This window comes from Uloborus diversus, chromosome 5 (genome assembly GCF_026930045.1).
Source record: "Uloborus diversus isolate 005 chromosome 5, Udiv.v.3.1, whole genome shotgun sequence".
In the NCBI taxonomy this organism is placed as follows: Eukaryota; Metazoa; Arthropoda; class Arachnida; order Araneae; family Uloboridae; genus Uloborus; species Uloborus diversus.
This window is the reverse complement of record NC_072735.1, coordinates 29,464,739-29,536,827: the sequence shown is the minus strand read 5'-3', so window position 1 is coordinate 29,536,827 and position 72,089 is coordinate 29,464,739. Positions and strand designations below refer to the sequence as shown.

At 32.0% G+C, this 72,089-nt stretch overlaps 1 protein-coding gene across 1 annotated transcript; it reads left to right on the top strand.

Annotated features, from left to right (window-relative positions):
• The first annotated feature begins 21,169 nt into the window (after positions 1–21,169).
• Positions 21,170–39,906, top strand: LOC129222756 (homeobox protein MSX-1-like). The gene is made up of 2 exons (XM_054857284.1): positions 21,170–21,698; positions 39,440–39,906. The coding sequence occupies exons 1-2, from the start codon at positions 21,170–21,172 to the stop codon at positions 39,904–39,906; spliced, it is 996 nt and encodes a 331-aa protein (XP_054713259.1).
• Positions 39,907–72,089: the final 32,183 nt, after the last annotated feature.

Below are 72,089 nucleotides of genomic sequence, written 5' to 3'. Positions count from 1 at the left end.
GTTTGAGGAAGCGAAAACAAAAATATAAATTTAACATTTGTGCTACAGTGGAATCCCGATTTTACGTTGTCCGTTTCACACGTTTCCCGCTTCCGACGTCATTTTCTTTTGGTCCAGGAAGATTGCTGTACTAATAATGTTAAAATGTATTCCGGATTTTACGTTACGTTTTTTTAAAAAATCCGTTAATACGATTTTCGAAAAACAGATCAAAATCATTTTCCCTATGCATAAGATTCATATAAACTTTTTTTTCTGCGCGCGCGTGTGTGTGTGTGTGTGTGTGTGTTTTTTTTTTCCAAGATGAATTTATTTTAGGTGTTTAAAGCTGCTATGTTTTTTTTTTTTTTTTGTTCTATTTTATTGCCCTTTTTTTCTGTGAGTTGTCAGGCCGAAAGGATTTCTCCCAACCGTTCGATCACCGGATTAAAATTTTTATTAAATTTAAATCAAGATCAAAGAACAACCTTTCAGCCTATGGCATTTGAGTTGTATATTATTGCTACAATTAAGAATTACAGTAATTAAAACAGTTTAATTATTGTTTGACATCCAAGTAACTGACTGACATTTCTGAAATTTTCTAGAAATACAATTGCAATTGTTCAAAATTAAGCAGCAAAACTTATGAATACATGAATGAATGTATAACACAAGCAGCCTGCGAGAAAAGTAAAATAGATTGATTAAGAGATTCTTCTTGAAAGCAAAAGGAATTATGTATTCATAAATTTAAATTGGGATCAAGAAATAATGAATAACCTTTCGGCATATGGCATTTGGTCTCAGAAATATTACTACAATAAAACAAATCATAGTTATTAGAACAGCTCGGTAACTGACTGGCATTTCTAAATTTCCTATATACCCTAAAAATTTAGATTTATTACAAATAAATGTACATGTACACGAATAATCAGAGCTTTCTTTGCCATTAGAGCCAGACCGGGGGCCTCTCGGCTCCTCAGCCTATATAATGACCCTCAAAATTATAGGCCATATAGAAAATTACTGCAATATGTAGTTTCAATATGCTAGTTACGATGTTTAGAAGAAAGAGCGATACAAAACGTATATAAAGATGTGTGATTTTTAACATCAAAATAACTTATTTTTTGCTATACCTAGTGTTTTGTTCTAGTAAAGTTGCTGTAGTTTATGAAATGACAGAAACTGTTGACGTTTTCAACTCTGCAGCGCTTCCTTCGATAGTATTGTTTAACGTAGCATTTGACCAAACGTCTAATTGTATTAAAATTTCTAAATTAAACTCTTCGCAAAGGATAAGCAATTAAAATAATATATATACTAGTCAACCCGTGCGGAACTCCAAAATGTGCTTCGAATCGTTTCATGAGGCATTTCGCTCTTTAAAAATTTCAGTGAAAAAACATTGTAAGAAGAACCGAAAAGAGTAAACGGATTTGAAGTAAACGGAAAAAAGTAAGCGCACAAGAGAAGGCATGTAATTTGAAGACATCAGTAACAAAACCTCGTTAAATACAACGTTGTGATAATTTGATCATCGCTCAGCTTTTGGTTGTACGTATTTTCAATGCAAACATAAAGATCATTAAAAGTGTGGCTGAGTGACTCGTGAAAAGCAGTAATTGTGCATGTGAAAAAACGGATTGTGGCAAATACAGTCCTGCTCATGCGAGATCTGATGGAAAAAAAAAGAAACTTAAAGAGGTATTTATTGGCAGATTCGAACTGACGCCATTCTGATTAACAGCACGACACTCCAACAAATCTAGCAATTGCGTTTTCATTTTCGAATGCTATTCATTAAAAGAATGTGTAATAAACGAGCTGATGTGTGCATCACATGACTTCCTTTTACTCCAATTTAATGTGATTTTCCCATTATTGGCAATTTTAATGTGATTCATTAGTTTACTCTCTAAATATCAACACCAGTGGCCAAATTAAAACCAGATTTAAAAAAAAATTGCCAAATTTGTCGCCAAGTTGGCGACAACTTGGCGACGAAAAGACTGGCGATGTATCGCCAAGTGCCCGCCAAATTATAACATCACTTGAGTATCCATCGAAATTAACAATGATTTCCCCCCAAAAAGGGGCAAAAGACCCCTTTAGAAACACCCAAATGCAACCAAAAGGGAAGGTGCACAATTAGACCCCACTAGGAGTCTACGTACCAAATTGCAACTTTCTAGGACATACCGTTTTTGAGTTATGCGACATACATACGCACATACGGACGTCACGAGAAAAGTCGTTGTAATTAACTCGGGATTTATATACTCTAAAATGGATATTTCGGGTGTTTAAACGTTCTTAGGCACTTATCTGCGTGTGGTCGGGTTGAAAAAAAAAAAAAAAAAACTGAACATTAGTTCGGGGGTGAGCAAAGTGGAAATTAATGCCTAATTTTGAGTGAAAATTTTTTCGCGAATACAATACTTCCTTTTTTGTAAAAGGAAGTAAAAACAGCATTAAAGCTTTTTGCCAAAAAAAAAAAAAAAAAATAAGATCATGCGTCTATGTTTTGTCATTAGTCAGCATGATACGATTTAAAATTATTCGTAACACATGGAATTTTATTAAAGAATGCGGAAGATCTCGCGTAGCGATTGAAACAAACATTCTAGAGGAATAATAAATTAGATTGAAAATAAGTGTTTTTATTCTTAAAAATTAAACAATTTCCCATAGCCGGCTGCTTTAATCGTTACGGCTTAAACGCCAGCACATGTTTTTCATTTAATTGAACATTTAAAATTCAAAACCAAAACCAGTTGAACTGAGTGCGTTTTTTAAGTGTAATTTTTCGAACGTATACGTTCGCATTTTGTCTATAGACAAAATGCATTTTTTTTTCAGCCGAAAGCAGAGGAGTAGAAAGTGATTTCTTACTAATGAAGTTGATAATAATTTTAATGCTTTATATCGTATTCGAATAAATAATTAAAGTTTTACTGGGTGAAACTCATAATTTCAATTTGGCGTATTATTTTTTCATTTGTACAAAAGGTCGAACAGTGCTATTAGAAAAATCTACATTTCAGCATACAATGGAAAAGTTTTTCTGCATAAAAAAGATTCCCTTGAGTTCTGAATTTTTAAATCTAATACTTATTAATGCTTATATTGTGCTTAGTGGTCTGAACGGAGTCAAAGCTTAAAAAAAAGGAAGAACACCCTTCGATTAACAGTCAACTTATCTGAATAATAACTGTAGCCTGCATAAAGAAATTGAAACATCAAGTAGCATTCCTACCGCATTTATTTTATTGTCTTACGTGTGTTATCTGTTGTATGTTTTGAGTACATGTAATGCGTAATATTAATCTAAATTTTTCTATTAGGCGGGCCCGAGGTTCAGATAATTTATAGCCGAACGCGTACCGAAAAAAGCTTATCAATTTAACCGAACAACTAAGTCCAGTACTTTTAAGCTTTATTATATATATAAAAAACAGGTTAATTGTAATTTTTTTTTCTTGCCGAAAGCGACGCAAAAAATTGGAAAATTGTATTAGAACTTTGCTTAAAAAAAAAAAAAAATCTGCATAAGAACTACAGGCTGCATCAAGGTTTTGCAACGGCAAGAGGCGTTTCCGAAAACTTGACCTTTAGACTGTAAGTCTATTTTTCGTCATTAGCCTGCCTGATAAGTTTTAAAAGGAGGGGGGGGGGAATTTCTTCAAGAGATAAGAAAGATCTCGCATGATGACAGAAAAAAAATCCGCAGAAATAATATATGCGATAAGATATTGAAGAGAAGTATTTTTCTTTTTGGAAATTTTTACAATTTTTTATCGCAGGCCGTTATGGCTTAGATGGCAGCACGTGTTCATCATTTAACCGCACGGTTAAAATACAAAATACAGTTCTTTTTTAAGCGAAGCTTTTCGAATGTAGTAAAAATGTGATAGGCTTTTTGTTTTTTGCCGAAAGAATAGGAAAAAAAATAATAAATTTTACCCTTCAAGTTGTTAATAATTTTAATGTTTTACATCGTATTATATAAAAAAAAATTTTAGTTTTTAATGAAAAGCGTAATTTCAATTAAAGGTAGTAATTTTTTTATCTGTACAAAGGGTCAAAAACTCATTAGAAGAATCTATATTTAAATATACGATTTTTTTTTCTGAACAAAAAAACTATTGCATTGTAGTCTTTAATCTTAAACCTGATACTTATATTTTCGCTTGTATTATGCTTTAGTTTTCTGACCGGAACCAAAGCTTAAAAAAAAAAAAACCTTACAATTAAGAATCAATTAAGCTCTATCATATTGCATCAAGTTTTCATAACAGCAAGGAGCGTTTCAATCTCATTTGTTTTATTACCTCATATCTTTTATTTATTGCAATTAAGTGTTCATGTAATGTGTGATACTTCTCTAATTTTTTGATGCAGATTGTCCGGACTTGGGCCCGAACACTCATTTTTCTGGTTACCAGTCGAACGCTCTGCCGATCGAGCTATTCAGCTCTGTCGGTCACAGTGCAAGATAAAGTTATAAATTTAACCGAAAACCTCATTCTGGTGCTTTAAAACAGGTTTTTTTTTTGACAGAAAACAACAATTTTTATTCCGTAGGTCTATTTTTCGTCATTAGCCTGCACGATAAGCTTTAAAATAAGGTGTAAATCAAAGAAACCAATCAAGAATTGAGAAAGATCTCGCGTACGAACAAAAAACAGGCTACAGAAATAATATATAAGGATATATATATTTTTTTTCTACTGATAACCTTTAGTACCCTATAACATCAGTTATGGTCAATGGTTGTACTAATTTGTTATTATAGAAAACTACTAGCAGTTATGATTAATGTTAACCAAATTATTCACTTCAATCTTAACACATACACACATAATTTATAGTGTTCTGTAGTACACTCATTCAAAAAGTGACTATTTCAAATAGTGACGTTTTTCAAAAAAGTGAAAAACTTCCACTGTTATAGAAAAAATTCTGCCCCTTAGAAATTCCATGACAAGACAAGGGCACAGGCCCTGGGTGCCCTTGCAAAAATCTAGGCCTTGGTAGAGCGTTAGGCTTCCAATTTAACAATCCAGGTTTCGAGTCCTTTTGTGCACGAGTACTGTCTTTATGGCATTTGAAAAGCGGGCATCATTTCATCTGTAATACTTGCAATATCGGTAAATCGGGATACCGAATACCGGTATTTCTAGCTGTTTTGCAAATTTGAAATACTGGTATTTGCTGAGGTAAAATACCAGTATTTTCGGTAATAGCTGAATAATAAATAATTTTTAACTAAAGATTTTTCAATTTAATTTGTTAGATATCTACTGTTATTTTAACTATACATTTCTTTTTCGATGAGACAGTATCAAAATAAATCTATTGATGTACAAAATTGGCTTCACAAAAGCACAAATTGATAGAAGGTGAATTCTTGGAAAAAGGGAACATGACTCTTGAATTTTAAAAATTAATGTTCTGTCACTTGCCATTCTCTTTTTAGAAATAAATGAAGTTATTGAATCTTAACCTGTTTTTTCCCAATAGTTTGATGACTTTCATAAAATCAAGTGCAAAATCAAGTTTTCTCTTCCTGTTTTTACAGAGCAAAAAATCCCTTTTTTGTTACACATTGTAATTTTAATATACTTGTTATCAGCATATAATATTTAGGTTAACTTTTATCTTTTGAATGTCTATAGTTAAACTTGTGTCTGTAAGTAATTTAAAATTTCTTTTTTTTTTTTTTCCAACCGTGAAATAGGTCTATTGCTAAGGTGACAATTTGATGTCCTTCCGTTACCAAAATACTGCATCTCAGTTAGTTCACCAAGAACCTATTGGGTATAGAAACGAATGTTTTTTTTATGCAAAGCAGAATTACGTTCCTTTTCATGGAGGCTCAGTTAGAATTTGAATATAGATTTAATTTACATGTTTTTTAATGGTAACGGAAGGACAAAAAAAAAATACGGTAACGGAAGGACATTTAACAATAAGCTGGTAAAGGGTAAAATTTTAGAATGCTAATGGAAAACAAACTATCGTTTAAAGTTAGTAGTCACATTTGAAACATATATAAGTAATATTTGTATAAAAATTGTGTGTGCTTTCATTTAAAAAAAAAACTTTTAGTTGATTTTTTAAAAACATGTTTTGTGATTTTATTCATTCTATTGTATGTGATAAAAATCATGAAAACTGCACTTAAAAGTTCCTAAGCATGTGAAAATCATTTTGGTATGACATGTTTGTGATATGACAAGCCAATTTAAGCAGAAACAATTGCTTACAAACTTGATATTTATATTGGAACAATACAATATTGCTTTCAGATTTGTTAACACAAGTCACATGAGAGCATTAGTTTAACCGTTAAACATACTGCGAAGAGATCAGTAAATTCAAAGATCAATTTTCAAAAAGATGGAGTAATATCCATTCTTATTCTGACCCACAAAATATGCATTACTTGAACCCTGTAACAAGTTATGTTATTGAAAAAAAGTCAGTATTTCAACAAATCGAAGGAGATTTCACTTCAGACTGACAATCAACAGCCTGACTGTTATAAATAATATTTAAAAGAAGATACAGCTGCATCAAAAGCACCAAATAATGAGAATATGTGAAAGGATTCGTAACATTTGGACAAATTTTGTTAATTGAATGGAAGGGAAAGAAATTAAAAGAGGGCAATGTTGGACAAGTACTTCATATAGAAAATAAGGCAGTAAAAATATCTTGTTTGAGAATGCGTAATAATGTGGAAATGACCTTTGTATTCCCTGACAAAGAAGATACATGTTCTACGGATTCTGATAATATTTTTGAGTATTTCAAGAATTCAGAATTGTGACAGATGGCTCAGGTATTAGATGTTATTGTTTCAGACTGCTGAAATTAGCTGAATAAATGTTTGTAATTTGAAATTTACCAAGTTAAATTGTTTTCGACTTCTTGCCCTTCTGTTACTGTCCTTCCGTTACCCTTAACAAATAAAAAATTTATATGCTTAAAATAGTTATTTTTTAAAACTAGAGGTGAAATTGTTGATTGAACACTCCCGTAAGTGCTCTAATTTTTATAGATTTTTCCCTTTTATAGTTTGGCTGAACTTTTGGGGAGAACATGATTGCGTGAAAATCATGTCGCAAAAATGTCCTTCCGTTACCGCTTTTTAAATTTAATTTGTAAAAAAAGTTACTGGCAACAAATTCCTGGCTTTGGCGTTTTTAGCAACTTACTATGATGTGCTTAAAAGTCTATGCATCAGTTTTGGAAAAAATATATTTTTTGATACACAGACAGAAATACATCGATTTTTTTTTTTTTTTTTTTTTTTTTTTGTTCAATCTGTCCTTCCGTTACCGCTGGAATTTACCAGGAATATCAATAAATAAAAGTGGCAGAAAGATAACAGAATGTTATTTTTATTACTAGATGCTAAGATGAATTGCATTTTCGTGCGTTTATGTGTCCTGTCCACCATGTTTTTATTTTTCTGATTTCCTTGATCACACACTTACTCTTTTGGGAAAATTAGTTTTAAATAAATTTACGAATGTGTTTGTGCCATATACATTTTCTTCCAGTTATCAATTGCTTTATGATTATGTTTTGAAAATTTTTTGTCTCAACTGTACTGAATTTTGAGAAAAATTTTTCAAGTTATTATAACGAGTGGTATATATATTTGTTGGTCACCGGTATTAGTGTAGTGTCCTGTCTCGTTATTTAGCTTCATGCTTGGCGACATAATATTTAGCAATTATATAGAGCTTTAAAATTTGCATGGAGGAAAGGCATAATCAACTGTAATATATTTTCAAATATTTATATAAGTTCAAAGAATTCTGAAAAGAAAACGAAAACAAATAAGAGAAACTAAGAAAATATCAGGTTTAGTTAAGTTCATCGTAAATTTCAAACTAAACGGTTATAAAAAGCAAACACAAACCCATCCTGATCAAGAAGAAATCGTTGATAATGATGTCAATATTCGCAAAGAATTGTCTCTCGAACATAAATTACAACTAGCTATAAATAATAATAATAATTTTAAAACAAACTACACAAATACAAACGAAACACACAAACACACACACAAAAGATGTATCAAAAATAAAAACGTGAGAGACAAACATATTTTAAGATGAAAGAATTCGAGTCAATTAGAGGACGTGTAATTGTTAATTACCAACAGTACCACCGACCTACGTGAACTTTGTCAGTATTTAAACTGCAGGAAATTTATTCACTAAAATTAGTTTCAGGCTTGATTTTTCAATGACGACATTTGTTTTTTCATTTTACATTAGTTCAGAAAAAGAGAAATATTTCAAAATTTTGTGAAAAAAGTGCAATATGTAAAAAAGAAAAAAAAAAAAAAAATTGAATTTTGTCATCTTGAATTCAAATTATGTTTTTCGCAATCACGCGTGTGTAGGGGGGTATGTGTGTTTGTGTGAAGGGAGTATGCGTATGTGTGTGTTGGCATCTGTGTTTGCGTCTGTGTGCAGGCATGAGTGTGTGGGTAGTTGTGTGTATGAGGGTTTGTGTGCGTGGGGGCGGGGTATGTGTATGTGCGTGTGGGCATATGTGTTTGTGTCTGTGTGTGTGCAGGCATGAATGTGTGAGTAGTTGTGTGTATATGTGCCTGCGTATGTGTTTGTGTGTGTATGTGTAGGTGTCTGTATGTATGCGTGTGTGTATGTGTTTGTGTATGTGTGTGTAGGTGTATGTGTTTGTGTGTGTATGTGTTTGTGTGTGTATGTGTGTGTGTGCGTGTGTGTAGTTGTGTGTGTAGGCGCGTGTGTGTAGGATATGGATGCAACCTGGAGACTGTTTTCGCTATAGGAGCAGCATCGTGAGGAGCCGGTCGACGGTGATGCTGCAGAGGGTGCTGGATGGAAAATAAAATCATAGCACATCAAAACAGTCAAATGAAAGCAATAAGCAATCGTGATTGCTCAAAAAAATATGCTGTTTAATGAGAGCTGTTATGAGAAATTTCTAATACCGGCATTAATACCGGTATTTCGTTTTTTAAATACCGAATACCGGTATTGCAAACCCTAATAATACCTAAGGCGTTAAAATTAATGGGATAGGAATACTCTCTGCTTTTTAAAATCAAAGTGGCAATTATGTTGTAAATTTTTGCATATGGTGTTTTTACGAGGCATTTTTACACCAGGACTACAAATTTCGAGTACAAATGTTTCGCACAGTTGCGCTAATGCAACTCGGGTACTACTTTCCAAAATCAATTAAGTTCAGACTTTAGTTAGAATTTTTGTCTTAATAATAAATATGCAAGAGGTACAACTCTCTCAAAAAGCTTGCATGTTTAAGTGCTAAAATCATTTAAAAGGTGTATTGTACAGCCTGCTGTGCTCAATTATAAAAATTTCGGTGCTATACTGCATTGTTATCAACAAATGTATAAAAAGAATTCTTCTAAAAAACCGGATAAACAAATGCATAAATTCCATAAACTGTATCAAAATATGTACTTACTCATTAATTTTTTTAAAATTCAACTTTATTTAATTACAGTAATTTTTATTTCCTTTTACAAAAAAGGAAGTATTGTATTCGCGAAAAAAATTTCACTCAAAGATCGGCCTTAATTTCCATTTTGCTCACTCCCGAATGAATACTGAGTTTATTTTTCAACCCGACCACACGTGGATATATGCCTAGGAACGTACAGACACCCGAAATATCCATTTTGACGATCCCCGAGTTAATTACAACGAGTTTTCTCGTGACCTCTGAATCACATTAAAACTGCCAATATTGAGAAAATGACATTAAATTGGAGTAAATGGAAGTCATGTGATGCACACATCAGCTCATTTTTATTAAAATTTATTCGAAGCGGCAGATTTTTTTTTTTATAGTTAGCATTGTGCTACTTTACTTAAACATAGAAGTGAAAACATTAACTAAAACATTTTTTTTTCAAACAATATTATTTAGTTGCAAAATTAAAACAAGTATTTTTATTGACGTTTTTTATCCTCTGAGAGACAGTTGTAATGCTCTAAGACGCAAAGGAGATGGAAAACGCCTGAGAGAAACATAATATGAAGACAAAAATTGTCTTTGTTAGCAGCCGGCCATTTTTTAAGAGTAGACGTACTGAACAACGGGTGGAGGGTTCATTAAGGCTTCAAAGTCACTCTAATCAAAATTTGAAAAATCCTGCTCAAAAATAACTTTTTAAACCTATTACATTGAGTAAAACGCCGGTTTTGATGAGTTGTATAGAGGAAACTTAACTCTAATCCACACACTGAATTATGCAAAGATGTCATAAAAAAAGTCCAATCCGAGCACTTTGCCCAAAATAAAATTATAGTGCAAAACCTTTTCGCTTCAGAAGTTTTCCTAGTACTACCCGCACTTCTATTACTAAAAACATATGTCTTGGAGTTCCGTTCCATAAATATGATGTCATCATCCTTTCTAACAGTTATTATATTAACCAAGACATACAAAATGGACTCAAGATATCTCAGGAATGTTCCACTTGTAGTAAAGACGTTAAAAGGGAAGCATGTCTTTGAAACGGTATCCAAAAGAAAATTTTCAATAGACATAACAGTGATTTAGAATCGAAAGCCTATAGATTATTATAGAATAAAAGCATTCCTTGCATTTTACAAGCGTAAAAACAGTTTATTGCTAAAAATTGATCTTTTCAGAACCGAGCCTTCCAGAACCACCTGGGTCTTCAACGTTGTTCGTCCCCCTTCCTGTTTAAATTAACTTCTCTCCACACTAAACATTTCCCTGGTCATTACGTTGCCTGTTTGGGAAAGAAAACCATCCCACCTCGTCTAATTTCTTTTTTTCTCGTAGAAAACAGGAGGCCCAAGCTGGCCAAGATTTATGCCCTCATTTAAAAGTTTACCATCCGTTGCAAATGGTGCATTCTTCGAACTGATTCCTCTTGCATTGTCGCGAACGTGATAAACGATGCTTCCAGTCATCTCCTTGGTAATCTATACTTGCAGGCCAAGAAGCGTTGTTGTGCCCAACAAAAGGCCGTAATGTCTTTTTGGGGATAGATCGGGGGTGCGAGTCGTCCTCCGGGGTGTTCAAAATCAGCAGGTCGTCTGCCAAACCCTTGCTGGTGACCAGGTTTCATGGGACCCCTTGTGTCTATTTTTATTACCCAACTTGATGAAGAGGGCTACTTCTGATAACATTTTAAGACTTAACTAAGGGGTAAAGTGAGTCTTGTCTTCATCATTTTTTACTCGCTATCATTGTAATGGAGTCATCTGTCTAGTTAGTGCGTGGGCGTGGTTCATTTGCTTTCTCCGCGTCAAAGCCACTCTCACGTATCTGTATTTATCAATTCGTGGGGATAAAGTTACCCGGTTGAAATTTTGTTAAAACAAACTCTGATAAATGATTCATCGACTAGCTGCTATAGTCATCTTAATGATGCTGCTAGGTTTTGGAAGAGGGTCTTCAAAACCTGCCTTAGATTGCCATCCAATATTCGTGACAAAAGTATTTTGTTCCAGTCTTGTGTGACTTGTGGCATAAATTTTAGGAAATTCAACGATAAAAACTTACATAGAAAATCTAAAATTAATAGTTAAAAATTTAAAACATATACAAAATACGTACAACGTTGTTTAGCATAAATAAACGGATTCTAGACGTAAAGACTGTGTCTTTATACCTAGAAACTCACATCTTGAATTGAAAAGGGGATTCCTTTAAAAACCGAAACACGTGAATCCTGTGTGTTGCAACATATAGAAAATAACACAAAATATCCAACGTTGTTTAGCACAAGTAAACAGATTTCAGGATTCGCGTGTTTCGGTTTTTCAAGGAACCCCCTTTTCAATTCAAGGTGTGAGTTTCTAGATATAAAGACACAGTTTTTACGTCTAGAATCCGTTTATTTGTGCTAAAAAACGTTAGATATTTCCTGTTATTCCTCGGCGCAAAGGTATTAATTTATTGCTTAATATACAAAATAGCTATTTAATGACTCAAGGATTCGTTTTCCCACTTTTGTTACATTCTTATCGAAAGGAACAACTTATCAGAAACCACGTGTTGCCAATCAAGTATAGCTTTGATATTATGGTGTGCATGAGTTTACACTTATGACATTGAAAACTTCATTGATATTTTTGTAATGGTTCTATTTTTATCTTAACTAAGAAAGCTTTAATTGGAAGAAAATTGAAACTTAATTCATGTTGAACAATACTATAAGAAAATTGTTTCCGTGCAAGCTACTGACCAAAAGCAGCATTTTATTAGCATGCACTCGAATGAAGTGGATTTTGTAATTAAGAAAATTTAAAAAGAAAGTAGGGGAATGGGAGGCAAAGTGAAATGGTGAAATATTTACTCTGCTTCTAGCGGAACCTATCTGTTAATGGAGGGTGTTCGCACATTTTTTAAGACGATTTTGATTAGTGGTAATAAAAAAATAGGTTGCAGCTAAAAAGAAATAATTGCAATTGTAGTGGAATGTGGGACAAGCTGAAATAGTTAAGCATACTTACTTTTTTTTTTCACTGAACAAATTGGAAATTGAAATGGAATTAGAAATTGCTCTGAAAAATATGGTACATGAAGAAATAACAATATATTTCATAATAAAACTTGCATTGAGACATTATTTTTTATTTTTAACAGTAAATTTGTACCTTCTAAGAAAAATGGAAATTCTTCACTTCTTTTTTTCATGGGGCAAAGTGAAAAAAAAAAAAAAAAAAAAAAAAAAAATCCTGATGAAATATTTTCTACTCGATTGTTAAAGATATTTTTGATCAAATAAATGAGTAAATAAAAGAAAGAATGAATAAATGATAGGAAATAAAACAATAAACAAATTAATATATAAATAAATAACTTAATATGTGAAAAAAGTAAATGAATGAATAAAATAGTAAATTATTTTTAAAAAAAAGTGACTGAATAAATAAATAAGGGAATTATTAAATGAAGAAATGTAAATGAACAAATTAATGAATGAATATGTAAGTAATTTGATAAAGGATTGAATAAGTAAATGGAATAAACTATTTCCCTTTGCCCCATCCGCTTTGCCTGCATGCACTTGGCTAACTGTACAAAGTATTTAAAATACAACTAAGCTTAATATTAAACAAATAAATACTGCACCGAATATTAGTAGGCCTCAATTGATATTAAAATGTTAACAACAAGGACTTAATCACTTATTTAATGTAATGACAAAAATGATTTTTGACTTACAAAAAAATAATAAAATATGAGTATCAATTTTTGAAAATTGCTTGTAGTATCATATTCTTTGATTTTCAGAGGTAAGTTTTTCTTGACTGGAATAGACAACATGTGTCACTACATAGTTAAAATATTACTTGGTAGGTGGCGCTAAAAGCAGAGTAAATATTTCACCATATCACTTTGCCCCGCTTTTTCACTGCGCCCCACACTCCCCTACTATGTTTTTAAAAGTCAAAATTATCGTCTGCGGTTTGAGAGATTTGTTTTTTATTCAAAATGGCGTTTTTTAAGAAGCAGTGGCTCGATGGCTATATTTATACTCTTTCCCGAAGAGAAATATTCATATTTTGTTAACCAAAAGCGATGTGAGAGTCATGGTTTTATGATATCTAAAGCGCCGATAGGTAATATCGTCAACAACAAAGGAAAAAACCCCTCAAATTGGAGCCTCAAACCAGATTAAAGTTTCAAACAAGTATCCAAGGGAAAAACGGACACCTTCGACGGTTGCAAAGGCTGTACGACGGTTGCACTATTGTTTAATGTTAAAAAAAATCCCCTCAGTCAAAAAACAGTTGCAAAATCATTAAAATGCTCGGTATCCACTGTAAACAAAATGATAAACGTTGATTTAAATCTTTAGAAAGCGAAAAAACACAATGTGCATCGTCTTTCTCCAAAGCATATCGCTGAACGCAGGACAAGCAGCAGAATTCTATGGAAGAAACACTTATCCAAAGAAAAATTTAAAAAAAAAAGTCCCAATAGATGAACCATGTGTGTATTTCAGTGGCGCACACATTGGCGTCCAGGGGGTCCGGATCCCTCCCATAAGTCTTGCTTTTCCCCCGATTGATTACGATTCTATGTATTTTGTATGTAAAATAATTTACGAAGGTAAACAAAAGTAGCAAAAATTTCAGTTCTAATAAGTGAAAAAATAAAATCCTCAGGTTAAAATTTTTTTTAAAATATTGTGCACTTTACCTATAACGAGTTGCCTATATAGGAAGCATGTAATTACAGATTAAAATGAGATTCTTTGAACTTCTATAATCATATGCGAATTTGCTGAATCCTTTTTTTTTATTATATGAAAAGTAAATGCGTATATTATTATGCTTTCTGGTAATTTATTAAAGTATATTTCATTAAATAATACTAATTATTAATTCAAAAGTTAATTTTTTATTGTTTTCCGTTCTTGAGAATCGACAAAACTAAGTCAATATGCTTGACGACGTAGTGGGGTATGATATGAGAAAGAGACTTCCGATCTTGGATAACAAGATTCCTGTGTGCGCCACTGATGTATTTAAACGATTTCAGCAAAAAAAGGGAGCCATTTATTCCCATAAAAGGGGAGAAAAAAATTAAGTATGTAGTTCAAAGAGTGGAAAGAAAGGTTTTCTAAGAGATTCATGAATTGTTGCTGGTTTTTCATATAATGGCAAATTAAAAGTAAAGAGAATGGAAAAAAATGTCAAGATTAACTCCAAATACTATCAGAAACATATTTTATCGCCTATTTGTCTGAATGAAATAAAATCACTTTACCCACACTGCCATCAATCTGTGGAGCTCCATCAAGACAAAGCTAGCAACCACACTTCAAAATCCACTGTAAATTTCAAAAAGAAATGGAACAAAAAAATCGGTACCAACGCCATAATCCTTCACTGATACCCCTACTAAATCCCCGATGTATCACCTATGGATTTATTGTGCTTTCGGACTTTTAAAATCTGCATTATCCAAACGTCGTCTCACAATCCTTACAGGACTCTGGAAAGCTGTTCGGGAGAAATGGGATAGAATACCTCTTGTGACACTTCAAAAGGTATTATTATCTTGGATATTACGGTGTCGAAAGATAGTTCAGAACAGGGGCTGTGAAGTAGAGCAATTAAAACACAATAATTTTATGTAATTTAGTTTTGTTAATACAATATAGGGGAAAGGGGGGCACATGTGAACGTGGTATGCTTTACTAGGATAACGTCAAGTAAAAAATCCTGAAAAATTCTCAAGTAAGGGCAGTACTGTCTGACCACGGATTGCATGGAAAGACAAACATCCGTTTTACAGCCAAAAATGGACGAATCTATTATTTTTAGTGATGTCAGCTTTTGCAGAAGCAGAGTCTCATTCAGATGAGCGGTATACGGGCAACAATATTTTAATTTTCCCTCTCATTAAGGCAGATTCGTTAAATCTGGACGTTTGAAGATTCCATAATCCGTGGTTGGACAATACTAGCCGTTTTTAGTAATGGCAGTAACTAGCCTGGTACTTTTAGAGCAATGAACCAGTTTATGTTTCCGCTGTGACAACTTCTTTGTTTTAGCAGGTGTTGTATGTAATTTTCTCGCCGTCTTCTTCAAGTGAAAACATATTTTAAACTAACTAATAAGTAAAGCTTAATTATTGCAAGCCATTATATGAACATTTACGGCAATGTTTAATTGTTTTAATTAAGTTAAGATTTCTTTATTTTTTAGAATTAGTTCTGAGGTAGATGACGGGGAACTTGTGAACTCAACATGTAGGGGCACATGTGAGCAGTTCCCATATCCTCTTCGTAATATAAATATTAGTGTATAGGGTGTTAAAATTATTGTTTATAAAGATTTATAATTATTGTTTTCCAACAGCCAGTTGGTAAATTCTGTGTTATCATTTATTACATTATTGTTATTTATTTATTCATTTTATTATTATTTTTTTAAAATTATTTTGGTTACTAAACAGTGGGCAAACAATTTAGTGTTTCATAATATTTACAAGGAAAAAAAGAAAAAATACTTTCCTTAAACTAAAACTGAAGTTAAAAATAATTTTATAATCTTTAAACCGAACGTTTAACTAAAAACTGAAGTTAAACGCGCTATATAACAAGAATAAACTTTACATAATAAAATATTCTCTACTGACAAGATTATACTGTCAGATTTCTATTTATTTATTTATTTTTCTCACAAAATAAGTCGGCAATGATCCCCGTACAATGAGCTGAACACAGCTCATTGCATAATCCACTATAGCTCTGAAGTTACTGCTTGGAAGTTATTCTTGAATGCTGACTTGAAATAGTTGAAATCTCTCGTCCTATATTGCAATACTAAACTCTATGACAGCGTTTCTTAAATTGTGTTCCACGGAACCCCAGGGTTCCACGGAGATCTCTCAAGGGTTCCATGAGACTTGCATGCTTTCTTTTCACACCTTTCAAATTTGTTCTTTGAAAAATCGATAAAACTAACACTTTTTCGAAATTAAAAACCAATTTACTACTTTCAAAATTAAAAACAAGTTTACTTTCATATACTAATCTGAGCGTTATTACCTATCAGGTGATCAGAGTTTGTCACTATTTGACTTGTTGCCTAAAATAATGCAAATCTTAGACTATAAAAAAAGCCTGAAATTGTGCCATTAAGATTTCAATTTCATAATTTTTCCTAGATCAATCCCAAAACACTTCCCTCTCACCTGATGTCTCCTATGATAGGTTAGCCTAAAATTGCGTTTTAAAAAGTTCTATTTCAAAAAAATTCCAGAAGATGCATTTAGTCCCCTAATATCGCCAAAGATATTTTAAAAGTGATTTAATATTGAAAAATTTTTGGGAGGCAGATCAAACCCCTTTCATTACAACATTACCAAATATTGCCTAAAATTACGATTTTTGACGTCATTTTCAAATATTCCGCTCTTGTATAGGTAAAACACGTTAGTATTTCTCTTCCTAATTAAAACAAAAATGTTAATCATATAACTCATTCAGAAATTCTAATACTATTTGTCCCCTTTAAAAATACAAATTGGAGAGCATTGGAATTTTACAATAAAAAATAATAACTTGCAGTAATCAATAATTAGCATGATCGTTAATGAAATATATTTAAGTAGCGATTTAATGACAAATAGTTAATTGTTTGTTTCAGGTAAGAACCTAAGCTCACTTCAAAACAATAAAAAAGTGAGCATTAAAAAGGATTCCGCTAATAAAAGAAATTAAGAAACACTGCTCTATGAGAAACAAGAAATAATAGAAATCTTGTGCTATGAATTAAAAATGTGAAGTTTTTAAACATTTAGATATTTGATATATTTTTGTTTCACAGTTGTACTACTTTTATTGAAATGCTATGAAATTCTCTGTTTTACAACAAACTTCAAGGGGACACAAATTTTATTCGTTTTTACGGGTCTTTCGTTTTAATGGAAGTCAAGCAATGTAATGGCAATCGAAATGGGACTAAACATTTATTTCGCTGAAAGAGATATTTCGTAGTATCGGTATTTCTTGTAACAGGTTTTCCCTAATTTATTCTACATCACATTTCTCACACAGTTCAAAAATATCCACAGTGGCACTATAACTTTGAACATGGTTAGAAGTTCATTTTCAAGGGCTTTTAAAATCATTATTTCTTAACTTTAGATAATTGTGCAATATTTTAAAAGTTTAACTTCAGTTTCATCAGAATTAGGCGTAATCACATCGAAAACATATATAAATGGGGGAGGCAGTTACAAATGCAGAAGTTGTGGATCAAAGTTGTCCTGGATAACTGTAATTGAAATATAATAGGGTAACTGTTAAGACTAGTGGACATTTTCTGGATTAAGAAAAAAATTTAGTTATTGATATAACTGTTATAAAATGCTCTTATTTAAATCAATGTTAATTAACAGAAGATAAATATTTTGATACCTTAAGAGAAATTTAATGTTTTAAAACAAGTTAGCTTTAATTTTTTTTAAATGTTGCACGCTCCTTGCGTCAAAATCTTAAGCCATTTAAGTTATTTTTTCTTGTTATACTGAATTGATATTCAATAGATTTTTGAAAAAAAAAAAAAAAAAAAAAAAAACTTTTTTTACTAACCGAACCCAAAATGCGAAAAAAAAAAAAAAAAGAATGTCATTGTGCTTCTTACAGAAAAAAGAAGGGAAAATTTTCCACCTTTTTTTTTTTGGAACTACATTTAAAAGCTTCGAAATTATTAATCCATTTACTTCCAAAAATAAAAAGGTATGTTTCACAACTATTTTTATTATAAAATATATTGTTCTTTCTTTATCTACAGTAATTGCTTGATGACCTCACAGAAAAAGATCTAGAGCCACAGAGAAAACTTTTTAAATTATGTTTTCAGAGCGGCAAAAAAATAAACAAAATTTATGTAAATTACGCACTGTTTACAATGACTGCAACCACACAGACAAGTAAAATAAATAAAATCTTATTCTTGGGCACTCAGTCGTGCTTTCTAAAGTTTTTTTTTTCTCTGAATTACATTTTATTACGATACTAGTGGTACCCGCACGGCTTTGCCCGTAATAGAAAAATTAAAAGGTCTTTTGGTTCGCCTGTACATTTACAAATAATGTATGGTGAATTTTCTCGCCAACTGACTTAAACCCATGTTACGTTCCACGTTATGATAATTTCGTATCTCGCCAATTGACTTGCGCCCATGTTACGGTTCCACGTTATGATAATTTCGTAATTTGCTCGTCCATTTTATGATAGTTTTGTTCTTAAAATTGGAATACAAAAAGTACATTCCCATGCTACAAACTAACTTTGTGCCAAATTTCATGAAAATCGGCCGAACGGTCTAGGCGCTAGGCGCGTCACAGAGATCCAGACATCCTCCGGACATCCAGACAGAAAGACTTTCAGCTTTATTATTAGTAAAGATTACACTGCAATATACCTGAAAATTTTTAGTTGTATATTGTAGCAAGAAAATATTTAACCTACAGTTCAGAACTTTGCTAGTTTATCATGTTTTTAGTTTTTCTTCTTGTCTGCTTACCACACGAACATCAGTACTCAACAAAATATTTTTCCGCAACGAAATTATGTAACAAAAATGAGTGAAAGAGGGGGAGAGAGAGAGAGGAGGGACCAAGAAATGTATTAAAAATATTCTTTTACTCTTTTACAACTGTACTTTTTTTCACTTAATTAACAAATCAATACAGGTTCTTTTTTTTTCAGAATGCATTAAAGAAATGAAAAGTCTTTTTGTAACCATTTAAGTGCACTCAAAGTATTTTATTTGCTACTTTCTCATGCATTTAAAAGTAATAAATCAAAAAGAAAGCTACATAAATCTGCAACATCAGATTTTTTTTTTTTTTTTTTGCATTCACTATTTGTTAAACTAATAGCATCACGCGTCCTTTGTTCAACCAATTATGTTCTTGATAAGTCATTGACTTTATTAGAATACATAATCAGATGGTAAAATCATAATTCATCCACTTCTGGAAAATTTGAAAGCTTTTAATGACCGAGACGCTAAACAATTACAGTTCCACCCTTTTGAAGTTGTCCATTTGGGCAAAATTAAGTTTAACTTGATTGCATAATTTGGGCAAAAAATTTTGCATTTGGGCAAAATTAAGTTTAACTTGATTTATTTGGGAATAATAGTTCACATGAATGAATATGAACACAATTGAAATATTTGCCAACATAAAGATTAAGAGCATTCTCTATTAGTTAGCTATTGATCGTTGATTTTGATAGCCTCCATTTAATGTTCTTTCAACTAATTAGAGTACATGTTTTCAAATTCTTAAATATAGTATTAAGAAACTTTAACTGTTTATATAACATAATTATAATTTATTTTACATTTTGTCAGAAAATATTGCCAATTTGAACGAAAGACAGATATTGATGTTCAAACATTTGCTTTTAAATTGAGAAAGTTTTCCTACAGTTGGGAGTTAAATCTAATATCCAAAATCATTTTACGTCCGCTGAAAATACTCTCTAAAGTAAAAAAATAACAAAATATTCAAAATTATGAAAAGAGTTTATGGAACTCAAAAATAAAATCGAACATTTAAGCATAGTTTGAAGTGGTTATAAAAGCAGAAATTGGATTCTTCTTTCGACTGAAATGTTAAATTTGTTAAGTACAAATTAAACCCTTGTTTCTTTCTCCTTGAAAATTTTGTATGTCTCATTTTTTTCCGTAACCTCGTAAAGCACATTAGCTATAATTCTACAAGAAATTTTTACTCATAATGACCCTACCAAAAACAATACAATTTAAAGAAAATCAGAAAAATGAAGAAAATGTTTAGATTTCCTATTTCGACTGGAGTCATTGAAGGCGGAAGAAGAGGAAAGGTTTTCCATTCCGAACAAATAGAACGGAGGATGTAATAGCGAGAGAGAGAGAGAGAGAGAGAGAGAGAGAGAGAGAAAGAGTAGCGATGGAAGGAAAATTCTAGCACCCCGCTCCATTAAACGATGCCGGGAGGCCCAGAAGTGATTACGATTATCCCGCAGTCAAGCTGACAAATCGCCATCGATAAAGGAGATGCGGACAGCTGTTGGATGCTACGGAAAAGACACTCCACTCTTTATTCCCCTACACTCTATCCTCTTCCCGTCGTCATGACGACAGGGGCGTGGCATCGCGTACTCGCCGTTTTCTATTGGTGGGACGGAGTTCCGCCTATTCCCAAACCAACGTGCCTGAGGAAGGCTTTTGCCTTGCATTTAGTCAAAAGAATGAACCGGAGCTGTTTAAGAAGTTGATAACGTGTTATCCATTTCCCAGTTAGCCAGTTGAAGGATTGGCTATCGTTGTTCCCTTTCCGAAGACTCGCCTTGTTACGGAATTAGCTCTGGTGTGCGAGGACCTCTGGTGATCGCTTCATTTGACTCTAATTAACTGTCCGGTAATTATCGGAAGTGCCCTGGAGATTGCCGATTTCCCGATGGTTAAAGCCCTTTCATTTTGCATTATCATTTGGAACTAAGCTGAGGAAACAGCGTATATTGGATAATACTGTTTGACAATGGCGCGGAAAGTCTGAGATTCCAAGCAACTGAAGATTTCATTTGTGACTATTGTACGTACATTTCCTTATTTATTCGGTCACAATTGAACTCAACAAAAGCAAAATGCAACTCAGTTCGCCTAATGGTTCTGATGGCAACATCATTCACGAAACGACAAACAGCACAGAATATCACAGACTTTCACCTGGTATGCTAAGTTCGCGATTGTCCATGACGGCCAGACATCAAAGCAGATCGCCTTCAAAAAGTCCAGATGTAATAGCCACAAAAGCAATAACCAAATCGTCCAAGACTTTTTCCTTTTCTGTGGACTCTTTGTTATCAAAAGACAGGAAATCCTCTAGTCCGGACTCTGTTAGGTCTGAAAATAGCAACAAAACAGCTTTAAATGGTTCCTCTAGTCGTCAAGTCATGTCCGATATCCTAAGTAGAAGATTCAGCGTGGACAGAATTTTAGACCATGGAATGAAAACGACGGGTTTGAGTCCAGGTTGCCTGCCACCAACATCTGTGACAAAAAATGTGGGATTAGGACATCCAGAAACGAACTTAAGTACTTCTCCCTGGAGTCACCCCCTCAGTGTAGCTCTGCCTTGGTTTCAAATGACGAGATCCCTGTCCCCAATTCATAGTAAGTATATTTCATTATGTTTCTGTCGGTGGAGACATTTTCTGTACTAATGGTAAACGATAATTTGATAAGTGTTCGGACAGTAAAATAAAGACGCTTAGGGTAAATGTTTTGTTCAAACTTTGTAGGTTTAGATTAAACTTATAAGACTTGAAAGTTTTCTGTAGTTTCAAGATTTATTTTCGATATCTTATGACTATAAGATAACTTTATATAGTCTTATTAACTATTTAAATGTCTATAGTCTTTATTTGTTAATGAGGAAATGACGAATACTTAATTTGTAAAAAATTGTTTGTATGATTGTATGGAAATAGAACAAAATAACAACTATATCAACATTTGTGCATCATGAATCATTATTAAATTGAAACTCAGACGCGTTTCAAGAATATTTAAAACTTCTTTCAAAGGAGATTAAAAATCATGTCAGCTCGTCTATTCTTTTTAAACACATTCAATGTCATTTTATAGGAACTGGCATGATTGTCGAATGCAGATGATTTATTATTCTATGTTCATTAGTTTGCTTGATAAACTTTATAGTTTCATTGAAATATTTGACCTAATTTTTTTTATTAATGTACTTATCGCTATTCTAAGTTATTTGTTATTTAAAATAAGATGAGTAACATGTTTTTTAATTGATTAAAAAGCTTTACAGATGCAGAGAATATAATGTTTGATAGTTTAGTTGCTGAATGCTTCAAACATTTCTGTTAATCTATTGATCAACCTAACTAGCACTGTAGTTACAGAACTTAAACGAGAAGAAAGCATAATTTTACTTTTAGAGTTATAACAAAGAGATTTCTGGATAATTTTAATGTTTTTTGCAGTATTTTAATTAATTATTTAAGAGCAGAATTCTTTGAATATTTGTTTTGGTTTTCATTTTAAGTACTTTATTGCAAAATCCATAGAATCACGTTATCAACATTTTAAATAAGAACTCAGGGCTTGATTACGATTGGGTGAACTAGGCCGTGGCCCAAGGTCTATGCTTTTAGGTGCCTATACAATTGTCAAAAATTGTTTTAAACAATGGTTAAAAATGCAAGACTTGCTTTGAGATGGTCCCTAAAAAAGTGTTTGGCCTAGAGCTGTCCAAATCTTAACCAGGCCCTGTAGAGAACCTCATAATTTCGTTTTAACATGAATGCAAACTCTAATACATTAGTTAGTTCATATGAAAGGGCTGTTTTAATCAAAACACTACATGCAGAAGGTATTTTTAATCAAAAAATCCCTTTCAGAAGGTGATTTTTGATCAAAAAACCTCCTCTAGAAGGTATTCCTGGTTGCGATAGTGAAAGGAAAAACATTTGAGCTTCGTATTTTCACTCTGAGAAGAAACGTGTTGAGTAATCTAAATTACATATGAGAAAACAATACTTTTACATGAAAGTTAAATGATAAGCTAAAAGGAGAAAATGCAAACTTGTGTTCCCTTAAAAAAAAATCTGTGTGTTTAAAAAAACATTTTATGCAACTTAAACCTCAAAACATCAAGTCAATTTGTTTAGTGTTTTTAGTTTTTGTTTATGACATTAAATTTTTTTTTTTTGCTGAAATGTTTAGTTTAAAAACCTAAAATTAGTTGAAAATTAAAGGTTTTCGACCTTAAACAGCTCTACAAACACTAAGCACAGTAATAACAATGCATTTTCATTTATACGAGATGCAGGTTAGTCATATTAGCTTTGTTAAAGTTACGAAAGCCTTAATTTAAAAACAAACGAAATGTGCACAAGAATCAAAGTGATATTCTAAGCATTAACAATTTATTGATTAAGTTAAACTTCTTAATTTACACTTTTCAATATCAATCCTTTTTACAACTAATGACAAACCATATATGTGTTGTCAGAAAAAAAGGCACATATGTTCTGTTTTTTCACGAAGCTAAGGCACAATTTGGGGGATTTACCTTAAAAATGCTTTTCCTGTCTTCAATTTTAATTGCTAGTAAACAAGAAATCAAATAAAAGATAATAATTTAATTATGTAGTCATTTTAATGTCTTTTTTATTCATACCCTGAACATTTTTTTAAAATTATCAGTGTAGAATAACTTTGAAAAAAATATTTAACTCGTCCCCTTCTCAGGATATTCATTTTCGAGGGAATTTGCCGGTTTTCTACCATTAAAAGATACAGTTTTTTTTGGCAAATTTTTTCTTCTCATTTTTTATCTCTAATTATTATTATTATTATTATTGTTATCATTTTATATATTTGAAAACATGCAAAATTATTCAAAAAAGGTACTTGATGTCTTCTAAGAAATATGTATTTCCCATCGATGTTTAAAAATTTAAATTTAAGGGACAAATTCAACTCGATTTTGTTCGGCTCGATCGAATTCCTAACTACCATAGTGTCAACCAGAAATTTCCTTCTGAGTCTGGCTAAGAACTTTTTTGGCTGCGCAACTGGCTGATCGCATTCGATTCGATCGAATTTTGTTCGAGTTGAATGAGCTTCTAATGCAATTGCAGTCATTATGGTAAAAAATCTAACTCTAAAAATCGGTATCTTTGATAATGAGTTTTTACCAGCAAATGTTGTTTGCATTTTAATTTTTAAAATGCTTAGAATTCGCATTGATTATCTTGTGTAATCAACAATTAACTACAAATTGAAGTTCATATTAATAGGAGTAGAGTAATGTTTCTAATTCTGGATCGGACACATTGGGAGTCAAAGTATCTGTTCTTTTAGTTATTCAATTTAGCCAAAATTGATTCTTACATTCTCTTTGACGCGCAGGAGTTCTTATGATTTCGCGATTCCATGTTTTGAGGTTCAGAGAAGTCATTCTGTACGAAGGAAGAACGTCCAACAATTACTGAGAAAAAATTGAGAAGTGCATTAGGCGGCTGGTTTACCAAAAAAGTGGGGAGTCAAAAGGAGATGTGAAGGAGGGGGAGGGGGAGGCAGGTTAGGTGGTAGGTGCTCTAAGACTGACTTCCTTCTTTATTTGGAAATTTCAGTTATATTACTGGACTTACATATTAATATTGATTGAATGACATCTAAAAAATTCGGAACATGACTTCAAAGATCGGTGCAGATGGCCACAATAGACTCCATCTTTCCAACTTAATTCCACTTTAATTTTTACGAAGTTTTAACCTGAAGTCAAGTTTGCGTTCTTTATGCATGTGAATCGATCACCACTATCACTTTTTGATCAGTCGTTAGTTTTAAACTTAAAAAAGTGGAAAGGTACCTCTTCACTTTTAGAGGTAAGGCAGCGGTTGCCCCCTTTGCTCCCCCCTTGCATGAGCCACACGTAGGAAAAGAATTAAGTTCAGAATTTTTCTTTCTTTTTAATTATTTAAATTAAAAGCTACAGCTTTCAATTTCACTGAAAATAAAGCCAAAAAACACGTACTTTGCATTGAAAGTATACGTAACTTCATTCAGCGCAATCATTTTTTTTTCTCCTTCGGGTGAAATGTTTACTGTAGTTGGAGAAAATCTATTTTCCAACTGCAACTATTAATGCTAAGTTGGAAAAAAAAAATAGTTGGAGTAACACATCTCTCTTTATAGAGTAAGTGTCACTGTTGACGGAGTTTTGTTTGGCGAAAAAGGTCAGTTCTGATTACTTATGTACTTTTCATCAAAAAACACAATTTTAATTTATTTAAAAGAGGTGGTTTGAAACCAACTTACTTTAATTTTGCTTTATTTTTACAATAACAAACCAAACAGAGTTTCTTCCTTAGAGCAGCAATTAGTAAATGGAGGTAGAAAGTTAACATAGCAAAAGTTGAGCAGACTCCAAGCCACGTGACTCAGGAACGACAAATGGTCTACACGTTTTGCGTGAAACACAGCGAAAGAAACTTGATTTCTTCTAATGCTTTGCTTTAAAATCCATCACGTGACATGGGGTCTTTGCTTCCCGAAAGAAAGTCCTCACTTCAAATATTTTGTCTCTTTTCAATGGTTTCTTCCCACTGCTGCCGTACAAGAAACTGTTTGACTAATGCTATTCTTTCCTTCTAAGGAAAATGGCGTTACCGCATCTAAGTTGTTTTTACTGTAATTGACGATTGTAATGAAGCGAAGGTCTTAATAGGTTTCAAGTTGAAGGGTGTTAAATAATTTTATAAAACCTCCAGTTCTACACGGATTTTTTTTTTTCTTCTCTTGGCGAGACTTGTTCTTTTTTCAGAGCTTAGTTGTCACCAAGATTATTGCGTTAAATGCTTTCTTTTCTTTTTTTTTTTTTTAATTAAATCAAACGAGTTATTTTACCTTACAAATTAGTGTTCCATTCCCTTTCATAATGAAGTCTTTTTTCGCTTCATAGAAGTTAGGTTAACTCCAGCTCCTGCCCAATTTTCAGATAACTATTGCATGAGAGGAAACTTTATATATATATTTTTTTAAGTGGAAGGCGATTTATCATCATTCATCAGCATTCATTCGATTTCTAGGAAAGATTACAGCTTAAAAAAAAGAAAAAACTTCAAAATTGAAAATTAGAACCTCTATCTATACCGTGGTTCTAGAGGTAAAGCGTTTTGTTGATGGCAGCTATTTGTATTCCTTCCTGGATGGCACTGAATCAGCAATAGCATTTTCATGAAAGAAGTAGAAGATAAAATTTTATAACAGAAATAATTTTGTAGAACAAATGATTAAATTCATTTTGAAAGTGTCCAGACTTCAATTTTGAAGTAATAAAATTCGAATTTCGGTTCTGAATTCCTTCGTAGATTTATTAATTCTGACGCCTCAAAGCTCAGAAAAACGCTAGGACAAACTCAGAACCTATTTTACACACGGATATTTTCTATTATATTTTTTCTTTTAATTTGAAATATTTAATTGGAATAGTCATTACTCCATAGACGTTCACTGAGGAGTTATTTGGAATTTGTGTTATGGTTGAGGACGAAGATGAAGATAGGAAAATTTTTTTGGGGGTCGTGGCGCGTAAAAAAAATATTTTTAGATTTTTTCCAAGCCTTTTTTTGTAAGCCAAAAAATAAGTAACTAAACGGCAAACTAGCTTTTAAATTGCTATTAGACTATAAAAATTATCAGTTTAAATAATGTTAGTACAGTGGACGTTGGTTAAATGAATCAGTGCTTAATTGAATCAACCGCTTTTTACCAAAAACAGAACTAGCTCCGGCTTTATTGAATTATAGTCGCTTTATTGAATTATAGCCACTATATTGAATTACAGCCACTTTATTGAATTATAGCCGCTTTATTGAATTAGCCGCTTTACTGAATCAACACTGTTTAGAACGAACGCGATTTCTGTAAGCGAACCCACTGTATTAGTAATTAATGGAAGTCACGCTAGTCAATATTTGGAGTTGAGGAAAGTTGCTACCGGGTGGCAAATGATACTAAAATTTTCAGTTTGCCACTTTTTTTATTTAGTCGCCAGGAGGCGTGTGGAAACCCTTAATCTTGATCTATAGTTGAGGCGTAAATTAGCATTGCACAATTAGCATTGCTTTTCCCGCACAAAAAAATGTCGACTTGAGAATGACTGAAGAATTTTCGTGTCCTATTTGAAAAGCAAGACCATACTCGAATTGCGGGAGGCTTCTGAGCTTTAAATAAAGACATCAAGCTCCTCTATCGTGATTGGGCCTAATCAAGGCTATTAGGCTCCCTTGTCGCCTTTCGCGTGACCCTTGACTAACGCCTCGCGCTTCCGATTTCCGTGACAAATTACATTTGCACCAAATGACTCATGCTCTCCCTGAAATAAATACAAGTATACACACATTTTCTGGGCAGCGCTTTTAATAGAATCGGAATGGGAGGGATTCGCTTCGGTCACTCGGGCGGGAAGGTGAGAACGCTATCGATTTGTCCTCCGAGTTGAAGAGCCCGGTAATAAGGGATTCCGTTAATTCACTCTCAGCCGAAAGTGGTTTGTAACTATCCGTTCCATCACTTCAGCGTTGAATTGAGTTGCTTAGGGAGTTCTGTTGAATATAAAGACATTTATTCAAAGCAATGCTGTTGAATCTAAAGCATCGTATTTACAGGCTATGTGAAGATAATATTTGAAACAAAATTTTTTGTCCTCCGAGTTGAAGAGCTCGGTAATAAGGGATTTCGCGTATTCGCTCTCATTCAAAAGTGGTTTGTAACTATTCGTTGCTTCAAACAATTCAGCGTCGAGTTAAATTGCTTAGCCAACTCTGTTGAAAATTTAGATGCTGCTTCAAAGCAATACTGTTGAATGTAAAAAGAAAAAAAATAAAAAAAAAAAAATAAATAAATATATATATATATATATATATATATATATATATATATATATATATATATATATATATATATATATATATATATATATATATATATATATATATATATATATATATATATATATATATATATATATATATATATATATATATATATATATATATATATATATATATATATATATATATATATATATATATATATATATATATATATATATATATATATATATATATATATATATATAGTTAATAACCTAAAACTAAATGTTTTAGGTTATTCCGACTGTTACAAATTAATTAACTCTGAATGGGGTCGTTTCTAATATTTTAAAAGTATTTTTTCCCGAAAGAACATGCTTAAAAACATAGGATCTGACCATTTTTTAAATAATTTGGTTAGTTTAATATATTTAAAAAAATACTTAAATCGGTAATCTTTCATTGTTTACATTTCTTGCCGATGACATCACAAATGATGAAATGCCATTCTGTGTTGCCATTCTCATCGAAAAATATTTAATTCGCATCTTTACTCATGTGTATTGGCAACGATATGGTTGATAGCAAGCGTAGAGCGCAATTTTAATTCGCTCCTTGATTATCATAACGTGGAAAAATGAAGAAAAATGAGCCAAAATGCATCATTTGTGACGTCATAAAGACCACACCTTGTTTGAAGAATCGGACATTTTAAAAAATTAATTAAAAAATAACTGTTTTGAAAATAAAAGTATTTTCTGAGTCCATGTTTTTTTTTTTTTTGCTCATTCTATCAATTTCAGTAACAAAAGTACTACTTTTGACTGAAGGAAACAACCCCATTGGAACATACTGAAGCTCAACTCTTATTAGTCGAATAACATTTATGATGCAGTAAGCAGGAACATTTATAATGCGAATAAGTAAAGTATCAGAAAATACTCTCTAAACTCAATAAAAGCGCATAAATCAAGGCTACAACCGAAGTTGGGCTACTTTGTTTGTAGTGCAGTAGTTAAACTCGTTATATAGATAACTAAATGAGCTGCAATTAGAATATCCTGAAGCCTAAATGAATTATTTATTTGTCGAACAACATTCACTGTAAAAAGTAAAGTATTAGAAAATACTTCCTTAGCTCAATAAAAACGCATATAAAGCAAAGTCTGCAGAGTAAAGTTGCGCTACCTTGTTTGTAGTTCAGTTGTTAACCAAACTCGACAACTAAATAAAGCCAGAGTTAGAAAATCCTGAATCCAAAATCAATTTATTAGTCGAATAATATTTAATGTAAGAAGTAAAGTATAAGAAAATACACTCAGGACTCAATTAAAACGCATAAAGCAGTCTGCAGTGCAAAGTTGTGGTACTTTGTTCAGTAGTTCACTTTACTCGGTAACTAAATAAGCCAGAATTAGAAAATCCTGAATCCTAAATCAACTTCATTAGTCGAATAACTTTAATGTAAGAAGTAAAGCATAAGAAAATACACCCAGGACTCAATAAAAACGCATAAAGCAGTAGGCAGCACAAAGTCGCGCTACTTTGTATGCAGTTTAAAAATTATAGACGTAAAAAATAAATTTTAGCGAATTCTTTCTGAATGTTAAGCGATTCAATTAATGTTTCAATTCAATATCTGTACCACCTGCAATTTTTAATATTTCAAACACTTCGGAAAAATTGCCCTTACGATTATGCGAATAAATTTTAAACTAGCATAAAAAAGCTATTAAATGAGTAGTTTAAAAACTAATTAACAAATCAAACTGAGAATGATAATAGCTTAATAGTTTTAAAATACCTGCAAAATGTGTTAAAAATATTACTTAAAAGTAAGAGAAATAAACTGGAAAATATAATGTTCACATTATTACAGCTTTGTTTAATTGCTAAATGCTTAGTAATTTTTAATACTTGAATTATTTTTCTTTACATAATAGTAACTAAAGAAATTAATTTAGCTATTTGGAACCATTTTAGTAATGCACTTTTACTTAATTTAGCACTTTTAATTAATATATAAATGCAATTAATTTTCTGAAAATCCCTTTAAATGACCTTATTAAATAATTCTGAAAACTTAATTACTGAAATGCTCAAGAACAAAAAAAAGTTATTGTCATTTTTGTTTAAAAAATTAATATGAAAAAGCGTTTAGGTAAAAATATTGAAGTGAATGTAAGAACATTAATGAGAGTTTTTATATTATAATCATTTTTGAAGCTTGTTTCTTAAAGACTTATTCTCAATTTTGCTGCTTTTTAACAATAAGTAATTAAAACTGAAAAAAATACGAGGAAAAAAAAAGTAAATTAAAAGCTTGCTTTTATGATCGCGGGCATTTGCTGCAAAAAAATTAATGACGCAGATCTTTTTAAATTAATTTTTTGAACAATATATTTTGTTGTTTCTTCTTTCATTGCTTTCTTGATGAAAATAAATATGAAACTAAACAAAGTGAGACACTTTTTATAGGTGTTTTATCGTCGTAAAAAAAGACTCACTTTTTGCATTGAAATAACCGAAATAATATTAAGAAATTTTTGAAGTATCAATTAAACTGCTACTAAAGAGCTTTAAAGGAGTTATTTAAGATTTGATGGAACAAATTGTGTTTCAGAAATATGAATTCTATTCAAAAAAAAAAAAAAAGTAAAAAGCAATAAAAACGCTCTAGAATGTATACTTCATATTTCAAAACGAAATATTAATTACGCTTAACGTGGGTCATCACTAAATAATCTATAATGCCAACATTAGTTTTTAATTTCTTCTAGTCTTTCAGAGCTTTGATAAAAATAGCTCATTAGACATACATGATGGCTGAACTAAATAGTCCTAGCAAAAGAAAAAAGTAATTTTCCTTGCAACAACCTCTTTTTTGAAGAAAAAAAATCTGAAAAAATATGGGAATATAAGAATAGTTTCTTCAATAGATGGCACAACAACATATAAAAACTTTTTAGTACAGTTAAACCTCGATTTTATGTTTCTCAAGGGACTGGTTTTCAAAAACGTAACATGCGAGAATTACGTAGCAGCAAAAACTGATGATGGGACCCGATGAAAATACGTTAAATGCAAGGAAAACGTAAATTTAGGAGACGTAAAATCGGGGTTTCACTGTATTACAATTATGAAGTTAAAATGCTTTCGCTGTAAGGGAAAAAAAAACGTTTCATAAACATTAAATCAAAATTGAGTAGAGGTAAACGAGAGATCAATCAAGAGAAATTTTTCATGAATAAACGCTGCGGTATAGAATATGATTGAGTACAATACATAGTTGCGTGAACCAGCAGTAAATAAAAGAAAATATATATGTGTACGGACACTAGCGCAACCAGAAATACCTTCTGGAGGGGTTTTTGGATCAAAAATACCTTCTTGAAGGGACTTTTGATCAAAAATACCTCCTGGAAGGGGTTTTTTTGATGAAAAATACCTCCTTGAGGGATTTTTTTTTTTTTTTTTTGATGAAAAAATACCTTTTGGAGGGGATTTACCTTTTCGGAAGTACCTTCAAAAGTACCTTCCGAAGTTTTTTTTTTTTTGATCAAAAGAGTCCTTTCATATGCATAAACTACTATATCAGAATTTTGACTTTATCTTAAAACCAATGGCTCTGGGGGGGGGGGGTCCCCCCCTTTCGCTGCGCCATTGTGCACGGAAGTTCTTAGCTTTTGAAAATGTTCCGGAATTTAAAGAATTTTCATTTAATTGAAGACCACGATGAGAACAAAATACAGCAACGGAACTGTGAATCTTTGTCTTGACCAGAACTTAGCAACTTTGCTAGCATGATTTATGGTCACTTACTACAGTAAACTGAAATAAACTGTGCCAGAATGCCAGCGTTTAAAGTCAGTGACACCCCTCATTCAGCGTGGACACTTTCGCTGTAGGGCTCTGGACGACACGCTGAGACACCACCCTCATTTGTCAGGATGAACCTCCACTGTCCTCTGACATTTCCCCTCTAGGGCTTCCTTACCTCAATTGAGTTGAAAATGGCTGTGATTTTCCATCAATCTTTGGCTAAATGGAGAGCAAAAGACTTAAACAATTCTAAATTGTGTGCGTCCTCCAAGCTCAGTTCTAAATTGCTACACTTCGTTTCCAGGATTAGAATTTGCTTGAGAATAGTTTGAAATGAATGAGAAATTGCTCTATTTGGACTGTGTACCTATTTCTCGTGAACAGAAGGAATATGAAATAAGGAGAGAGAAAAATATTTAGAGGTAAAACTTCGGGCTATTTACAAGAATTTTCAAATTTTAAAATAATTTACCATTATTTTCATTTTTCCCAGCAGGTCAGTGCAGCTAGTCAGCTTATTGAACAATAAAAATGAAATGAAATTTGAATACATAAAATATTTTACGCAATTTGAAATAAGTATTTTTTGTTCTAACATTGTGTTTATTGTCGTATCAAACCCCGATTTTGCAATATTTATATTTTCACGCAACGTGCAAATTTTGAGTGAATAAAGAGGTACTATTTGAACACTCAAAAAACCAAAATCTTCATGAACCCATTAAACAGCTCCATAGAACACACGGAAAAGGTTCCAACTGAAACCTAGAGTTGTACTGTTAAAATTAAATTAAAAAATAAATAAATAAATAACATTTAAAAAAAAGAAGGAGAAAAAATTAATACAACTAAAATGAAACGAAAAATGTATTTTAATTTGCATTAGCTTCAGTATAAATTACGAGTATCTTGATATTTGCAGCAGTTAACAAAAATTAAAACCAACATTCTGTTATATTATTATCTTAAAAATTATATAAATTAACGTGATTTTTCAAAAGGAAATGCGTGTCAGTTCCAGAATGGTAGACATGTATCTATCAGAATGTTTTTCAGTATTTACTACTGAAAAACAGTGTAAATTTCTTTCTTTCTGCTTTTTTTAGAACACCGACTTTGAAAAAGATATGAGTTTTCTTGTGAGGGACACCAAATTTCGCCAGGACTTGTGAGCACTACTTTGGATTTATCGGGTCTTGCGTTTAGTATAATCTGCAATTCTTTAAAAAACGCATACATTCAGTTTTTGTTAACTTAAGCATCTACTCGATAACTCAACAACTTACAGGGCCTGATTACTGGATAGTTCGACTAGGCCGTGGCCTAGGGGCCCCTAAATGCCCTAAACAGTTTTAGCTAATGGTTAAAACTGTAAGGATTGACTACAGAGGGGTTATGAAAAACCGTTTGACCTAGGGCCCCCTGATGTCGTAATTGAGCCCGACAACTGTTGATTCCCATGTTGGAAAAAAAAAAATTTTCAGCTCCCCAACGGCGCCAGAACACCTACCCTATCACTCCTTGCTATTCGTTACAGTCTGAGTTAACTAATTCAGTTCCATTTACCTTTGGCATGAGCAAAAATATCAATCTAGTTAAACAAACCGACAGAAAGTCAACCTCAAAGAAAGACAACCGCGACTGATAAGCCTTGGTCCCGTTTCGCAGTAAATTGACTTGTTACGGAGAAAAAGCTACGGCAGAACCCCTTCGTTATCCGCATTCTCTGAAATCCTTTCAAAAGTCCGGGGTGTCCGACTAAGGAAGGATCCCCGCTGTAATTAAAATGTGATATATGATGACACTTTTACGACCAAGACATATCTTATCTTTAAGAATGAAACATCGCTTGGAAACAGGAGAAGTTGAAAGAGCTTGTTGGTTTGGATTGGAGAAAAGCATCCATCACGGAGGACTTACTGGTTTTGGACCGCATTTCGGACTCCACATTTTCTGAAACCAATTTTAAAAGCAATAATTTACTTAATATTACTTTCAATGTCAGAATTAGGAAGTTACCCGTTGCTGTAATTGTTATTAGTTTTTATTTTGATATACTCGTATGTGTCCGAAATTCAAGTGTGTCGTTTCACCATAGTTCAACTTTTCTTGAATAACTTACTTACACATTTCGGTTTATTCTGCATCAATATCTTCGGATACAGAACTTTTCAGTGTGAAGAAACGAGAGATTATATCTTTAGGAATTAACATAACAAGGATACGAATAGGGAAAAACTTACTAACAAATAGCGCAAAAACTTTCCTATCTTACTAACAATGATAGAGAGAGTGTATTTTTAGAAGGTTACAAGATAAGATTTTCTTTCTTTCTCTTTCTCTTTTTCCAGTCATAAGTCTCAATGCAAAATATGTGTCAATTCTTTGGTTACGAGAAGAAAATTTAATGAAACATTTAGAAACAGATTTGAAAACAACTCAGAATACTTAGAGTTGATTCTTTTATTGTTAGAAAGCTCTTTTAAGTTTTGAAATTTGTATTACAGTTTTGAACCAATTCCATAAATGTTTTATTTGCACATGCGAATGAATTTATGTTTTGTCGACTCAATACAGAACAGCTCTTTTCCTAAAGAAGCATTAATCTTAAAAGGAGTTTTCTTCTTCTTTTTTAATGAATTAATATAATTAAAAGCATATAAGAACAATTATTTACCTTAACAACTCTTTAAAGACTGTCTAAAAACAACCATGGTACGAAACAAGTAACTCCTAAATTTTTTAAAAGAACTACCTAACAAGAAAGCTTTTATTTCTAATCGCTTATAAATTAAATTTAAATTTAAATAGAATATACAAAGAACTTTCAGTAAGAGTTTGTGTGTGTGTGTGGTTGTTCTGCTATAGTTAAATTTCTTTTGCTTCAATCTCTCCCACCAATCTTGGCCCATAAATTACAAGCCAAACGCCCTTTGTTGAAGCCTAAACCAATTCGTCCACCTTTTAAAAGAGTAGATTTACTGTATCTGTATCACTTGGTTACTATGAATAGGAAGAGATACTGCAAAGGAAGAGGCGTACTATGAATACAAAGGGACAATACTTCCTTTAACCTACTCTTTATACGATGCAATCTAGCCCTGGAAAATCCCTTTAAGCTATGAGACACAAATGGGCAAGGAAAATAATGAACCAACAAATGCACTTATTTCGGGAAATTTAACACCTGACTCCCTGACAAATAGGTGTCATTGTGCTCAATGGAAGGCGTGAAGGAAAAAATTCCCTTGAGGACATACCTGAGGATTTTCAGACCTACAGGAACTGAGGTTTACCACTAAAGAGCTTTATTGCATAACTGCGTTTAATTGTGTTATTATTACTAACAATTTTTTGTGAGAAACTGAACAGTTATTAGGAACTGCTGTTTGTTTCACAAATAACAGTGCTGTCGTTTTAATGTAATACGAGCAGTTTATGCAGTAAGTCTTGTAGTTGATTAAAGCGATGATAGATGGTTCCTAAAAGGTCAGCAAAAGGTATTTCTCAGCACAGCAAAACTAGCTCGAATATTTTAAACTCAAGTTTTGTATGTCAGTACAAAAGTTAATTTTACGTTCAAATGTAATATTGTTTCCGATTAATATTTTTTCAAAAATTAATTTCATAATCCGTAACGAAACGTGGAAGCACTTCGAACCACATAAGTAATATTTTTATTGTTCAGGTGACTTCCCCCGAAAAAGAAACTGAACTATCGTATCTAGGGTTGTTTATCTTTAGATATTATACGCAAAAAACATAGTTTGTTTTTTACTATCACGAGGTTTTGTTTTCAATTTGATTGTAAATAATCCATGTAGCAAACTTCATCATATAAACGTTGAAAAATGGTTGTTAAAAGGGGAGTGTGAACGTTGAAAATCATCAAAAAATAATTAAAAAAAATTTTTTTTTTGTTAAATTTTATTATATTCTTAGACTTTTTAACTGCATATATCCAAAAGAATTATCCAAAAGGGAAGTTGCAACCTATTAAATGTTCATATTTTGGCTATTGGATATTGTTAATTGACCCTCAAAACTAAAAAATTCACCATCGCCGAATTTTAAAACACCGTGATTGATTTTAAATGAATTTTTAAACATCCAAGCGCAAAAGTACGCTCTCCTGAAACGTCACGAGCTTACGTCACAGGGCACTAATGGGCAGCTTTCCGCCGAAGATCCCTCGTTTTCGCTAGGGACATTTTGAGCGCGCTGATATTTTTATTTTTTAGAAATTCAATAATCCTTTTGAACACGCTATGGAGGCCGGATTCGTTAAAGCACAATCTAAATAATCTTCCTCAAGTAACATCAATGATGATATTCGAATATTTCCGAGAGGATGAGAGGTTTAATGTTCCAGAAACGAGAGGAGTTAAATGCGAGGAGGTAAGCCTTTTACGTTTCGTCTTCGAAGTCGAATGCACGTCCTTTGGCTTCTCCCCTATCGGAAGAGCGCATTACGTCACTTCCTATGCCATTTGACGTCACAAGCACTTGAACTTTAAAAATTAATTTAAAAAACAGCTACTTATCGTATCGCAAAATTTTTTTTCACCTATGATGTTCATACATGTTACTCTATCACATAAAAATAAAATTGAAAAATCGAAAACTTCCCTATTACATCAACATTTTAAAAAGTTATAACTATATTTGTGAAAGGAACCAAACGTGGCTGCCATTTGATGGTTCAAAATGGCCGCCGTGGACATTTAAATGCCCTTTAAATTGTTTGTTTACACATTACTACTTGATTTTCATCACTTTATATGACAGGCCACACAAAATTATTTTATTCCAAGAAGATGCACTTTTGCAGCTAATTAACTGTAACCGTATTCCTGATATAACCGACAATTTGTTTACATTTAGCGATTGCGAGTTTTCATTCTTTTTTGAACCAAGTTTCGTTGTAATTTGTTGTTGATATCCGTTTTTTTTTTTTTTTTTTTTGTTGTAATTTGTTGATTTTTTTCTTGTTATCTGTTACGTTGTCCTATATTATTGATTGTTGGTGAATAGTTTTAATTTCTTATAAGTTATGGACTTGATTAGTTCACGTTACCGGAAGCCTGAAGGTCGCCCTTCTAAGCGACGAGCCGCGGAACTACTTTGATATACCTCCCAAATCGGAAATTTGGCGACTTTTTTTTTCTCGCCAAGCAAAATACCTGTTTTATGGCTCAAAATTCCCTGAAACGTTTCAACAACAATACATACTGTAGGCATATTGAAAGCTAAAAGATAAAAATATTTAATAGAAAAAAAGTATAATTGGAAAATACTACCAGATTTGCAGCAAAATACGGCAAGTCAGAAATCTTCTTGATCACTTCACAAAGAAATGGCGAATGAATGAAATGGCGCTAAAACATATATGAAATCCAAAAATTGTTGCCACAAAACTTAAAAAAAGAAAAAAAAAACTCAAAAAATGGTACAAAATACAAGAAAATACTAAATTTGGAAACAACAAAAACCTAAAATCTGAAAAAACCTAAATTGGCAACACCAAAGTAAGAACCTGCAGCCCTAAAAAGTCCGTAGAGAGTGCCAGATTTGGCGCGTAATTGTTGGGGGGGGGGGGGTATATTAAAGTTATACCCGAGCCGCTTGCGCTGCAAATGCTGCTAAACGTAAAAATGCAAGCAAATATCCGAGTAGCATTTTGTGTTCCCCTGTGGATCAACCTAATTCTTCTGAATGTGCTGTACAGTCGCCCAGCAGCAGTATGCCCGAAAACTTTACTGTGATGTCAAAAGAAATGTGGAGCCCTCTGTTATGTGAATTGCCATGCACTGAATGTGGGAATAAATCATTGAATGTTTGCACTAGCAGCAAGTTTGGATATGCATGCAAGATGGCAATTTTTTGCAAGAACTGTAATCATTGCTACTCTTCAGCTTTCAACACTCCACGAGAGAGTATGTCGAAGAAATTCGAACTGAATAAAAAACTTGTGGAATCATTTTTGGCAATCGGCAGAAGCTATGCTGCTTTGCAAACTTTCTCGATGGTTTTGGGAATACCAAATATGGATAAAAAGACCTTTGCAGCCTATGTAGACACGCTTTCAAATGAGTCGAGTGATACAAAGAAGAAGATCTTAAATGCCTCGAGAGATGACATTCGCAGAATGAATCTAGAAAACGGAACGATTGAAAATGATGGAGTCCTTGACATTTTTGTCTCCTATGACGGGACATGGCAAAAACGAGGCCATACGTCATTAAATGGAATGGGTATAGTTATTGACATGTTGACTGGTTTAATCATTGACTACGAAATCTTAAGTCTACTGTCTTCTGTCCGGAATGCGTTGCCGCAGAAAGAGATTTGGGGAAAGAAAGCTGCGATGAGCTACTTGATTTGACCACGAATAAAACTACTTTTGGGTACAACTAGCCCATTTTGAATATAACCTAAGTGTATACTGTAATTGAATATAACAAAAACATGCCTGAGTACAGAATTGAATACTAATACAGAAGTCATTGAGCATATAAATCATATTTTATTGTTCCTTTTTAAATATAATGCAAGCATATATGCACTCAATAACAAGATTTCTCTGCCAGTTGAGTCTCCGATGAAAAACAACGAAAGTTTTTTTCTTTTCGAAAACTGGACTGCTACATTTAATTGGTTGAAAATGCAATCATTTTTTTTTTTGTTTAATGTTAAATATATTTTTATGGTACCACATTTACTCAAGGTAAGTAATGTGTCAAGATATTTGAAATCTGGACTTGAATTTGTTCTATCCATGCACCATAAAGTAATAAATTGTTGTTTTTTCAACAAAGTAGGTTTTACACTCTGCACAATTTTCAAATTGTTCCATGCGCAAAACTTTTTGTCCAATATTCTTGCAATTTGGCTCAAATTAGATCAATAATGTTAGGAATAAATCTTGCTTACATTAATGGCTCTATCTGCATTATATTATGAGTTCTCAGGGCTATTTACTACAAAAAGTCAATATTTTTCATAAAAAACATAGTAAAATTTGATGTAAAATTTTTTATGAAAAAACTATTGTTAAAAATTTATGTTGAAGAAGCAACTTTTGTTTTATTAGATGTAAATTATGGTTTAAAAAAAGAAAAATGAAATTTAATTAAATTTTGCGACGCAGGGAGAAATTTTAGATTCTGTTAAAAAGAATTTAAAATTTAAATAATATTTTAAATTTTTGATATTTTTGAAAAAAAAAAGTGTGATTTCTTTATTCATTTAGAAATACATCAGGGTACCAAATTTTAAGTATGTCATTTAAAAAATAATTTTTTTCATTTTCAACATCCGCCCTCCCCTTCGTTGTGGCAACCACTTTAACTTTTATGAAACGTTTCTTGGTTACCTGCAAAACGGCAAAACCAAATAACACGAAAATCAGCTTGCAGGGTAACATTTCAATGGTGATTACAAATTTCTGAAAAAGAAGGTAGTTGCCCTTGTAAAGTTTAAAGTTGATACTCACTTTCAGATGAAGATAATCTGTTAGTAGTATTTTGTACAGTGTACTTCCTGTTATATTGACATATTAAATGCGTCTCTTGTGTAAATAGCAGTCAAATTCAAAAACATTCTGTTTATTTTTTTTGCTTTTCGAAAAGCATGTCACTGAATCAAAAAACTCATTAATGGTTTTTTTTCTTCCAGAACCTGGTGAACTACCGAAACTCCCTGCAGTGAAATGTCAGTTGCGTAAACACAAGAGCAACCGAAAGCCCCGCACACCCTTCACAACTCAGCAACTATTAGCTTTGGAACGAAAATTTCGTTCGAAACAGTACCTATCTATCGCTGAACGGGCAGAATTTTCCTCTTCATTAAACCTCACGGAGACACAGGTGAAAATTTGGTTCCAGAATCGCCGAGCCAAGGAAAAGCGTCTCAAGGAAGCAGAAATTGAGAAATTGAGAATGGCAGCTAGACCTCTGATCCCTTCTTTTGGCTTTGGCGGACATGGATTTCTTGCTGGAGTACCACCACCAGCCCATATAGGCACAAATGGAATTCCTGTGTCAAGACCCTTTTTAGGACCTATTATGTCTCCTTATCCATTCTATACGACGTCAACTTCCGGTAATGTACCCTCTCCCATGGCTACGGCCTGTCCCCAATGAACTCTTGCACCATTCGTCAAAACAAATTATTCAAATAGGTGAAAAATGAAATATTACCTTCTTGTCTTCGTGGCTAGAAAAAGTACCATCAAGAAGCCCCAGTGGAGTGACTGAAACTGATTAGTCATCAAGACAGCTGAATTGCCTAGCTAAGAACAGGGAAGGGTGTAAATACAAATGCCAGATTGTAATTTCAATGATGTCAAGTCCAAGTCTCGAGCTTGCTGAAACTGTTTCTCTAAAACAGCGAATCCATTACCCAATGAGTGGAAACACGAAATACTATCCTCAGGTTTTATAAAACAGCTTTGAACAAACGATCTAACTGAGAACTCATTAGTAAAAAATGTATTTAAATAAGTGACGAAACGTAACAACTTTAGATGCTCTAATGTTCTCTGTTGAAGTCGAAGTTCATAGGAATTCCATGTTCAAGAAATTCGTTATTTATGTACTCCATATGTTTCTGGTTGTGCAATTCCATGCCAATGTCTACATGATGATTTTTAATGATGTTTTCTTTTTTGCCCAAGTTTTCTGTAAAAAAAGTTCCAAATAAGAACTAAATGAAAAAAAAAAAGTGACACTACAAACTATAGCCTTACGAGAAAGGAAGAGTTAACATTTTTAGCTTAATATAAAATGGAAAAAATCAATGCATCAATTATGTTAAAATGTTTTAAACTTATTTATTTATAATTTTTTAAAAATACAAACTGACCATTGTTCTAAACTTACCCAGCTAATGAATTGTGTGAGGACTGAAATATTTTTTTTGAAAAGCATTGTAAGTACTATTCTAACCTATCCCCACCACCCACCATTGTTCTAATTATATTACAGAACTCAAAAATTGCTTTATTAGATGATGAGTCTTGAATAACTTACGTAAAAATATTTTTAATCATTCTTTCTCTTTTTGACAAAGATGAAATTAATTCATTTATTATAGCCATTCATTGATAGTTGGTCATTTTTAGTTCATTTTTAAGATTATTTGAATAAAATGATTAAATTTTATGCTCTAACTTCTAAAGAAAACAGAATACGTATAGATGACTTAGCTTATAGAAATCAGTGAGACTAAATTGTGCTTTTCTTATCTAATTATACCGACAATTATGATAGTCACCAATTACATTAATATTTTCTGCTTTGCTATGCATAAATATGTTTTTTTTTAATCTGATACAACTACACTAATCAGATTGAAAGTGATAATTTCACAGAGTAAACTTATGTAGTCCAACTCCCCATTCTGCATTAACATCAACCAAAATTGCTTTTAGATCAATATAATGCAAAACAATCATTATAGTAACAGAAGTAAAAGCTTAAAGCAGTTTTGTGTTTTATTTCACATAAAATAAAATTTTTATTTGTGTAAATATTACACCAATGCCTTTTCTGTTCTTATTTTTGATACAGAGCATTAGTCCTTCATTTGGGAGAAATTCATTTAAAGAGAATGAAATATGCCTTATTGAATTTTCGTAAATTGTAAAGACTAAAAACAGACATAAGGAAAAATAATGCTTCTTTGGGGAAAAAATTGAACAGAAAAAGAAAGGTCATAAAAAAGCACCACACTGAAATTTTAAAATGTTTTATTAGAGAATTTACAGAATTATTTTGGATACAATTTGCAGAATTCAAGTAATTGCTATGCCTCTCGTATGTCATATCTGATATTCGATGAATTACATAGGAAATGCTTTAATGGAAAATGCTCTTTCAATTTTAAAAGGGTTAAATATTTTGTTAGGGTTATTGTAGGAAAAAAGGTTTTCACAAAAAATGATTTCAAATCTTTGCCTTCGATCTTTTTTCTCCGAGTCGACTTCATGCAGGAAATACGCATAGAATAAATCTTCAAATTTATCAGTTTTTCAAGGAAATTAAGTTCTTTCACATTAAGAAATTTTGATTTTATGTTTTATTAGTGAGGAAATATTTATCATATTTTTCCGTTTCCCTCGTCGAATTTTAAAGGAAAGTAAATTTTCTTAGAAGCAGAAATGAAGGCGTGAAAATAAAATACTCGCTTGCATTTTGGACGATTTTGACAGTCCAATAGTCTCATTGACGTGTATTGAATTCTAAAGAAAAGTTTCAAGAAATTTTCTTTTTGATGTTAAATATTCGAATTTTAGCTATTTAGCTATTTTAAGTGAAAATATTTCGAAAACTAAACGTGAAGTAAAGTAATTAGGTACTCTTCCGTTATAGCTACACCACTTGGCTTGACGACTTGTTTATTTTCTATCTTAGTGAAAATAAAAAAATGACGTTCGCATCACCGCCAAGTTTGCACTTCTCTTTCTTTTTACAGTTCGTCGAAACTTTTTAATATTTATCTGGGTACATTTATTGGATGATTGTTATAAATTTTAATGGATGATTCAAAGTTGTTTTATTCATTTGGCGAATCATTTCAATGGGACTTTTATTCAAAAGCTTGTTTTTTTATTTGGCGGATTGTTTTAAAGATAACGGCTTAATTTAACTATTTATCGGATTATTCTCACCTTGAAGGAAATTTTAGTTTTGTTTAAAAGTCTACTGAAAAGACAAAATAATTTGGTATCTCCAAACAACTAGTTTCAATTTAACTTTGACCAAACGTGGCAAAAATGAAGAAAATGAAAAATAATCTCTAATATTAAAAATGTGACGTACCTATAACGGAAAAGTACTGGTAATTAAGTAATCATGTTTACTTCTCTACATTTGCATCTTCTTGAAACTATTCAATTCACTTATAGCACTTATTATTTTTTTTTAAAGGAAACACTTTACTTTTATTAAAAGACTTATTTGTTTTCTTCACTGAAAATCCATTCAAGCTTTCGAATGTTATTTCATTTTCATGATTTTTAAATACATTTAAGAAAATGAGCTTACTTCTTTTTGATTAACGACCTTTTAACACATTATTGCTTTTACGAACCAAGAGGTATCTGCTACCTGCTGTGTCAGTTGATTATAACTAGTAAAAGGTCATGTGAAGCTATTGCTACTTATTTTGATTAATATTGTTTAAGTTTACGAAACTTATTACATCAACCTTCACAGCATGAATTAAAATTCATTCAATTAAAAAATGTGGTATTTTAACAATTTTTAAAGAAAAGCGGATTGTTTAAAACAAATACTTTCAAGTATTTTTTTCCCGTGCACTATAATTTTCTGTATGAATACTTTATTTTCGTTTGACTAAAATTTTGTATATTTTTCCAAATAACACAATATTTAAAGCCATAAATGTTTATCAAAAGCTGATTCAAACTTTTATATAAGATACTGATGATTTCAAACATGCTGTCACTTCTGAAGCATGTGTCACCTTGTATATTTCTTGTGTTGATATTTTGTTATCTATTGTACAATAATACTCTGTTATCCATAATGAAAATATGTAAATAAAAAGATGTTTATATGAAAATGAACATTTGTTTCAATAAATTGAGCAACATATTCATAGTTATGCAAAGTAACTTGAGATAATCATCAAAAAAAAAAAAAAAAAAAAAAATGTAAGGAAATCAGAAAATGTTGAGAAAGAGAATTAAATCTTTTGTAACATTTCAAGACAAAACTTGGGAATATGAAAATTGTTCACAAAATCAAGATCACTTATTATCCAATAGCATTGTTTCTGCAAAATATTTTTGCGGACTTGGTAAACTGTTCGTAAAATCCTGACTGTTCGCAAATTAGAAGTCCGTAAAATCGAGCGTCAACTGTATTTTCGATATTCTTCCGTTTCTTTTATGAAAGAGGATGCAACAAAAGGTGGGGAATTACGGGCAAAGCGAAATAGTAAAATGTTTTCCGTTTGCATCGCCACCTATCTGGTTGATTCCAGTCAAAAAATACATAGCTCTAAAGATTAAGGTGTATAATAATACAATTTATTTTCGAAATTTGATGTTTTCTGCTTTGTCAAAGATAATTTTTGTTGCAATAAAATAATACCGTTTTTATAAATTAACAATTTAAGTATTAACTGAGATCTACTGAATCGCAGAGTAGTGCTTACTTAGTTATTATTTGACATGTTTTAATTTTAAACGTTTAATGAAAATTGTCGGGTACACGAGACTCAAAGCAAATACGGCAAAATTAAATAGTTGTTTGGTTTACTTACCCATTTTTTCGTTAAATCTCTTATGCTTTAGCTAATTAATTAGCTGATTTGTTCATTCATTCACTTATTATTTATTTACTTCTTTATTTTTTCTCATATTTTAACGATTTTTTTTATTGATTCGTTTATTGTTTCATTATTAATTCATTCAGTCTTTTATTTACTTATTTATTTGATCAAAAATATTTCATTAGAAAAAAATATGTATTTGTTTCACTTTGCCACATGAAAGAAAATTTTCCCTTTTTTTTTGGGGGGGGGGGGAGGGCACATACAACTTTACCGCCAAAAAATGAAAAATAATGTACCAATACAAGTTTTATTATAAAATTCATTATTCTTTCTTTATGTGTACTGCACTTTTCAAAACAAATTTAAAATTTGTTCATTTTGAAAAAGTTATCTTAACTACTTCCCCTTGCCTCACATTCTTCTACTAATTTTAAAATAATTTTAAATGCTCATTATTGACAGATAACAACAATTCACGTAAGTTTAGTTTGTAATTTCAGAAAAGAAGGAAGCGGCGGAGAAACTTAATTACTATACTTTGTGTAAGCATTAGAATATATATTTTCTCCCTCGTAAGAAGTAAAGTCTTACGAATAGTGGCCATTTTTCAAATATTACAAAAAATTGGCCATTCAAACTATTTAATCGAAAATTTGCTTAAAAATTTCTCTTAAGGTGCTTTAGATATTGAATTATTTCCTAATAAAATTTGGAATGGTAATTATAGATCTAATGAATGTATGTTGTATGATAATCAAAATTATCTTCTGAGAGTTTATAAATTTTTTTCGCAATAAATAAATAACTATTGAATTAATGAACTGTTTCAAATTTTTGCAGTGTCGTCATAATGAACGGTAGTCAGGAATGTATCTTTTTCTCTATGAAGTAAAGGGAAATGAACTTTGGGTTTACTTTGATTGAATGAATTTAATATGAATATATACCTGAGTCCACACACACAAAGAGAGAGCGAGAAATATTGAAGCACGAATACACACACACATATACACACACACACACACACAAACCGTCAGATTAATGAAACTAGGGAGAATGGTGACCCACGTGATTTAAAACTCAGCTCAAAATTTCACGAACATTTTTGTTTCTTTCAGACAGGGGTGGGGGGGGGATGCCCCCGTATATAAATCGTCAGCATTCTCCAAGACAACTGAATTTGCTTAATTACCGAGAAGCACATCGTTTCTCTTTGGAAGAAAAATAAACTAAAGTAAATTCTCGATTATCCGCGGAATAGGGTTGCAAAATAACCGCGGATAAATGAAATTCCTGGATAATCCAAATATTAGATCAAAAACGATACTAGTGTATAGAATAGCTAAAAATATAAGTAACACTCACACATATATTGCTACAAACATTGCTACATTGCATCTACTAACATTGAGTGTAAAAAATAAATGTAAAAGTTACAAACGAACAATAACACAATCATGAGTTTAAACGAGCTGACGTGTGCATCACATGACTTCCTTTTACTCCAATTTAATGTCATTTCCCCATTATTGGCAATTTTAATGTAATTCAATTGTTTACTCTCTAAATATCACCAACAGTGGCCAAATAGAAACCAAATTAAAAAAAAAAAATCGCCAAGTTGGCGACAAAACTTGGCGACCAAAAGACTGACGACATATCGCCAAGTGTCCGGCAAATTATAACACAACTTGAGTTTACATCGACGTTAACAATGATTTCCCCCCAAAAGGGGCAAAAGACCCCCTTAGGAACATCCGATTGCAACCAAAAAAGAAGATGCACAACTAGACCCCACTAGGAGTCTACGTACCAAATTTCAACTTTCTAGGACATACCGTTTTTGAGTTATGCGAGATACATACACACATACATACGTACATACGGACGTCACGAGAAAATTCGTTGTAATTAACTCGAGGGTCGTCAAAATGGATGTTTCGGGTGTGTGTACGTTCCTAGGTATATATCCACGTGTGGTCGGATCCAAAAAAAAAAAAAAACTCAACATTCATTCGGGGGTGAGAAAAATAGAAATTAAGTCCGATTTTTGAGTGAAAATTTTTTCACGAATACAATACTTCCTTTTTTGTAAAAGGAAGTAAAAACATTTAATGAGCGTTAAAAAAAAAAGAAAAGTATATATAATAAAAAAAAACCAAAAGACAAGCAGATAATCGGACTGCCGACAATCGGGAGTTTCCTGTATATGAAGGCGATGCTAGTTTTAAATGAAGATATAAGTTTTTTTTTAAAAAAATCAATTATTATTTAATAACAGCACATTATTCAGCGGCGCTATCTAGCAATAGGGAAGTTGCAACCTATTAAATGTTCATATTTTGGCTATTGGATATTGTTAATTGAGCCTCAAAACTTAAAAATTCACCATCGCCGAATTTTAAAACACCGTGATTGATTTTAAATGAATTTTTAAACATCCAAGCGCAAAAGTACGCTCTCCTGAAACGTCACAGGGCACTAATGGGCAGCTTTCCGCCGAAGATCCCTTGTTTTCGCTAGGGACATTTTGAGCGCGCTGATATTTTTATTTTTTAGAAATTCAATAATCCTTTTGAACACGCTATGGAGACCGGATTCGTTAAAGCACAATCTAAATCATCTTCCTCATGTAACATCAATGATGATATTCGAATATTTCCGAGAGGATGAGAGGTTTAATGTTCCAGAAACGCGAGGAGTTAAATGCGAGGAGATAAGTCTTTTATGTTTCGTCTTCGAAGTCGAATGTGTGACCTTCGGCTTCTCCCCTATCGGAAGAGCGCATGACGTTTATTCCTATGTCATTTGACGTCACAAGCGCTTGAACTTTAAAAATTAATTAAAAAAAAACTACCTATCGTGTCGCAAAAATTTTTTCACCTATGATATTCATACATGTTACTCTATCATATAAAACTAAAAATTGAAAAATCGAAAACTTCCCTATTGCTGGCGTAGCATCTTATTCAGAAGGGCGAAAGATTAGCGGTAGGGCAGGACTTTATGAAATGGGTTTAAGAGTGATGCACTCCGTCCCGACATATCTACAAAATCAATTCCTAAGTTCCAAGTCCAATAAGGGGAAATCTCGGACCTCAACGTAAGTATTACTTTGATGGTTTTCAGAGGAAATTAAATAACTAAAACATTCACTTGACTCAGTACTCCGTTGATATACTTGAGCGCGTTCGTACACACACACACACGCGCGCGCGCACACAATCATTTATAATAATAATAATAATAATAATAATAATAATATAAATAATATAAATAATAATAATAATATTATTAATATAAATAATAATAATAATAATATAAATAATAATAATGATAATATTAATATAAATAATAATAATATCCTTCTGGCAGCTTCAAGTTTTCGAAATCAAGCATTAGTTTGAAAACAGTATTTTTATAATTTTTTTCTCATTTTGAATTTTTGTGCTTTAATACGTTAAGTTTCTAAACTTTAGTTTTGCATTAATTACTTCATTCTTCCATTTTGCATTTTTAATTCGCACTGAATTTCATACGATAAGAATGATAGGAAGTCGGAAAATCCCCGAAATTTTTCTACAAAACAATCGTTATCAAAGAAAAAAAAAAAAGGATGAAGATGTCTACTTAGTAAGAAATGTGTACAGTTGTAATGATACACAGGAAACATGCAAATAGTCAAAAAATTGTAACATGTATATAATATATATCTATAAAAGTTTAAATCGTTAATGAAAAGTATAGAATAGCTCTTTTTTTATCATCTATAAACGTTACCAGGATATTCACACAGAGCATTTGCAAAAAAAAAAAAAAAAAAAAAACAACAACACTTTTATTTTTGACATTTTGAATTTAAATTATGTTTTTCTCAATCACGAATTGCGAAAGGACCCTAGTCGTTGGGTCTCTTGATTCTACAAATGATTCCTATCGCAATCATAATTTCGAGAAGCATAATTTGAATTCAAGATGCCAAAATTCAAATTAATGCCTGAGTCAGGATGCTGGATGCTGTTTTTTGTCTAAGGAAGATTGTGCAAAGACCCGAGCCGGGTTTAAAAAAAGACAGCCGAGTATAAAAAGAGTCGATTCCGAGGGACACGAACGAGAAGACAGAGAGGAGTTACAGTTGGTGCCCAGATGGAGTACCCGCGCGGAGGTCAGAGGTCCTCAAAAATGATAGGACATCAACTACGGTTAAGTGAAAACAATAAGCAATCCTTACAGCTCAGAAAGGAAAAGGGGTAAAATGTACTAGTTATTGTAGAAGCTCCAAATAAATTCCATTTTATGCAGGAAAATACTTTATTTCGGTTGGCATCAAAATTGTAGCTCCAGCCGTTTTTTAATTAATTTATGCAGTAGAGCACCAAAAGTTCGAATAATTGGATAAGAAACTTCAAAGATGCTTTTGTGTGTCAAAATGATTGATATGTATATTTTTGAATGCATAAAATGACGCACAATTTTTTCCCGTTCTTTATCGAGGTTTTGGGCATATATTTCTATTGTCTCTTTACCTTGATTTCTTCAGTTTCTTCTAAATTTGTATTCTCTGAACATAGGAATAATGCTTTCGATTTTGTGTACTAAATCGTAAAAAAGAAAAAAAAGTTTTTGAGAGCAATATGCTTGAATAATTGAAATTTCGATTAATAGGAGCTCGGATCATCTGCTTCACTCAAAAGCTCTCCGTGACTGTTTGCCAATAAAAAATACTTTTCAAAATTAAGAGAACTATCTAAAATAGAAGATGAAGTCTACTGAATAGGACTCCATTTGAAGAAAACTACATAAGAAATAGAAATTAAATTCAAATGACAAATACTTGTTAAACTATTGCAGGAACAAACTCTAAAACCACTTTTAAAACAACCTCAACGGTCTCGCTCCATTATAAAGTTAGATTTCCCACAAAAAAAATGTACTTGTATAGTTATTTGGAAGTTACTGGGCCTCAAGTTTTGCTTTTATAAAACTGATTGGCCACTACATAAAAGGTTGGAAACCGCTGCTATACGCTAATACTGAAGTACGAATGCACAACATTAGAAAAATACTATCTGTAACAAATTTCGGAATGACATTACGATTCTGCTTAATTCACAGTATGATCCGTTTGTAACGGTCAGCGATGAAAACTTAATGCACTGATGCCTTTACGAACAACAACAAAAAGTTGCGTTCGTGGGCTCCTTGAACAGAATCAACAAATTTTACATTTAATATATCTACGTCCATTCCCTCAGCATGCAAAATTTGTTCCTCTCACGTCCCAACAAAGTGAGATGGCCCGTTCGCGTGACCAATGAGAAATGAGCAGCCGATGGCCATCGGGGTCTGCTATTAGGCAAATGACTCGTCCCGGCCGACCAGATCCGTGTTTTGCATCTGTTGACTCTGAGTAATGGATCCGGGGCAAATGTTCGTGTCGAAAGCCAATTGGTAAATACTGTTTTCCAGCACGATGGGCAAATATTGGATCAAAGATGCCCATTCTGGGCGGGACGAGTGTGCAGGGCTGTGTTTTTCTTGGAAATTGATGTGAAGGAAACAAGATACTTCGTTTCGGGCGCATGCTCATCCTTCGTTGAGGCAAAATGTGAAAGTGTCTTTTTTGGGCAATTTAGGTAAAAACTCCGAAAGCTTCAATTTTAAATGTTACAATTTTATGTTCAATCTTTGTTCGATACCCTGACTTAGGACTTAAAGCATCTGAGGCCGTACCCGGGTGAGGAGTTGTTTGGTTCAAAAATACATATAAAAAAAGTTTCTCCTAGCAAATGGGACACCTCTCAATATTTTTAGACTTGTGGATAGTAATATACAGGAAGACTTTTAGCTTCTTATTTCAACTGAAAGAGGCTGCTCAATCCCCCAAACTTCATAAGTACGGGAAGAGGGGTTGAAAAAATGCATTGAACTGAAAAAACAATGCTATATATATACACACTACTAATATGCACATACATTGCAATAAAGTAATTATTTACAAAAAAACAGCTGGGGAATTTAAATGTTTCTAAATGTGTGGCACTTTCTATGCTACGGCTACTGTTAATTTTAGCGGTTTTCGAGCACCCTCTTTAAATTTAAATAAGAAGCTAAAACTTTTACTAAGTCTAAAAAAATAGGGGGTGTTCAGGAATCTAGCTGAAAAAAGGGTTTTTTGAACCGCCCTAGTGAAAAGGTGTGACACCAGTTGAACTCTTCCCCGATGTTTCACATAAAACAAAAACTTTCGCCGTTTACTCAATGTTTTTATAAAAACTATTACACACATGTGAACACACGCAAACACATGAATGAATAAGGTGATAACTGTATACTTCAACAATTGATGAACGCTTATTTTTTCTATAGCTTTGTCATGAAAATAGTGACAGTAAGATGATACATATGATCAAAGTTAGTTCTTTGCTTTGATGATTGGGGTATATTGACCGATTCCTTTGCCGTTGCAATCAACATTTTATTAACTTCATGTAGTAAAATTTGCTTTGGATTCCGATTATACTGAATTCAGATATGGGGAAAAGAGAATGTTCTTCGAATGCTGCATTGAAGTGGGCATTCAAAGCTCTATTGGGAGACATATTGATCAGGGACAGAAAATTACGGAATGAATATTTTACATAGGAGGGGGGGGGGGAGAATGGCAAATTTCAACCAAATAAAGAAATAATAAAATAAAATAAAGTAAAGAAAGAACAACAGAGAGAGAGGGGGGGGAGAGGGAGAGGGAGAGAGGGAGAGAGAGAGAGAGAGAGAGAGAGAGAGAGAGAGAGAGAGAGAGAGAGAGAGAGAGAGAGAGAGAGAGAGAGAGAGAAGTTCAAGACAAGACCCCTAAGTCGAGAAAACGCACTGTTCACGGCAAAACCACGTGACCTGAAACGTATCGCTCGGCTGACGCAAGTTGGATTACGTAGTCACATTGTATGAAATTTAAAGTTTCTTAGATTTCTCCGAGACCCCTCATCAGAACCAGACTTCCATGGGACCATCTGAAAAGTATACCCTTTCAAAAAAAAAAAAAAAAAAGAATTTTCAAATCGGTCCAGGGCTCTTGGAGAAATCCGAAAACATACATAAAAAGACGCATACGAATACTTAACCTCCTTTGAAGTCGGTTAATAAAGAACAACAAATGTAGCTTTGTTTAAATTTTAAACTTAAAGAAAGTTTAATACTTCTTTTGACTTTTTAAATCTCTAATTGTAACAACCATAACTAAATGGGAAGTGAAAATGGTAGCAAAAAATTGCCTTATTGTGGGGGCTGAGGAAAAATATGAATACCTTTATTCCTTAATTTAAAAATATAATGCAATGGATATAAACAATAACATTTACCTTCAACTAGAGATGAGTATTATAAAGTACAGTAAATAAAGAGAATGAAGAATTGAAACCTAAATAATCAATTATATTTGTAGACATCTAAAATATTAAATCTTAATAACAAAAACTAAATATAATGTTTAAAAAGCGTAATAATGAATTATAAGAATTGCTGAACAATGAAGAGTGAATTATTTTAATTTACTGTAACTTCCAGCTTGATTTGAACCAATGTAAGAAAGAATTTTAGTGACTGTCGATATAAATATCTCCAATTGATTAACACGAACTTCTATGACCAATAACGTCAGCATGACACTGGATTTGACAGCTCATTTCTTCCATAAAAAAGGGGAAAGATATCACTAAGTTTACAAACTCAGTTAAAATGCTTTGTTGATTAAAAATAAATCAAAATTTTAATTGTGTTTCTTTTTCATCATCATCTTCTTCTTCTTCTTTTTTTTTCATTCAAATCTAAAATTAACACAAAAATATATCAATATAATGATTCAAATGAACATAATCCAATGACAAGTAATAAGAATCTTCCACTTACTACAGTAAACAAAAATTATCTACCCAAAACATGTAACAAAGGTAAATTTATTGCATACACATGTGCAGTTACCGTCACTCAGAAAATCGAATACCGTTACCGTTATTGATTGTACGTGTCCGTTCCGTGACTGCATGTAGTGAAATTAATGGCCTCGAATGCAAACAATGCCTGCTCTTTTTGCCTGAAGCCATTAATAAATTGGTATCGTTGCGCAATTCTGGAAACACAATTTCAAGGAAGTACAAGAACATGTTTATTTGCAACTGTGTAGCATGGTTTTTGCATGACACTCCAAAGAGTTATTATGTCACATTTAGAGTAGTCCGTAAATATTTGTGCTTTTTTGGTGCTGGAGCTATTATTTTGAAAGTTGTAGCAAAAGAAAAATGGATTTCATTGGGAGAGAAAGCTCATGCGCGAAACTTTGTTTTGAGACTTGTGCAAATAGATGTAACATAAATATAAAAAAAAAATCTTGTGAAGAGTTTCAAAAACAGTTTTCTTTCATTATTTGCCTGAAATGAATTTATGACGAAATGATACAAAAAGATTGCGCTTGTATTTTTGCGCTTTTAATGAATTTTTTTAGTTGTTAAGTATTTCAAAACAAATATAGAAAATATGTCGACTAGTACAAGTATGTAAAATGTAAATATAAGTATAAGTATTAGCAACAAAATGTTAAATAATAATAAGTTTTTTATATGCTAAGAATACAACGAATCCATAGTGTACAAAAAGGCTCAAATGTAACTAGCTTGTAAAAACAATAACGAATAAATTTCCACGCGAATAGACAAATTTACTTTTCCGATTAAAACCTTGTAATGCGAGAACATAAAAAATTAATAAATGTAACTATTTTATTTATTAAAATAATATTTAAATACAATAATGAAAACTCTCACACTTAGTTGTAGTTAATGGCTTATTTTCCTAATCTAGAAAAACCAATTTATTGAAATTTTTTTATTGTAATAGATAAGTTTTGTTAAACAAAAGTAAATTCGAAAACTTGAGCCTATTTTTTTCAGTTGATAGGGTAACTTTGTTTTTTTTTTAAATATTTTCATAAAATAAAAGGTAAAAACCTCCACAAATGCTTATTAATTAAGCAATAAGTGCTTTGAGTTTCCTTAACAATGGATTATTTTAAATGAACTTTATATTCTGCTTGATCGAAACTGCAGATTGCTTGACTCACCTGATTGGAACGAAATGTCACATGAAAAACTTATGTCTTCACTTATTTTACGATCGGCTACTTTTAATTACGTTAAATTTTTGCATATTTTTCTACTAAGGCATACCAGAATTACAATATGACTATCCGATTGTTATAAAATACTAAATGAAACTACAAAAAGAGTATTCGAAAGTATCAAAGCCACCGATATTAAATTTACATACGAAAAATAAGATTATACTCTGCTTCCTCTTCATGTGAATCTGTTTTCTTTGCAATGGCAGTCATGATGCCGTGAAAAATGTTTTACGCAGAAGTTCAGCACTGATCTTAATTTGAATTTATTAATATAGATAATATAAATAAATTCAAATAAATAATTGTCTCATGTCTTCAAATATTTTATGATCGGCTACTTTTAATTGCGTTAAATTTTTGCATATTTTTCTACTAAGGCATACCAGAATTACAATGCAACTACCAGAATGTTATAAAATGTTAAATGAAACTACAAAAAGATTTTTGGAAAATATCAAAGCCACCGATACTAAACTTACATACAAAAATTAAGATTCTACTCGGCTTCTTCCTCATGTAAGTGTGTTTTCTTTGCAATGGCAGTCGTGATGCCGTGAAAAAAGTTTTACGTAGAAGTTCAGCGCTGTTCTTTATTTAAATTCATGGATATAAATAATATAAATACATTATAATATATATATAATTTGCAACAAATTTAGAACGACGGAAAAAAATGCGTATAAAATTTTTACATTCAACATTAAGTAGTCAAAAATTTATTTAATTATTATTTAGATATCTCCAGAATACTTTCTTGTAAATATATTTTGTTTCCAAGCATTCTGCCGAAGCTATAAGAGCATTTTAACGGGAAAATTGTGATTTATGCTGAAAGGGGAGGGGGGAGAACTATCGATAAAATTAAATACAATTAATAATTATTTGTACTGAAAACAGTTTAAAAATAGTAATTTATCAATTACATATAGTTGGTACCATGAAGGTATTTAAATTTGTTACAAAATAACTTTACAACGGAATACAACATGTCATCGCAAATTGACTTTTTTTAAATATCATTTTTACTTTTTAAATTTTCAATGGGAGAATCTTTTGAATTTTGAGAAAATAACTTTATTATAACAGGTGATTTTCTAAGCTCGAAAAAAAAAAAAAAAAAAAAGTTGAGTATTTATTCTTCCGGAAGTGAATCACTTGAAGAAATCCAGCATAAATGAGGCTTTTCAACGATTTGATCTTGAGTTACAAGGACCTCATTAAATGAAAAAAAAGAAAAAAAAAATTCAAAAATTAATTTGAATTTTGTTATCTTGAATTCAAATTATGTTTTTCGCAATCACGAGTGTGTTTGTATGTGTGTGTGCGTGGGGGGGGGGGGGGGTATGTGTATGTGTGTAGGCATGTGTGTTTGTGTCTGTGTGCAGTCAAAAGTGTGTGGGTAGTTGTGTGTATGAGTGTTTGTGTGCGTGGGGGCGGGGTATGTGTATGTGTGTGTAAGCATATGTGTTTGAGTCTGTGTGCAGGCATGAATGTGTGGGCAGTTGTGTATATTTGTGGTTATGTGTAGGCGTCTGTATGCATGCGTGTGTGTATGTGTTTGTGTGTGTATGTAATTGTGTATGTGTGTAGGGGTATGTGTGTGTACGTGTTTGTGTGTGCGTGTGTGTTGATGCGTGTATGTATGCGTATGTGCGTAGGATATGGACGCAACCTGGAGACGGTTTTCGCTAGAGGAGCAGCATCGTGAGGCCGGCCGACGCGACGGGTGGTGCTGGCAGAGGGTGGCGCCGCCGCGCCGGTGGGAAAAATGATAGCACGCCAAAAACAGTCAAATGAAAGCAATAAGCAATCGTGATTGCTTAAAAAAAGGAATCTTCTCTTCCTCTCTAGAATATTCTCTTCCCATTTTCTAGGAGGATACAGAATCGAAAAATATAATCAACATGCATTTAGGTAGCATAGTTCTGTGTTTCCCGCAGCAGAGGACTGAACTGTAAATGTACACTAGAAACGCTATTTGAGGTTCAATCAGGGCCCAATTTCCCAATAGGCAGAGTAGGCTGCTGCCTAGGGCGGCAAATTTTGCTAAAACCACATTTTATAAAATAATTTTTTATTATTGAAAGTAAAATATTAGCATTCTTCCATTTTTCACAGATACTATTTTTTCTTGTCATTTAATATTGATTACTTTCACACATCTTATGAAAATCAAATATTCATCAATCATGGTAATTAATCAGCGTAAAATAGTAAGTGAAGACGAAAAGATTGTGTCAATTTCAGAAAGTGTCTTTGCGTTTATCTCGAAGTCACAACAGGATTGGACTTTGACTAAGATTTTAGTGATACACTTAAGTTTACTCAGTATTGGTTTCTTGAGTGATTTGACGTTTATTTTCTTTTTTACATTATTAATGATCAAAAATTGTCTTCTGTTAATATAAAGTCTCGGAGGGAAATAAAAACTATCGACGAGCGAAAAGGCTGAAGGATTTTAAATAAAGGAAGCATGCCCCCTCCCCCAAATTAAAAACTGAAGAACAAAAAAAGAGTCATCAAAATTTATTTTAAACATGATATGGTTTTTTCAAATGGGCAGTTTTCAAAAGCAAAAACTTTAGACTCTTTGAAAAGTAATCCAGTTACAATTTACTAATGAAACACCATTGAACAGTGAGGAGTGGTAAGAACACAAGTGAGTGAACATAATAACAGATGAATTTATTCAAATAGTTGATTCGTAGATGAAAAAAAATATAACTGGATAAAGATGCTGCTATAAATAAAGATAACAACTGATAACATGGTTAATGCACAAGACATTAAAGTTCAGTGCTCATCAAAGATTGAGCGATATAGATATTAAATAATTAAACTAGGTTTGATTTCAAAACAGTTTCGATCAAAAGAGCACTAATACGTAACTTTTTTAAAAAGTAACAGAATTTATTCGGAATGGAATCGTTTTTTTTTTTCTTCTACCTAAATTCAAAATGTCTTTTTGAGCAAACAATAACAAATAATGAAACAACAAAGAAGTTGGTTATTTTTTTCTGAAAACAAAGATGCTGTCTTATGTGAAACATACTAACATGCTTAGTATTCGAAAAAAATCTCGGTAACTCTTTATTTCCCCATTTTCTATCATTATATTTTCCCTTATAGGTCTAACTCAAAACTAAATCATTTTTCAGTAATTCATCCGCGTTGCCATTACAAGGAAATGTTTTGAAACTTCAAAGAACGAAAGAGAACATGTTTTATGAAACTATAAAGCCATGAAAAAAAAAAAAAAAGCTCTATTAATTGCTAATTGCAAATAAATATACATATTGTAAATATTATTTATATTGATCTTATGTGAATCGCTTGATAAACTGCCAAAGAGCAGTACTTGAGCCATGAACGATGTACAAAATTAAATAATGTAAACAGGGGAGCATCGAACTAAAATTTTTTGGGGAAGGAAAACTCTAACTTTACCGAATGATAAAACACGAGCTTACGCGCAAATCATACATATGTACATAACATCTAATGAGAAGGAACGTTAGGTATCATTAAAGAACAATTTTTAGAATTAAAAAAAAAAGACAAAGGATGTGATGCAATGTAATCTCTAAATTTTCTGAATCGTCAGCAAAATTTACCGAATAAGGAGTATTTTTTAGAGATTGCTGTGACCTCTCATCGGGGCGCCCCTGAATGTAAAGCGTCATCATTTCTCCATAAGCTTGACAATTTAAATTTCGGGACAACTTTTTTGCTTGTTTTTGAGTTTCTGTTTTTTTTAAGAGGGAGGGGAGGGGGTCGGCAGATTTCAAATCTGCTAGGAGCAGCATGGAGCTGAATTCGGCCCTGGGTTCAATCATCTAATTAAAAGTATTTAATCACATTTTTTCTGTAATAGTGAAGCCCACTCCGCTAAATACCATTGATTAAGACTATTACTTTATTTTTTTTTCCTTCTTTACTTCAAAATTTTATACTTATTATTTTTTTTTTTTACAGTATCTCATAATTTTTTACATTGCATATGCATTTGATACTACTTTTCATGAGTAAATTATTTCAAAAAGTACGAAATAAATAACGTAACATACCTACCCCTGAGATAACTATTTTTGCCTGTTATTTTACGCAAATTTTTATAACTATCTCCCGGCGTGCACTGTCCCATCTTCTCAAGCAGTGTCTGCACAGCAACATCCCGAAAAGCTCAGACCAAATATGGCGTCCCTAGCTCTACCTCAGTATCAAACCTAGCAGCATAACCAATCGGCAGCCAATTAGATACTCGGCTTCCAATCTTATCCTTCACTAACTAATAAAAGACGGGAAGCAAAGGGAAAAAAATACATCACCCTATCAGCCATTAATACCCTCCACTTCTCCATTGGTCGACCCCTAATCCCGATAAAAAGCGTACACTAACCTTATCGGAATCTGACGGTCAACTCTTCGTGATTCATATGTCCGGTTACGCTTGACCGGCAGGGGAGGGGGGAGGGGAGATAAGAAGAAGTCCTGCCTTTATCGGTTAGGAGGCTTTTGGCAGCTAAAGGTAGAGTTAATTCATCCAGTTGAATATGACTTTGTCAATAGACCGGAGATAACTAGATCAATGAAAGGGGTGACTTGTCTCTTCATCTCTTTTGTGCCCTGTCCCCTTCCGTTAGTGAATGATGTCATTGATTAGAGATTTTTTTTCTCTCTCTCTCTCAGCTATTTCTTTTGCTGCAGGATTAACACCTAATGCTAAGTGATATTTTCCTTTGTGTAGATGTCAAGTATTCTGGTCTCTTTCTTATTAGTATTTAATCATTATATTCTGCTCTAAGATAAAATAATTCTGAATTGACATTATTCTGTTATATTTTTACGCATCAATATTGCTTTAGCTCTAAAAATAATTAAAATTTAATTTCAGGTAAATAAAAATGTTGCATGGTTTTTAAGGATCCAATAAGTATGTCAGACTCAACATGATAATAAAGACAAGCCTTTGCCCTACCAAGAATTTGCCCTACCATGGTGTTGTACCACTGACCATGATTCACTGCTGTTCTTTTGATCAAGTCAAAGGCACAACACCCCTGAATGATTTTTCCATCATTTAACATCTATGTTCTGTAACAACTTTCTTGAAAGAAATATATAATTTATGAATACATTTATATTAAATTACTACAAGAACAATTATTTTTGTTTCTCTTATCTTTTAGTTCGAACGAAGTCCGAACAGAATGCTAAGAAGCAAAACAGAAAGAAAACTTATAAAAAATGCGTTGAAAGGGCAATAACATTATTGATCAAGAAGCAAAAAAAAAAAAAAAAAAGGCAATTGGAGCGGTTTCCACACAATTTTTTTTTTAATTGTCAAGTTTACAAGAGAAGAAATTTTTACGATAATGATGTAGAAGACATTGTGGTTGAATTTCCAAACTCTACTATTTACTAGTGGATCCACTCGGCAATCAAAATCTTTGCCATTTGGAGTGGACTTTTCCTCATATAAGGTCGCAAGCGAAAAATACAATATTCTTGACATACTCTCATTAATAACATTTTTATTATGCTTACATTGTTCTGTACACATTTAACATGCAATTATATACAATGTTACTGAATAAAAGGATATTTTTTTCTGCGCCTGTTGTGTTGCCTAAATTGCCTAGTAAGAGGTACGACAGCCCATGGTCAGAGTTATGTTGTACCTTTGACCACAGTACTATTATTTTTAAAAAATCATTTATATCACTTTTATTATACTTATATTGTCCTGTACACATTTAACATGCAATTATTTACAATGCTACGGAATAAAAGGATGTTTTTCTGCGCCTGCTGTGTTGTCTAATTGCCTGGTAAGAGGTACAACAGGCCATGGTCAAAGGTATGTTGTACCTTTGGCCACAGAACTATTATTTAAAAAAAATACAACAAAACAAAATAAAAGTAAAATTAGAACTTTGAGAAGATAACTATGATTAAAATAAGAATGCTATTTACAACAAAATAAGAATATCTGATAAATTTAGCCTTAATACTCAAGCTAAGAAAAATTTAATTTTGCAACGTGGTCAATGGAACAGCACCTTCCCCGTGTTATGTTCAGGAAAATTTCGCCAGAAGGAAAATTTCTTAAAAAATATGGAGAAAGGGAGGATAGAGGTATTTTCGTTTGATCAATTTAACAGTTTTAGGGTTGGTTGGGGTAAGTGAGACCCGTTTTTAGAATAGTTCGTTTTTGAAATCTTATAGAAAAGTTTTGAAAAAAAAAAATCTTGTTGTCTTATTTTATCTTGGGCATTATTAATAAACAAAAGTTCATGATTATTTTCTAAAATAATGCTTTAAATATTCTTAACGATTATATTTTGTAAAATATTGGATTGATCCACTTACCCCATAGTAAGGGGTAAATGTGTCACCTCCCCCTTATGTATTTTAAATGAAGCGTATCTAAAAAAGGGGTTAGATGGTCTTACGTGATAAAGTATGTAAATTTTTAGTGTGAATTGTTTTTGTTTTTTTTTGTAAATGTATATATTTATGAGACATTTACTGTCTTTTAAATCTGTATTGCGGAAAATTTTAAAACAAAAAACAAAACAGTTTCATTTGTGAAATTTATTGAAAGTCTATAGGTTTATATTTTACTTTTACATATAAAGTTGTGTTTAATGAAGGTACTACAGTTGATTAAGATCAATTTTGGAAAATTAGCCAAAACTATAAGTTGAAAAAGAAATATTGGAAACACTAAATGACCGCGTAAGTTGGCTAAGGAAGAACCATTATTACTTCAATTTGTATCATCAATTTCCATTATTAGACCTACTTAAATCCTAATGGTTTTCTTTCATGTATGTTTCACAAATATATAAACACCAACTTTAGCACACCAACTTTGTCTATGATATTCGAGCATTCTATCGAATATATGATATTGGAGCATAGTGCTAATAAACAAGTAATAATAACAAATAGAAATAGCAAAAATATTTTTTGACTTACAGCAAAATATTACAATATGAGCATCATTTTTTGAAGCATGTATTATAATATCGCTCACTTCTTTCAAAAACATCATATCTCAAAAAATAATGATTTTGAGTTTTGCTTCTTTTTTGAGCTGCCATGAATGAGTTTTACATCTCTGCAAGAACGTATTTTTATAACTTAATATTTCGCCACTAGAGAGCAAAAGTGTCGTATATGCATTTTCAAGTATTTGGGAATGCTTTTTTCAAGAATGTCACATCTTGGGTCATGCTTGATCTATTAAGCATGAAACATCTGTGTCGTTTATAGTGAAACACACTATTTATTCCAAAAACAGTATAGCACACAAAAAAAGGGCACTTTTCATTTTTATTTTTTAATCAAGAACGCACTATTTGCCTTTGTGTCGGTATTATCGGTATTGTAAGGAGAACAATTAGTAAGAATAACGATATATGTGTTGAGATATTTCAAATAGTATCGTTGAAATTTAATGCAAGAACGTCATAAATAAACAGCAAATTTTTAAAATTTACACTTTTTACACTTCTTCTTCATGAAACTGAAGAAATACCAGATTTTCTTGAAAACGACTTTATGCATAAGAAAAAGTTCAATCAGTAGCTTTAAATATAGTTTTACGACATGACATCTTACTTTCAGTTTTTAAAATCGCTCTCCTGAAAAATCACGTTTTTTTTTTTTTTTTTTTTTAAATTATTATTTTATTTTATTTTATTTTATTTTATTAATATTATTATTATTATTATTTATTTATTTATATTTTTTTTTTTTGAGACATGACGTTGTTGAAAGGAGTGAGCGATCTGCTTAGATCTTCAGAGATAACTTTTTCCTGATTCGAACGGACTACATGTGTTACTACACAGTTCCAATGTTATTGGACAGGTGGTGCTAAAAACAGAGTAAATGTTTCACCATTTTACTTTGCTCCCATATTTCTCACTTTGCCCTAAACTCCTCTACTTCACAATAGTTGTGGGACTTATATTTGGTGGAATTTTCGTACTTCAGCATCAGTTTATGCAAGAATTTACGAGTAATACATGCAATTAAAGCAACATGGCGAAAATTCATTTTTATTAAAAACAACGAAGCACTTGGACTTTGTTTGAAACAATATTCTTAATTGTGTCAATTCCGACCAGAAAAAAAAGAAGCCACCAAAATTTAGCCAAATATGTGGGTCCTATTATCGGACTTTGTAAATGGGGCTCCAAGCAGTTATTCTTCGTAATTTAGAGCCGAGCTCTAAAGATTATGTTTAAAAACGCAAGGTAAGTTATTTCAAGTTTTTAAAAATAATTTATTCTTCTGATTTCGTTCTTAACCGTGACCTAAAAATAAAGCTCCGGAAATTTAGTCAAATGTGTCGTTCATTATATTTACAGCTCACCAGAGCTTTACTTGGGGCTCCAAATGACTATTATCCGTCATTTAGAGTCGAGACCTTAACAGTTTAATATGTTTGAAAATGCAAGGTAAGTTATTTAAAGTTTTAAAAAATAATTTATCCTTCTGATTTCGTTCTTAATTGTGACCTAAAAATAAAGCTCTGGAAATTTAGTCAAATATGTGTGTCCTATTATTTACAGCTCACCGAAGCTTTACATGGGGCTCCAAATAGCTATTCTCCGTCATTTAAAGCCGAGCTCTACAGAGTGATTTAATATATTTTTTAAGAAAAAGAAGGTAAAATATTTTAACTTGTTTAAAATAATTTATCTTTCTGATTGCGTTCTTAAATGTGAGCTAAAAATAAACCTCGGGAAATTTAGTCGAATGCGTAGGTCCTATTATTTACAGCTCACCGGAGCTTTACATGGGGCTCCAAATAGATATTCTCCGTCATTTAGAGCTGAGCTCTACAGAGTAATTTAATATATTTAAAAAGGAAAGAAGGTAAATTATTTTAACTTATTTAATATGATTTATCTTTCTGATTACGTTCTTAAATGTGACCTAAAAATAAAGCTCTGGAAATTTAGTCAAATAAGTGTGTCCTATTATTTGCAGTTCACCGAAGCTTTACATGGGGCTCCAAATAGCTACTCTCCGTCATTTAGAGCCGAGCTCTACAGATTTTATTAAACAGAAATTTAATATATTTAAAAACGAAAGGAGGTAAAATATTTTAACTTGTTTAAAATAATTTATCTTTCAGATCACGTTCTTAAATGTGACCTAAAAATAAACCTCGAGAAATTTAGTCAAATATACGGGTCCTATTATTTACAGCTCACCGAAGCTTTACATGGGGCTCCAAATAGCTATTCTACGTCATTTAGAGCCGAGCTCCACAGAGTAATTTAATATATTTAAAAACGAAAGAAGGTAAAATATTTTAACTTGTTTAAAATAATTTATCTTTCAGATTACGTTCTTAAATGTGACCTAAAAATAAACCTCGAGAAATTTAGTCAAATATGTGGGTTCTATTATTTACAGCTCACCGAAGCTTTACATGGGGCTCCAAATAGCTATTCTCCGTCATTTAGAGCCGAACTCTAAAGAGTAATTTAATATACCGTAAACGATGCACCCGATCGTATCAATATTTTATGAGCTTCAGAATACCTAAAGAAAAACCGTTGATAAGGTTAAATTCAATAATATTTAGCAGGAAATGTTAACGTCGCGCGATGCGGAGCGCATAAATTCCAGACTCAACGTTTAAAAAAATACCAATAAACAGCGCAATATAGCTACCCAGAGTTTAAACTCTTATCGTATTAGAGTGCGTAAATAATAATTGTAAGGGGAAATAGAATTTTATGTTTTGAGAGAGCTGTTTTTGCGAAATGTTTTTATGTTCCCGCAGCTTCCATAGAGTTGAGCAATTTAGGAAGATAGCCGTAATTTTGCATTTTTATTGGCTTTATCGGTCTTTACGCAATTAGGGGATTGAAGATAGCAAAGAATGTGTAGGGAAGTAATGTATGATTTTGTTAATTAAAGGTCAGAACAACAAAGCTTAATTAATTTCCGCAGAAAATTAAGATTGTTTGTGTGAATGACGGTAATGAATGACCTAATATAAAACATTCTTTCATTGTAGAAAGAAACAAGATTTCTTTTTTTTTTTGCTTTTCAATTAAGATGAGTTATAGTTTTTGCGAGTTTATTTATATTTTTTAAAATTTTCATTTCTTCTATATATAAAGGAGGCAAGATCTGTTAATATAACTGAAAAAAAAAAAAAAAAAAAAAAAAAAAAAAAAAAAACACCACGCAACATCTAACATCCAGTACTCTGAAAATAATTTAAAGGCCATCATAACCTTCTGGTATAAATTTGAATTTTTACATCTTGAATTCAAATTATGTTTTTTGCAATTACGAATAGCGACAGGACTCTACTCTTTGAATTTCTTGCTTCTAAAAATGGCTCCTATCGCAATCATATTTGCCGAAAACAAAATTTGAATTCAATGCGTAAAAATTCAAATTAATGCCAGGAGCTGGATGCTAGATGTTGCGGGTTGGATGATAGATGTTGTGTGAATAATGCTAGATGTTGTGTGCCGGATACTGTGTGCTGGAGGCGGTGTGCTTGGAGCTGTTTTCGTCAAAAAACGATTGTGTAATTCGAGAGGGTCGGGTATAAATAAAATCCGCGGACATTCGATTCCGGGGATGTGGGCAAAAACGAGTAGTCGAAGGCGTCAGCCCCACGCAACCGCCCAAGAGAAGCATCCGCGCGTGGAGGCAAGTGGATTTTAAACAAGGATAGGACATCAACTACGGTCAAATAAAAACAATAAGCAATCATGATTGCTCGAAAAAAAAATTAAAAAAAAGGAAGAAAAGTGTTGTGTATTGCATTTAGTAACATAATAACATAACACAGTTTAAAATTTTTTTACTCTGCCGATGAAATTAGAACAGTGCCTTGGTATGATGTCATCAATGCAAAAGATGCGTCGTGAACACACACACACACACAAAAGTTGCTGCTTCTGCAATAAACGGAAGGTTGTCCCTGTGCAGTAGAGTTCAGCATTATCTATTTGAAATACATTAAATTTTGCCTTAAGGGACACCGCTATTAAAGGGACATTTTTTTCTGGTCCCAGTCCCTTTGAATAGGGTCCTCCATGTATTTGCCTCTAGTTAATTGACACTCTATTTAAGGGACAACTCAGAGGAAAAAGAAATTCAAAAAATTATGTACAAGTGCATGAGAAAGAGTGAATTTACTGGAATTGAAGTACAGTAAAACCTGTAAAGTTGACCATCTTTGTAAGTTGACCACCTGTCTAAGTTGACCGCTTTTGTCAGGAACGGAATTAGTCCTATCTTACGTAATAAGGGAAAACCTCTGTAAATTGACCACCTCTCTATCTTGACCACTAATATACACCAGCTTTGGTTTGGAGCATTGTAAAAAACCCTTTGTAAATTGACCACTAGGCAAAAGCATTAGATTGTACTAAAAGTTTCATCAGTTATGCCTCAAATAAGTAACCAGACATTTTAGAAAAACCTATGAATATTTATGTTTCCATCAAAAAACATTGGGCTAATGTTAAGGGCCAGAAAATGAGCCAAACTTCAATAAGGATTTATTTTGTTGAAAAATAGGTAACCATGGTTACAAATTTACAAGAAAATATCAAATGAAGAATTTGAGTCACTTTTGACTTGTTATGAATTTTCAGGAATTGTTAATATCAAGTAAGTAGTTTTTCATAAGCAACGAGGCATTTTTTGTTTCGATCAATTCACAGAAATTTTAAATTTGTATGATACTTTATGCGTCGTTCTGGTAAATAATCTCTAAAAATATTTAAACAACATTTTTTCGTATTGTTTTAAAGTAATGTTAAACAATGAAAGTGAGTTTAAAGTATTCTAATTAGTTAAAAAATAAATGCATGGGACAAGAAATGACAAAAAAAAAAAAAAAAAGTTTTCATTACTACCCTCTATAAGTTGACCACCTGTCTAAGTTGACCACCAAAGTACTGAACCGCAAGTGGTCAACTTATATAGGTTTCACTGTATCACTTTTCCTCTAAAAATAAATTGAAGAGATTTTAAGATTAACATAAGTTAAAGAAACAAGTATATATTGTAAAAATCTTGCTGAAAGTTACATGCATGTTTTGCCCACCCAGATATTTATTCAAGTAGGCTCATGGCCAAAGGAGAGGGCACAGAAACTGACTAGCTTTTTATATAAAAATTGAGCTGTGAACACTAATTGTAATTCGCAATGTCTTGCATTGTAAATTACATGACATGAAGCAAATTCATGCAATGAATAACTTCAAATTAATTGCTTTATGCTGCAAAACTTCGGACTTACCAAATTTTTGACTTAATTAGAATTAATAAAATAATAAAAACTTAAAAAGTTCATCAGGTGTGAATATTATTTAGTTGTGAATGAATCATGTATAGTGTTTAATCTTAAATGTTAATATATTTAAGTGCATAAAAAATTATACTGTGTTAATACATTGCATGCATAAACTAGAATACAAACGAAGAAGGGACACCTCTATTTAAGGGACATAATGTCTGGTCCCATTAGTGTCCTTTATTGAGAGGTTCTACTGCATAAGCAAAAGTTACTGATCTAATGTAAAACATTCTTCAGCATAAAGAGAGCCAAGACTTATTTTTTGCATTTCAATTAAGATGAGTGTAGAGGAGTTGTGAATGAATCATGTATAGTGTTTAATCTTAAATGTTAATAGTTTAAGTACATAAAAAAATTATACTGAGTTAACACATTGCATGCATAAACTAGAATACCAACGAAGAAGGGGTACCTCTATTTCAGGGACTTAATGTCTGTTCCCATCAGTGTCCCTTATTGAGAGGTTCTACTATATAAGCAAAAGTTGAATGATCTAATGTAAAACTTTCTTTCAGCATAGAGAGAGCCAAGACTTATTTTTTGCATTTCAATGGAGTCGTTTCCAAAATTTTAAAAGTATTTTTTTTCTGAAAGAGCATACTTAAAAACATAGGATCTGACCGTTTTTTAAATAATTTGTTTAAGTTTAATGTTTAAAAAAAATTACTGAAATCTATGCGCTTTCATTGTTTACTCTTCTGTCGTGTGACATCACAAACGATGAAATGCCATTCTGTGTTGCCACTCATAGACCAAAATATTTAATTCACATCTTTACTCACGTGTATTGGCAACGATATGGTTGATAGCAAGCCTGGAGCGCAATTTTGATTCGCTTGTTGATTATCATAACGTGGAACCGTGGTAGAAAGATGCGCCAAAATGCATCATTTGTGACTCATAAAGACCACGCCTTATTTTCAAAATCGGACATTTAAAAAGAAATATTAAAAAATAACTGTTGGAAAACTGAAAGTATTTTCTGGGTCCATGTTATTTTTTTTAGTCATTCTATCAATTTCAGTGACTAAAAGTAGTACTTTTGACTGAAGGAAACCACACCATTAAGATGAGTGTAGAGGAGTTTTTCTACATGTTCACTTCTTCTGTCCAAAATAAGGACAAGTTCTATTAGAAGAAATGAAAGTAAATGAAAACATGAATTCGTTTCTGACAAACTGAAGTTTTTATAACAAAAATGTCCAAAAGTTATTATTTTGCATTCATTTTAGTTCACCCTTCAGATTTTTTAAATTAATTCTCAGACTAAAAACTGTTACCAGTTCATGGATTAACATAAGCCTTTATATATTTTTCGCAGCAGTTTATTATGGTACTATGACGCGAGATTTTTTGCTTGTGTCAACTGCATTTTTAGAAAAGAAATGACACAATAATAAATATTTTTTTAAAAAATGGTATTTTTTTTAATATAAATGTGTGATTTCATTTAAAATAACTACAAAAGAAATTGCTGTTTTCTTTTAAGCTGGAAGTGTCAATAGATCAAAAATTTGCTAATTTTTTGAGTTATGTACTTTTGGATGGTTTTACGGTGAAAATATATTATAGACAGAAGTTTATCTTTGCTATGATGGAGTGGAAGAAATATTTTCTTGTGTAAAAGTTTGAAAAATGGCATTTTTTTACAAAAAAAAATCTTGAAGCTCTTGACAGAAAATTTTTTTTATGTCAAAGAATAATGCTAAATTTCCGATGAATTTTAGCACAAAAATGAAGATTCTGTGATTATTTGTGCGCTAGATATTCTATTAAATTGAAAAGAGTCATATGACTGGAAAAAATTATTTAATTCTGTCATGTGATTGGGTGGACCACACTGTAAAAACGATTCAGAAACGTTTCTGGGCAGGTGATATGCCCAATTTCTGCTAGTAACATACTTGGCAAAAACCAGGAATCTTTTCTTTTAAAATTCGGTAACATTCCTGAAATTATCCCGGAAATCGTCCCGTTCGAAGTCAGTCGTCTCACTGGCACTTTAGAGCAAACTTCGGTAGGTATAATGTAATGACTTGGCACCTTCCTGATATATTAGGAAAGTTTTATAAGCAGTATTGCAAACATGACCAAAGCTTAGCCAGAATTGTAAGTAAGTTTCGAGAATTTTACTTGCCTGCGATTCTTGCAAGGCAGCGTAATACTTATTCTCTCCCTTTGGGAACTTATCCAGCATGGACGAATCTTAATCGAACTGAAACCGATACATTTTATAAATACGCTCAGTTAATCTTTAAACTGGGAGCTAAAAATATTTTTCACAACAGTGAGAAGTCTGCATTCGTACAACTTGCAGCAACTCAGGAAACTTTTTGACAATGATACTTGATTTTTCCAGGAAATGGGCAGAAACCATTAAAATCCCGAAACGTTACACGGAAATACTCAGTAACATTTCGCATATTTTTTACAGTGCAATCCCGAAGGAAATAGTTTACTTCTTACGCCGTCAGAGGTCAAAGTACGATACACAAGCAAGCTCCTTGATTGCTCAAAAATCGTGTAATGTGTACTATTTATTAAAATAATGCAGTTTAAAATATTAAATAGGTTACCAATTTAAAAAATAATAATATCAAGTATTCCGTACATTTCAAAACTATAAAGCAAATTTTAAAGATACGTCATGCCCATAAATAAAATGCAGCTGAGCCACAATCGGCATTTAGTACATTTTCTTATTATATTCATCGGCTGAAATTATTAGCACTGAAACTGCAGAAACAATTGTCGTTAGAAAAACTCTCACGCCAAGAAATAAAATTTACAATAGAACATCTCGACGCCATAAAAGGAAAGACCCCAAGAAATCGCTTGCAAAATATAAAATTCAAGTAAACAAATGTTCGAATATTTCTCCAATAGAGCTTATGCTGCGGTATTTTCTTACATACCATACATTCAAAACACTGTTAAAAATCAGAACATGAATATCGTTTCTCGTCTGTTTTAGGAAGCTCAAGTCCGCCGAATTCGCACGAAGAGAAAATAACAAAGCTATAAAAATATTTCAAGTCCGCTAAGTTCCACTTTTTCTTACAAAAGACTGTATAGTCGAGAAATATTTTGCCGCTTTTCGAACAAAATTCACTTCGTTTCACACCCCAAAAACAATGGCCATCGTAAAAAACGAATATTTTCAACCGCTTTTTACAGATCATTTGTTGTGGACGTGGTTGAAGGGAAAATGGACTATGTCTGCTCTTTGAAGTTTTTCTTTGAAATTATTTCGTAGTTTAAAAGAATAAAATATAGATACTAGTTTGACTAATCTTACGTGCATTCTCTGATTAGTAGCTACGTCAACATAAATTATGATACCGTTTTTTAACTGATGTTTCTAGTTATTATGGTTATTGCCAAAAAAAATTGAAGCAAAGATGCAAAGGAATTTTTTAAAAATGATTCTCGCTGTAATAAAAATAACAATGAATTTTTTTTCAATAAATAAATTTAATAAATAAATAAATAAATAAAAAATAAAGAGTAAATAAAAAATGAACCGACTTCAAAACTGCAATTTGAAATTGTTCTAAAAAGTGAAAAATAATTTTATTCTTTGAACACCATCGATACTACTTTTAATCATTATTTTTGGTGCTGGCGCAGAAACGAAAAGTATAATCATTTGTACCCTTACTTCGTTCACATTTTTCAGGAAAAAGACCGAGACCGTTAAAATTTATATTTAATTGAATTTTAATTATAAGTGATTTTATCTATAGTTTTTGTTAAAATTTCAAAAGTTATATTTAAAAGTATTATCGATAATGTTCAAAGAATAAAAATATTTTTCCCTTTTTAGAGCAATTTCAAGTTGCAAGTCGGTTCAATTTTTTCCCTTCAAAAAATAGTTTTAATTTCTTTCTTGTCAGTGTAAATGCATTTCAGAAATGGCATCACGAAACTTAATCTTATTTTTTCATATACATGCTCCATATTTACAAAAAAAAAAAAAAAAAACCTATAAACGCGTATAAGGTTTCAAGCGAATTGCACAAAAACTAATCTTTGTCCGTCTCAGAGATTTATTTGTGTGCTAGTTTGATTAGATATTAGAACAATTTAAAACTCAAGCGTTTTCTAAACTAATTTGTATTTCACAACACATAAGCTGCTCGAGATAAAAATCCCATGTCTCCTTACTTAGCCCCGTTATTTATTATTGCCATAGATGATTATAAGAATATTGCTAGATCAGTGTTAGTGAATATATTTCATGCTTGCTTCAGAGAAGCCTTCATTTAAAATTCGCACTATGATTTCTATTAATATTACTGTTGTTTGGCAATGAATTTTTATAACGATAGGATTTATATTTAATCATTTAATAGAGAAATTGCCTGAAATTTGCTGTTTTTTTACCCAAAACATTTTTTAAAAGAACAAATATGATCAAGCAAAGAATTGGACCCAAGTTAGACCATCCCCTATACATAAAAAAAAACGAATGATAAAAATCAGTTCATTAAGTGAGATGCAGTGAGCTGACAAAAAAAAAAAAAAATCATAGTACATAAGGTATGAATTTATAACCACCTCCTTTTTGAAGTCGGTTAATAATAATAATAACTTTATGAAGGTAGCAGAAAATCAAATTTATATATAATTGGTAAAGCTGTGATTGAAATATGTGCAAATCAAGCTACAAATGATGATGCATCAATTACTGAAGATAGTTTTTCCTTCAATTCATGTATACAATCCTTGAATACATTTGTTTTTAAAAACATTGTTAACTGAAACTATTTTTGAGAACAGAACAAATAATCTCATAATCTCATATGCATGTTTAAACTGATATGTGCAGTGAAAGAAAACGATGAGGGAGGGGGGTCGAAATGTCTAATTTAATTCAGTTCACTTCATGTTAATAATTAAAAACAACAAATCAATTTGTAAAAGACATCAAAATATCAAGTTCATTTACTAATACGTGAAAAAAAAAAAAAAAAAAAAAAATTTTTGAATTTTGTCATCTGGAATTCAAATTATGTTTTTCGCAATCACGAGTGTGTGTGTATATGTAGGCGTGTGTGTTTGTGTGCGGGGTATGTGTGTTTGTGTGTGGGGGGTATGTGTATGTGTGTAGGCATGTGTGTTTGTGTCTGTGTTCAGGCATGAGTGTGTGGGTAGTTGTGTGTATGTGTATAGGTGTGTGTGTGGGGGGGGGGGGGGGTATGTGTATAAGTGTGTTGGCATATGTGTTTGTGTCTGTGTTCAGGCATGAGTGTGTGGGTAGTTGTGTGTATGTGAGTGTGTAGGTGTGTTGCTCAAAAAAAAAAAAAAAAAAAAAAAGAAAAAAAAAGTGAAATAGGGAAAAGAAAAAAATCAAGCTCCTCCAGGCATTATAATACGTAATGTATACGCTTTTTTTCTGCTAAAAGCATTGGAAAAAATAAACGCATATGACACTTTTCCAAAGAGCATATGATGTGAAAAAAGAGAAAAGAGTACCAACTGTATAATTAAATGGGTTCTTACAGCAATAGAATAATAGGAATAAATTTACTTATAAGTTTTTCGTAAAATTCAAAACTCTTAATTTGACAAAATATAGTTTTCGAGGAAATCTGCTTCATTCAGAAATTAGTTGGGCTTAAATTTCGTTTCAAATTCAACAGGAAGTGATTAAATAAATAAAGAATTTTATTCAAATTAATAATCTTTTATTTAGTACTTTTATACCTCAAACGCTTAAAAACTTCTTAGGTTAGGCACGAGTTGAAGAACTTTGATAAGTTCACTATTTCTGTCATTTCCAACCCTATAGTAACTTTGATATCGGATTCTTATGAATTCCGAATTTTCACAAAAGCAGAGCTCGCTATGCATGCAATATTTTCTCCCCTCGAAGTAAACTACCCTGACTTATCCAAATCCACCTCGAAAGTATACCTTGCATACTCGAATAAATTCGTAAGGAATAAATAAGGAATTTTACTCAAATTAATCATTTTTTGTCTCTGATATGGATAACCACACGCATTAAAACGTCTTAGGTTTTGGCACGAGTTGAAGAACTTCGAGAAGACTACTGCTATTTCTTTCATTTCCAACTTTTTTAGCCTCTTTCATATCGCATTCCTATGAACGCAGAATTTTCGCAAATCAAAACTCGCTATAAATGCAATAATTCGAATTAATTTTCCGTCGAAATGAAATGCCCCGCCTTATCAAACCGTCCCTCCAAAGTATTTTTTGCATCCTCGAATAAACTCATAAAGAATAAATATGGGATTGTATTCAAATTAATTGTTTTTTGCCCCTTCTATCTATTACCATTAGCTCAAAAAAATTTTTTTTGGATGTTGGGCACGAGTTGAAACTTCGAGAAGATTATTACTACTTCTGTCATTTAAAACGCTTATAGTTCCTTTGGTATCTCATTCTTATGAATTCCGAATTTTCACGAAAGCAAAACTCACTATAAATGCAATAATCAGAACTATTCGTCCCCTAGAAGT

Excerpts from the sequence above, each read along its gene's own strand:
- LOC129222756 (XM_054857284.1), top strand. The coding sequence starts at position 21,170 with ATGCAACTCAGTTCGCCTAATGGTTCTGATGGCAACATCATTCACGAA. Across the intron at positions 21,699-39,439 it reads ATCCCTGTCCCCAATTCATA|AACCTGGTGAACTACCGAAA; the intron begins GTAAGTATATTT and ends TTTTTCTTCCAG.